The 72,089-nt window shown below is 41.9% G+C and overlaps 1 protein-coding gene and 1 pseudogene across 1 annotated transcript; one reads left to right on the forward strand and one right to left on the reverse strand.

Annotated features, from left to right (window-relative positions):
* Positions 1–8,241: 8,241 nt before the first annotated feature.
* LOC147792672 (uncharacterized) lies at positions 8,242–8,460 on the forward strand (the record flags this gene model as incomplete). Its single annotated transcript, XM_087123922.1, has 1 exon — positions 8,242–8,460. A coding segment is annotated over one exon (219 nt), but the record flags the coding sequence as incomplete, so codon positions are not given.
* A 13,614-nt stretch (positions 8,461–22,074) lies between these two features.
* LOC147792673 ((R)-mandelonitrile lyase-like pseudogene) lies at positions 22,075–23,683 on the reverse strand (annotated as a pseudogene).
* Between the last annotated feature and the right edge of the window lie 48,406 nt (positions 23,684–72,089).

The raw sequence follows: 72,089 nt of genomic DNA on the forward strand, positions 1-72,089 counted from the left end.
AAAAGAATTTCATTAGCACCTTCAGTCTTATAAGATGAGACCGTGAGATAGTTAGAGTATTTGAATGAAATGAATTAGTGTGTATAACGTATATACCTTTTCAAATGAATAACTATTTATGAATCAAGCCAAGCCAAGCATGTTGATTAGATCACAATGAAAAGTAACCAAGAATTAGCCTTTCTCATGGGTAAGGACACTAGCTAACAGAATAACCCCTCTCCCTCCCGGTCGAGCTCTTTCACACCTCTCACTCCCGGTCGATCTCTTTCACCCCTCTCCCTCTACAATGCTGACATGAATATAAAAGAAATGGTTCGAAAACCATCTACTCACCGAAAACACTGTGAAAAGACTTTTACGAGAAGGTTTTATTGAAAACATAAGGGAACATAGGGAAAGCAACAAGGATTTTAGGGTTTGAACCCTACGACATAGAAGAGTAGGACCATAGAAAACGATTAGAAATTGAAAACGGATCAGTAGACCTGGTCTCCGAATCTATTCTAACTATCAACAAATTCCTAGACTTTTAGGCGGAATGGGCATTGTAATTCTTTCCCCTTCTTGGGGTATAATGACAGACAGACCGAGAAGCTCGACTACAGGGAATCGGCGGAGACATTTTGTGTTCAATTATATTATAATTAACTAACAAAAAGAGGTGTATTTGTAATAGCACTTCCCTTATCATTAATTGAGACTTTGAACTGGGTTTCATCTGGAATGAAAGAACAAAAAAGGATTTATGCGGATTTCATTACTGAATAACTTACCTATGGTATCTTTGGGGTTTGTTTAGATAATGAGTGAGGAACCCATTCTAGGTTACGTTTCAGGAAGGATTCGACATAGTTTGATACATATACAAGGTCATATAGAGTCAAAGTTGGAGTAAGTAAGTAAGGTGTTAGGATTCAACCAAAACCAGAGGGCGTATAATTTATAGACTACGAAACAAAGATTCGAATGATTAGGTGAAGTAAGTATTTGACTTGCAATATTCTTTTTTGCGGGGATACTCAACCAAGTATTTTCTTAAGGGGATTCGGAATAAGGAATGACAAATATGTAAGGGCCTCCATTCGGCTAATTTGTTCCAATCCGAGACATAAACAAAGACAAGGAGAATCTTGATAAAAAAAGGACCCCTAAAGTAAAGCCCACCCACGATATACACATAAAAAGAAATGAAAGGATCCGGTTTGACATGAAATGGGTATATCCATATATCTCTCACTTCAATCAATTTATGAGATGAGAAAGGCAAAACCCATAGCAAGAATCGGTTCACGGAGAAATGGACGTATTAGCTCACGGACAAAGTACGCCTAAAATAACAAAGGGAAAGGGCCTTATTCATATGAAAGCAAGTTTAAACAATACAATTGTGACTGTTACAGATGTACGGGGGCGGGGAATTCCTTGGTCCTATGCTGGTACTTGTGGATTCAAAGGGCCAAGACAAGAAGAGGGACACCATTTGCTACTCAAACCACAGCTCAAAATGCTAGTCGGGCAGGAGCAGATCAAGGTATGCGACAAGCAGAAGTCATGATAAAAGGCCCTGGTCTCGGAAGAGATGCAGCGTTAAGAGCTATTCGTAGAAAAGCGGTACACTCTTTAGTTTCATACGGGATGTAACGTAACCCCTCCCTCATTGAAGAGAAGTTGAAAGAAAAGGAAATAATTCAATGATTAGATCAAAAAGGATTACTATGGTTCGAGAGAAAATCAGAGGAGTATCGACTCGGACATTAAAGTGGAAGTGTGTTGAATCAAGAGCAGACAGTAAGCGTCTTGATTATGGAGGCTTTATTCTGTCTCCACTTATTAAGGAAGGGGCAAGCGGATACTATGGGCATTGCGATACGAAAAGCTTTGCTTGGAGAAATAGAGGGTAGGGTATCCAAATCAGAAAAAATCCCACATTCAGACTCTAACATAGTTGGTATTCAAGAATCCGTACATGAAATTATAATGAATTTACAAGAAATTGTATTGATTGAGAAGTAATCTATCCGTATGGAACTCGTGATGCGACTATTTGTGTCAAGGGTCCTAGCTCTGGCTGGATAGATGCCTAACTGCTCTAGACATCATCTTACCATCTTCTGTGGAAATTGGTTAATAATACATACACAGCATATAGCTAACCTAACGCAGCCAATTCATTTGTGTATTGAATGAAAGATCGAGAGGAATCGCGCGTATACAAACGCCAAAGAATTTGCAAGACGCAAGTTATCCTATAGACGCTATATTCATGCCTGTTCGAAATGCGAATCATAGTATGAATTCTTAATGTAAATGGGAATGAAAAAGAGGAGAGACTTTTGATCGAAGGAGCCCTAAGAAGAAAAATAGCTAGGACAGTTCGGGATGGACCAAGGGGACAACCATTCCCTTGTCAAAAACTAAGTCATTTGAAAAGTCATTTTTCATTATTTGGCGAAATAGAAGCCGGTTCAACGAGATCCTTAGTCTTGGATGAATCCTCTTGAAAGGAAAGGGGTCGATCAAGCAAGAGAGATTTGGCAATTTCGGATGTTCCACTTTCACGGGGGAATCGACTCTACGCCCCCATTTCGATGCCCCGCCTGGCCTCTTTACGAATATTCTGAGGCAAGAGCTCTTTCTTCTCTCAAATTCCTGTCCAAATTCCCTTTGTGATCAGGAGCGGGGACTCTACGTCTGGGCGGATCCTCTTGGTGGGGCCGGCAACCCGACCAGCTAAGAGCAACCAACTACAAGCTCCGGTAATCTTTTTCTTCACACCGGTTCTTGACTTTTAACGGCAAACGCGGTTATTGGGGAATTTGTCTCTCTCTCATTGATGCGGCAAAGACTTTTTCACTTTGATGCAATTTAGGATTGGATTAGGAACCCTACCCTAATTCTGTGAATCTTTTTCCCCCAATCCTTCTTCTTTGCTTAAAGATATGAACTGAGTGAGGAGGTCTTTTGCTTTCTTTTGCCAAGAGAGAATCTTGCTGCTTACTTGCTGAGTGAGAGCCCAGACCATAGCGGCTGACAAGACTTCTCTCTCGACCGGCGACAATTTCTCCCTCTGCTGAAAGTTTCAGATTCAATTCTGGGCCTCTCCTTTGTCGCTTCGATTGTTCAGAGAATCAGATCGGTTCTATTAAGGACAGCAGAAAAGTGTCCGCTTGCAGAAACAGGAGAAGAAAGGTAAAGTGGAAGGGTAAGGGAACTTCGTGTCGTGGCTGCTCCAGAGGAAGACTTTCCCAGCAGGAAAACCACTTTCACGTTCAGAGAGCACTTTAGTCCTCGTTCCCTTTCATGTTCATTCCACAGCTCGGATGTTCCCCCTTGTGCCGAACGCCACCGAACACTAAAAACCAACTAGCTTCATCAAGCAACAATGGTTCTGCCTGCAAACTCTGAGCGGGCTGACAGGTTTCACCCTTATTTATTTGAGACATCTTTGCCTAGAATTGAATGGGCAGAAATGGCCAGGTGGATTGAATCAAATCCCATCCATTGCTGATAAGATAAGGAAATCAACTACAAGGAGAGTAAGATTCGGATTACCTTGTTGATCGAATATCTCAAGCCAAGAACACTTTGTTTGAGATTCGAATCACTCCAGAAGCAAGATCGATCATGTCTAGCTTCAATGATTCTTGTTGATCAAATATCTCAAGACAAGAACACTTGATTGAGATTCGAATCACTCCACAAGCAAGATTGATCATGTCGAGCTTGAATGATTCTACATGCAACCTCAACTACATAGAGTTGCATAGAAACTTAGCCATTGGCTAAAGAAAAGCACAAATGCTCCTTTTACTATATTTTTCAAGTCTGCTTATACATACAACACACATGGCTTTATATAGCCTCAAAATGAAACTACTAAAGACATTCCAAGAGTTGTAACATTCATACTTAATGGTCATAATTAACCATTATGTAATTGTAACCTAAAGTAAATTAAAAGTCTTAAAATACAATAACTCTAAATTGTAACCCACCCAAAATTTATAATCATCAAACTTCATTCCTCTTCAATGTGGCATGAATTGCAACATCTTTTGATAATTTTGACAACATTTTCTTCACATCTTCATTGAAGTATATTGTATGATTGATGTCTCTTGGTTCATATCAATTGCTCTTTTTCCTTCTCTCCACGAAATCACAGACGAAAGTAAGAAAGAAAAACGCTACTCATCAATGAATTCCGGCAAAATAGAAGATCCAACTACATCAACAACCGGGGGGAAATTCACAGGTCCTACCTAATTCAATGATTAGAATAATGGAGAAGGGAGAGATCTTCAAAAAAACCTATACTACCACTTCCCCTTATGAGAGATTTCCAAAAGGTGAGATTGACCTATCTGACTAATAAGAAAAAGGGGGGTGCGCCCCATAATAAGGGTGAGCGCTCACTCTTTTGGGGAGAACCGCATCGAGACAAAATCAATGTTTCGACCTGCAGGAGAGGCATCTTTCCTACTGACTGAATCACTTGAATCAGTTGAAGGAGGTTTCTACAGGAGGAGTTGCGACTCCACGTCGGGGCGGGCGGGGGTTCATTACGAGTGGGCATGAACTGTAACCAAAGAAAGAAAAGTCAACCAACCACGAATTCCTGAACCGGGAACCACCCTGTAAAGTCAAGAGCCTCGCCTAACCAGACCCGGAGCTGAGAACAAGATCGAAAGTGCAACTTCTACTTCTCATTTGAAGCATGAAAGTGGTCAGGTCACAACAAGCCGGAAGAGAGAGGAGTGGCCTTCTCAAAGGTTGGGGGTTGCTCGAAATCTGTCAAATACGAGCCCTTCCTTCTATATTCAATTTACAACCTACCTCTTCGATACACCTGTGTCACAATGGCGAATCTTTTGAGTGAGGGAAGCCGAAGCATTGCTCAAGAGAGAGAAAGAAGAGTAACTATAGATCAAGAAAGTCACATTAGCTACACCAGACCAGATACACCTTTTTTTGTTATCCTCTTTTTTGACTGACCGGATCCCCCAACTAAGACATTTCTTCATCAATTCCTCTCACCCCCTATCACAACAAGGCAGAGCTAACCCAACATTCTACTGCTAATAAAAGGCCAGCCCATTCGACGAAGCAATCTTGGACCCTCTTGGCTGCGCTGTGCTTGGATACACTTGTATTCCACACGCCAGCGATGAGATTCAAACCACCCCCATTCAGTGGTTCCCGTGCCACCACAATGGCATGGCATCGAAAGAGTGACCGGAACCTGTCCCTGACCAGCTCGTGAGTAGCATCCCGGGTCGGTCGTAGCGTCAAAAGCAGGTATTTTGTGATTTCTCCGCTGACCTTTTCTAGGCCTCCTTCCTGGGAAACTGGATTGACGATATCGACCTAATTTGTACTAACTGAAGAAGACAAAAGCTCTTTTTTCTGCAAGACTGCCGAAGCCCTATGCATTGTTTTTCCTGCTGATCTTATTCATACCCCAAGTGATTGATTCCCTATTTGTCGATTTTCTTCTTCATTCAATATAATGGCAGCTTACTAGACAAGGCAGAAGGTTGATTCTTTCCATAGATGCCCGATTCCTTTCCGATATGCGCTTCCCTTCCATCCGACTACACTAAACTCCTCCTAACAAAAGCGCGTAAGGGGCAACCAACCCTTTCGCCTTAGCCCTCTCACTCCCTAAGGAATGAAACACATCTATGTCCAAAAAACTAGAATACGAATGAGATCCACAATGCCATCATTGTATGGCCGATAGTAGTACATGGCTTGACTTGGCATCTTTCCTATCTTTCTCTTTCTCGAAGCAATTCACCCCTCTCTTATCCTGCTACTGATGACATTAAGAGCTCCAGGCTTGAATACCATTTTCACTGCCCGGATTATGGCAACTGGTCGAGCAGCATACTACTTTCATCTCGAGTTACTCTATATCCCCGGAGCTGACCGAGCAAGACTTTGTGTTACGTCTAACCAGGTGTATCGCTCACGAGTAAGGGAATCCAAATACGACTGCAAAATGATATCAGCCTTTAAGCGCAAAGTCTCTACGGAATACGATGCGGGCAGGTCGAAGCCAAAAAGTTCAGGATTTGTGGCTGGGTCGGGATGTGGTTCTTCAATTTCAATTGACTAAGATTAAATTTCAAAAAGAGATAGTTGGTTGAATGAAACGTAAACCTTCTTTCTTTTTTCCCATCTATCACAAGGGGGGCCTCAGGCTCAGGGACGAGTTCAGGAGCAATTAGATTAGATGACGATGTTCTTTCTCGCTTGGCTTGTAATCGGAAATTCTGTGCCCTCCTCTCTTTCTCGTTTACTCTGAGTGAGGAAAATGAACCTCTACGGCAAATATATATGATAAGGTAACACCCAAGAGGCCAGTCACCATGTAGAGAGCAACTGAAAGGGTTTTCCTCCTTCTTTCTTTCGTAAATTTCCTGCGCTGTGTCCGTGCCATTAGATCCTAATTCGGCTACCTCTCCCACTCATCAAGGCAGAACATCAGAAGTGAAACGCCAAGGGAGCTTATCAAACAAGGTACACTTTCTTTGCCCATGAACCTACAAAAGTCTCAGTTACTGGAGTGTTGTGCTTCTCAGGGCCGAGTCAGAGCAACCCTGCCTGGGCGATCCCGTCACCCGGAGAAGAGTTGAGTTGTGCTTACTTATTCGCAAGCTCACCTAAAGGCCTGAATAAGTAAGGGAAAGGGGTCTCACCCTTCTACGGAAAGAGGAGTTGCCGAGCTATCTTAAAGTCAAGCTCTCTGTCCCCTATCTATACAGATAGAATAGATCTTTTCATGGATTTAGATAGATCCATTCCATGGATTCTGTTGGGGCTTAAAAAGCTCGTCAATTCTTCCCTTCCTTTTATCTCTGACATCTCACTTGTAATGCTATTCATTCTTTTCGATCTTGTACTGAGGCTGAATACTGACCCAATCTCGATGAAAAAAGCAAAAACGTGCGCAACTACATCAAAACCTCTATTCCTGAAGTAAACTCTAGTCACTCTCGCTCCGCTCATATACTATCGAAACCGAGAAAACAAAAGAATCAATGGTATACTCGTCTGGCAGAGCAAAGACCCCTCCGAAGTAGTCTTTTAGTACAAAGGCATTCTGAGCCAACTACTATGACTACATGCTCATCTAGTGCAGTGGCTTAGCTACCTTGACCATCTTCCGAAGAAAAAAAGAATAGACAGACTGATCAAACGCGGACGGACTGCTCTACATTCAGCCACGCCACTCTGACCCCCAAAGCGATCTTCTTCTAGTTGCGGGATGAAATCCGGCAGCCAATTGCTGGCTCTGAATAACCTGCCTGCAATCCGTTCAATTCTTTCATAACATAAGGGGGCGGGGTTGCGTGCGAGCTGAGTGCCGTAGGTGCACAAGAGTACTTCGGGCCACAACCATCTCTTTTTGATAGGTTCTATGTACCGATGCCTGCTGCTTCATCTGGTAGAAAAGAATCATTGATATGCCGGTCATTAGAAGGAAGAACCACCATAAAAATCTTCCTCGTGTATCATCTGTAGCAAAACTATGAACGGGGAGCTAGCAATCCGGACCGTATTGAAAAGGTTCCTGAGACACAGCATGGAAAAGTCACAATATTCAGAAATGAGGTCCAAGAATGAAGAATGGGTAAAATGACTGAATGAATACGAGCTGTGGCTAATACCCAAGGCATAAAAGAAGCATTTTCAATGGGATCCCGAAACCACCAGCCACCCCGACCTAATTCATGATGAGCCCACCAACTTCCTGGCAAGAAGCCTACGGTTAAAAAGCACTGACATATCAAGATCCAAATTCGAATGGGTTCCTGGTCCTGGTCAGAGACCACTGTGTTCGCACCGGCAGTCCAAGAAAGAAGCAAAGTAGTGGTCTCTTTCTTTGCATTACGAACGACACGCTTCGCCAGCTCCCTCCCCATGTCCACCAGCCCTCCCGACCAGAGGGAAGAGAAGGCGAAAAAGCACCGCCGAAGCAGCATGAGCAGGCTTCTATTGCTACACACCAATAGAGCAGGATAGCATTTTGCGGCCACATCTATGAATTTGAGGGTAAAAAGCTCGCTTCTTATACGGGATCTGACGCATCCAGCAAAGCGAAGCAGCGTTCCATTCTTTTCGGGGGCATCCTTACGCATTGGCGGGGAGTGAAGTGCCACAATCCCATTCATCATTTTGGATCTACATAAGCCAAAACCCATAGCACTGGCAACGTCTCCGGCATAAATACAAGGAGGATGTATAGCTGATATAGGATGTTGTGAAACAGGATTTGATTCTGCAAGCGGTTCGGTACGAACGAAGAAATTTCGAACAAAAGGATCGGAACTCGCTGATAGGAAAGGAGAGAAAAACAAAGCAATGCCAAGAGTTCTGTCAATCCGCTGTTCATCGATAGACGAAGCTCTCTCTTTATCATCTCGTGCCAGATGCAACAAAGTGATATGAACCACGACCAAGGAATTTCCATACCTCATGGTCCAATTACAAGGACGAGAGCCAAGAAGCTACAACAAATCTTATACAGTTATATTCAAGCTATGGTGAGCTCATCAAAGGAAATTCTAGAAGACGTTGGAGACCTCCCTTATATGTTATGCAAAGTTGAGCTTCAAGACAGAGATGAATTAAATGCACTTTAAGTTGCATTTAATGAACTCCGCTGAATTTATCAAATAGTCCAAGGATGACTAATAAGCACATTTTATTATTTGCATTATTTAATTATAGTTTAACTATTTGTTGTCATATTTAAGCTAGTTTTAAATATAGGAGTTAAGGTTATATTGTAACCCACATAGGTTACTATATTCCACCATTAACTAGCCATTTTAATATGGAGGTTATGGGTATTTCTCATTTACTAGCCCATTTAATTTTGGAGTTATGTATCACATTGGTTAAGGTTTGTAAAGGCTATATAAAGCCCTTCTTTTCTTTGAGACATCAGATTTTGGAATTAAGAATAGAATTTCTATTTTAGCTTTGTTGAGAGCTAAACTTTCTTTGCAAATTCTTGTGTTTAGAACTTGCATGTAGAGTCATTCAAGTGGTATTGATCAAACCTCTTGTGGAGTGATTCGAATCACGAGTTTAGAAACGAGTTTTCTTTACTCTTGATCTTGATCATCAAGGTAATCCGTTCCATACTTTCGCTTGGGTTGATTTCCATATCATTTTGGTATCAGAGCTTTAGGCTCAAGATCGGATATATGTTTCATTGCGCTTATCTCTTTTAATTCTCTTATTATTTTTTTTTTCTCAGTTTGTGTAGAATGTTCATATTCTATCACAAAAATATATAACAAAAAAAAAAAAAATACATTTTTTTTATGTTCTTTAAAGTGTTAGATCTGGATCTTATCAATACTTTATTCTTCTTTAAGATCTTCTAAATCAATTTTCTTGTTGGTAAATTGATTAGATTTTCCAATAAAAAAAAAAACCATTGAAAGAAAGAAAGCATATTGATGTTAAATGTCTTTCTTTTTTCCTCTTGATTATTATATGTAACTCTCATATGTTACTACGTCTAAATTAGTCCTTAATCATTTTCTTTCTTTAATTCGTTTCTTTGTCGTTATTCGGATTGCTCCTTCAATACCCTTGTTTATGTGTTGAGTGTGCTGTCTATTCACTCTGAATTGCACTTAGCTCTATAACATAGCTTGTCTCACATCCCAATTTGTTTTTTTTGGAGTGTGATTTGTGTGTGCTCAATTGTGAGGGTTTGTAAGGGAGTGACACATTGATTCGAGTGTTGAGTGCTAAACACGAGTGAATACACGTGAGGGAGCGCTTGTGAGGTCCTTTTTTTTTCTTTTACCTTTCTTTTGTAGCATGGAAAATCCATACGACAATACTGACATTACTGATGCACGATTGAGAGAAGCACAACAACGAACCATGAAAAGACTAATTCGAGGAATAGAAGAGTTGACTGATCGAATAGGAAGATTGGAGATTCAAAATCAAGCAGGACAGAGGATTCCACAACCTACACCCTCAACCGATACATATGAGGGCGACAATTCTGATCACCACGAGGATAATCCACATGCGGTTGGTCATGGCTTGATACGAGGGAGAGACCATGGAATAAGGTATCATAATTTACAACAACGAGTTCCTTATGATGATAGAATTGATCGTAACGTGGCGAGCATCAAATTAAAACTTCCCAAGTTTTATGGCAAAACCGATCCAGAGGAGTACCTTCAATGGGAGAAAACGGTAGAGTCGATGTTCAACTGTCATAATTTTAGTGATAAAAAGAAGGTACTGTTATACATTGCTCAATTCAAACAATATGCTCAAATTTGGTGGGATAAATTGATGTCAAGTAGGAGAAGAAACCTTGAAGCACCAATTGATTCATGGTACGAGTTCAAAGAGTCCATGAGGAAGCGTTTTGTTCCACAATATTTTCAACGGGACATGGCGCAAAAGCTTCAAGCATTGAAACAAGGACGCAAGTCTGTGGAAGATTATTACAAGGAGATGGATACATTGATGGATCGACTTGATCTCGATGAGGACATAGAGGCTCTCATGGCGCGGTTTCTTAATGGGTTAAACATAGAGATTGCAGACAAGACTGATTTACAGCCTTATTCTAATATTGAGGACTTGTTGCACATTGCAATTAAGATCGAGAGGCAAATCCAAAGAAGGTCTCAACGGTATTCTTCTAAAACTTTTCCCAATTCTACTTCTACATGGAAAAAGGATAGTAAGAATATTGATTATAAGCATAGAAATCCAGAGATTAATGAGAAGCCTCAAGCTAAATTTGAGAAAGGGGAGAGTTCTAGAACAGGGAAAGAAAAAGTAGAAAAGTCTAATGTTCGAAATAGGAATTTAAAGTGTTGGAGATGTCAAGGGGTAGGACACTATAGTAGAGATTGCCCAAATGCAAGAATTATGACCATCAAGGAGGGAGAAATTGTTACGGATGACGAGGCACATGACGACATAAATGAGGAAACTGATGAGAGTGAGGAGTTTAGCGAAGAGGACCCTACATATATATCTTATGTTACTCGACGAGCTCTAAACATCCACATTAAGGAGGACGGCCTAGACCAAAGAGAGAACTTTTTTCAAACTCGTTGTCTTGTTCAATCTGTACCTTGTAGTGTTGTCATTGATAGCGGTAGTTGCACCAATGTTGTGAGTTCCATTCTGGTCAAAAGACTTAATTTAAAGACACAACCACATCCAAGACCCTACAAGCTTCAATGGTTGAATGATTGTGGGGAAGTACGGGTAACTCAACAAACTCTTGTTTCATTTACTATTGGAAAATATGTTGATGATGTTTTATGTGATGTTGTATCCATGCATGTTGGAGATTTACTACTGGGGAGGCCATGGCAATTTGAACGTCGGGTAATGTATGATGGGTATGCAAATCGATACTCTTTTACTTACAATGGTAGAAAAACTACTCTTGTTCCATTGTCTCCAAAAGATGAATTTATTGATCATTGCAAACTTGAAAAGAAAAGGCAAGAGGCTAATGCAAAAGCAGAGATTGAAAAAGAATCAAGTGAAAAAATGAGCTTGAGTGAAAAGCAAGAGAGTAACACTTAGCCTAGAGAAAAAAAAAGAGAGAGAAAAGCCAAATCAGTAAGCTTGTATGTTAGATCAAGTGAGGCTAGGAATGTTTTGCTCTCTAACAAGACTATTCTTGTACTTATGTGCAAGGGGTCTTGTTACTTTACTAACATGCTTAACCCTTCTTTGCCTAGTGATTTTGTTGTGCTTTTGCAAGAGTTTGAAGATTTATTTTCTGAGGAGATGCCTAGTAGTTTGCCACCACTTAGAGGGATTGAACACAAGAGGGATTGAACACAAGATTGACTTCATTCCTGGCGCACCCATTCCAAACCGACCAGCATATAGGACTAATCCAAAGGAGGCTGAAGAGATACAAAGGCAAGTAAGTGAACTCCTTGCTGAAGGGTATGTACGTGAAAGTTTGAGTCCTTGTTCTGTTCCTGTTATTCTTGTACCTAAGAAAGATGGTTCTTGGCGTATGTGTGTTGATTGTAGGGCTATAAACAAGATAACTATAAAGTATAGGCATCAAATTCCTAAATTAGATGATATGCTTGATGAATTGCATGGATGTAGTCTTTTTACTAAGATTGATTTAAAATCGGGTTATCATCAAATTCGCATGCATATTGGGGATGAGTGGAAAACAGCTTTTAAAACCAAATATGGTCTTTATGAATGGTTGGTTATGCCTTTTGGATTAACTAATGCACCTAGTACATTCATGAGACTAATGAACCATGTCTTACGAGAATACTTAGGTAAGTTTGTGGTTGTTTATTTTGATGACATCCTTGTTTACTCTAAATCTTTAGATGATCATATTACCCATGTACGCAATGTTTTGACTACTTTAAGAAATGAATGTTTGTATGTAAATTTAAAGAAATGTAGCTTTTGCATGGAAAAAGTTAACTTTCTTGGGTTTGTAGTTTCATCTAATGGTGTTGAGGTTGATGAGGAGAAAGTGAAGGCTATAAAAGAGTGGCCTACACCTAAAAATGTAAGTGAGGTAAGAAGTTTTCATGGTCTTGCAAGTTTCTACCGTAGGTTCATTAAGAATTTTAGTACAATTGCTTCACCCTTGAATGAACTTGTTAAGGAAAAATGTATCCTTTATATGGGAAAAAGATCAAGAACTTGCTTTTAATACTTTGAAAGAAAAATTGAGTTCTTCTCCTTTGCTTGCATTACCTAATTTTGAGTCTACTTTTGAAATTGAATGTGATATCGGTTCAGGTTCAGGTTTTCTCTTTCGTCTTTCCTTCCAGTTCACTCTCATTCATCTTTCGTCTTTCCTTCCAGTTCACGATAATTAATGTTGAGTCTTTCTCTTTTACAGTTCAAGCAAGCAAGCCAGTTGCTTCCAACCCAGCCAGCCAAGAAAAATAGTTTTTCCCTCCTATTAACGCTATTGACGATAGTACAGAGACAGATGTGAGGGCCGGCATACATAAACATAATATATATAATGCATATAATATTTTATTATATATATATATATATATATATAGTTTTTTTTTATACTAAACCAAAAAGCCAGCCATTTGCCCTCTGTAAACTGGAGTATGGAAGTGGAACTCAGTCTAGTCTGCTCTCATCCAGCAAGCTCTATAACACTAGCTAGGGCTAACCTCTCTGACGCCTACCTGTCCTCATGCTAGTCAATCTCTGGCAATTAGTCTACGGCAAAGGGTCATATTCAAGATGTGAACAAATCGGATGTGCACATTCATGCAAGATCCGGTGCCCTCTTTGAAATATCTGCTCTTAGAAGAAAAAGTGCTTTCGGAAGAGAATAAGTTGCAGAATCCGGCAGCTTGCCACAGAACTCATCCAGAAGGAGTATGCAGCCAGACTGACTATGGAGATAGGGATGGGAAGATGAATCAATATTCAAAATAGGGTGCTAGGGAGTCGGATCTTAGATAGTGCACGAATTAATGCTCAGTCTTGGGGGAATATCCTCTTTCCTGCCCCTAGGTCTTAAGCAGCAAGTAGCAAAGATCGATTTGAGATTCAGGACCTAAAAACAGAAGCCTCAATTGAATGATACACTTTTCTATCCTGTGGGCCCCTATCTGGAAATAGGTCTCTTCTTTATAGAAACTGCCTGGTCCGTCTCTCAATCAGTCTGTCCAGTCAAGGACTTGACTTCGGTCGTAGGTTCAAATCCTACTTGAGATGAGAAGAGAGCACAACTTACCTATTAAAGAAAAAGGTCTTATTATCGCTTAGCGCTTGTGCGTCGGTAGATAGAATCAAGATAAGAATGAAAGAAAGAAAAAAGAGAGAAGAAAATGAAAGATGAATGAGACTGAACAGTGAAAGAATGAATAAGGAGTCTTTCTCTTTAACAGTGATAGAATAAATAGGATCAATCAGGTCAGGTAATAGCTGTTCAGGAGTAAGTCGCTCTCCCGATAGGTTACGGAGTTCAAGATCAAGAATCAATCAATAGGTTCAGTAGTGATTGAGAATGAATGTTGAGTCTTTCCTTGTTGGAGAGGTGTTCAGGAGAATGAAGAAATAGGTGAAAGAAGGATTTCATATGCTTTACCGACGAGAAGAGGAGAGGGGAGAAGAAGCTCCACGAGAAGAGGCACGAAGCGGTGAGACCCAATGGGCGAACACGCGAAGCGGCAAAGACTGGAAAGGAGAGGAGAGGGGCTCATAAACCGACTTCTCTTGACCCTTGCTTCCTCTCCTTCTGTATACTTCAGTGAATACAAAAATGTATATGAGGCAAAGACTATTTGTTTGAACACTAGACTACTACTAGAAAGGCAAGACTACGACTACAATATCAAACTAGAGACTACTCAGATACTGAATCTATTCTATAGAAAGAGGCTAACGACTAGTAGTCAGATCTAGACAATAGACTACTGTGGCTTAGTAGTGATATCGAGATAAAGGTAAGGTCAGATTGTCCACCTATCGCCTTAGTCAGGTAGTACTTGACTCTTGTCTTTCCTGAGCCTGAGGCTGGAGAACGAGTCAGGCGAAGCCCTTTCCTTCCCTTTACTTACTGACGAGCTTGCTTCCCTTTAGGTAAGGGAATAGTCCAACTTTCGACCCTATATTGGCTTCCAGTACTTTCTATTCCCGGTGACAAGGTAATAGCTCTTCTTTTCCTAAAGCGCTTGTTCCACTAGGGTCCTCTTCTGTTCCTGTATAAGTAAGAGGATAGCAGTCCGTTATTCTATGGCTTCGGGAGGCTCCTTTAAAAAGAGTTGACCCGTGATCTACGCAAAGGCTGCTTAAAGTACGTACACACTGGCAAGAGAGAGAACGCACAAGCAGTACGTAAGAGCAAACTGTCTTATTGCCTATTACCGAATCGAAAGTGCTTAAACCTCTCCTCTTTCTGTCAGTCGTCTACTTTACTGACTGAAAAATGGGAAGTCACTCATTCAAACCTCCTGCCCTCTCCAGTCCGGCGGGCGAAGCGCATTAATAGGAGTGAAGCGTATCTTTCTCTTAATAATTTTGTAGCAAAGTCATTATACAGACTGAAATGGTTGAGACGCGACTTGAAGGTCTCATCCACTCGCCCCCTTCCCAATCCATATTCCAATGTCGGGAGGAAAGATCAATATGGTTTAGTCGAGGTAGACGTCGGTCTGTGTGTGGAAAAAGAGGAGGAGCTTTGATTTGCACGCCTTTGAGTAGGTAGGGTTATACGCGTCAGCTTAAGATCATCTCTCCAACCAATAGCCTCAGACTGAATCTACCGATAGCATCTGCCTTTACTATCTAAACTATCAGTCAAGCAGCTTCTCTCCTAAAATAGGTCTTAGATTTCTCGAGTAGGCGGGTGGACCTAAAGGCCGTTTAGGGCTTGAAACCCTTTCCATAGGGGGGGCCTTGCCGCAAGATAGGCCATAGGAGAAAATGAGCTACCCATTTTTTAGTTAAGCCAGGAGTGTCTTTCTCGAATGAAAACATCAATCATCTTTGGGGCGGAAGGTTTCTTTCTCGTGGTGGCTTCCCATGTAAGGAGAAAAGTTGTCCATATTAATCTTGTATATTCTTGCTATCTCGAGTTTACCTAATCCTAATAAACGCTATCAAATGGAAAATAGAGACCTTCGAATCTCTAATGTACCCGCATCTTTCATCGGTTTTTTTCTGAGACTCATCAAAACTGGAGACGTGGTTAGGCTAGCAAGTTGAACCGGATCATCCATCGGATGCACACCCACACTTCGTCTGCCTCGTCAAGGGACCCCGGACACTTCCCTTGCACAGTTTCCGGTGGAGACGGGGAAATTAGAGTGGGGGCAAAAGTCTCGTAATCTTTTGAGTATCGAGATGGCCGGTAACCTGGCTAGAGAAGCTCCCATGTGGTTTAGAATGAGTATCCACCAGGACTACGGGGAATTTCTAAGGGAATAGTCCGAGAACAAAGTGCGGGAGGAATTTCCTTGTCTTGTCATGAGCAACAATCAACTGACCTTGCTATCTACGAGACAACATAGCTGGTTTGGGTAGGATGTGAAGAAATGGAAATAGCATGCATTCCCCTTGCCCCGTACTAAGAGGTTCCCCGTATCGCCTAGCCCTGAGATATTGATATTAGGAGTTGGGTGCTTGAGAAGGACCAATCAGAGGCAGAAAATGCATCCATTCCATCCATGTACGTATAAAAAACAGATGGAGGTCATCAGGCAGCCTATCTGACCCGGACAAGGAGTTTAGTTGGTTGTCGGCAAGTCTGTCCCCTTCGGATACAGATGAAAGACTGGGCTTTCGCTCTCGCCCTAAACGAATGAATTGATGGAGAGGAACGAAGCAGCGAGAGGAAGTAGCTCCACGAGAAGAGGAGAGGGAGTAAGTAGCTCGAGATAATTTCGAGGGGACCGGCTAGATCAAGACTAGGAGAGATGAAACCCAGGACGAGAAGAATCCATACACTCGATCCATTGCTTCTACCCCTCCTCGATGCAGCCAGGACCCGTACTCGGATTTCATCCACTGTAGTTCAAATGCAGCTTGACGACTGAGTGAAGGTTGGGAGTGGGCTACTCGGGTACGATCTAAAATGATCCCACATTCCAGAAAGATCCGGACAATGGGAAGCCTTCTTTGAGTAATGGGAAGCGGGCTAGTCCCCGAAAAAGCCTTGCCAACTATAAGAAAGAGTTGTGGCTCAAAATCAATCAGCAGTTCCTAGGTTCTCAGTAATGTGGCCAGTCAGCGGGCAGGAGGGAGGGAAGCTTACCTTGACTTGTTGTCCGGGCAGATAACACAGTCACTCGCTATTTCCAAACACAAAATCAGCTGTATCACCCAGCCCCAATTTAGAGTTGGATTTATGGCAAACAAGGAATTTCCGGCAATAAGAATATCATAAACATAGTTTGACGATATTCTAATCTCACCATCCATTATTGGAGTTTCAATACAATGATCGTCGAACGAAATCCCATATCGCTAATAGCTTGATGAAAATTAAGGTACCATACCACTGTTTCAAGTCATATAAAGAAAGACTTTCTTAGCTTGCAAACCTGATCTTCATGCCCAAGAACCTAAAAACCTGGCCTGGAGGTTGTACCATTACCATATATATAAATCCTCGAGTTCACATTTCAAAATGCTGTTTGTTTTGACATCCCCATCTGATCTCATTCAAAATCCAAATGAGCGACCATAGCAGCGAAAATTCTAATAGATGTCAACTTCTCCACAGGAGCAAATCTTTCTTCATAATCAATCCCACCCCATCCATTGTGAGATGTGAGAAGCCCCGAGCAACCAATCGCATCAACGAGATCAAAATAGAGTCGTCACTCTTGCGCTTCACCTATCATACCCTGACTACACGGAACGAGACAATTCGGTTGGCTTCACTCCTTCTGGTAATGGGACAAGTTCCCATGTCTCATTCTGATTTAAGGTGTTCAGGCGGAAATCTCCTCTTTCATCGCCCCACTCTTTCAGGCCAACCGCTTCTTCAAATGAGCTTGGCTCTTCTACTTCTGGAGAGGCACAAGACTGTTCAAGTGTCACAGTGTCCGCATAGTTGGCTTCTATATACTTGGGATTGATTGGGCTTCCTGATCCTTGTCGATCTTCTAAGTCAGCTATCAAACACAGTGCCTGTTAGGCTATGGAAACTGATACTTATTTATAGCTTGGTCAACGGTTATATCCGGTAAAGCTATATTTGGTAAAGCTATATATAATAAAGCTATATATGGTAAAGCTATATTCGGTAAAGCTATATATGGTAAATAGCTATATATAGTAGATGGCTAAATCTGGTAAAGCTATATATAGTAAACTAAACCATATATATATCTGGTCCGGTAGAGCTTTGAAAATGTACTTTTCTATTCTCTGTACTCTCTCTCTTGTTGTACATACCTGAAGTCATCAATACAAAATCCTTTTAATCAGAGTTCTCCTTGCAACTTTTCTCTATCCTTTTTCTTTGTGTTCATCTAGATCGAGCGTGTGCGTTGTTGTGCGATCCTAACAACTGGTATCAGAGCCAGGCGGAAGTCAGAGCAAGGCGGAAGTCAGAGCCAGGCGAAATTCACCACGATCTGTGAAGATGGAAAGTTCAAAGATTGGAATTGAGAAGTTCGATGGATCCGATTTCGGTTTCTGGAAGATGTAGATTGAAGATTATTTGTACCAGAAAGATCTTCACGAACCTCTGTTGGGGTGAAGTCGGATACCATGACCACAAAACAGTGGAAGCTCAAGGATCGATAAGCCTTGGGGCTGATCCGGTTGACGCTATCCAGAAACGTGGTGTTCAACATTATCAAGGAGAAGACAACGTCAGGTCTGTTGAAGACGCTGTCGAATATGTACGAAAAACCGTCGGCTATGAACAAGGTGTATTTGATGCGGAGATTGTTATGAGTCCTTGTGAGAACTTCGTTATGAGCAAACATAAACGAGTTAGCTTCACAAAGACTGTTAGAGAATTGAAGAAAAGTACCGGAAGAAGCGTCGCTCGGAAGCGTCGCTGAAACTCCAGAGGAACTCCAGAGGGGGTTGCGTCGACCGGAAGCGTCGCTGAAGCTCCAGAGGGGGTTGCGTCGACCGAAAGCGTCGCTGAAGCTCCAGAGGGGGTTGCGTCGTCTGGAAGCGTCGCTGAAGCTCCAGAGGGGGTTGCGTCGTCTGGAAGCGTCGCTGAAGCTCCAGAGGGGGTTGCGTCGTCCGGAAGCGTCGCTGAAGCTCCAGAGGGGGTTGCGTCGTCCGGAAGCGTCGCTGAAGCTCCAGAGGGGGTTGCGTCGTCCAGAAGTGTCGCTGAAGCTCTAGAGGGGGTTGCATCGTCCGGAAGCGTCGCTGAAGCTCTAGAGGAGGTTGCGTCGGCTGGAAGGGTCGCTGAAGCTCCAGAGGGGGTTGCATCGTCTGGAAGCGTCGCTGAAGCTCTAGAGGAGGTTGCATCGGCTGGAAGCGTCGCTGAAACTCCAGAGGAGGTTGCGTCGGGTGGAAGCGTCGCTGAAACTCCAGAGGAGGTTGCATGGACCGGAAGACTCTTGCTGAGAAACCAGAGGTGAAGCAAGTGGGAGTTGAGGTTGAGTTGCTCAAAGATTCACAGAGTAATGTTGTAGCGGATACTCATGAAACTCCTGAGACTCTTGCTGAGAAACCAGAAGTGAAGCAAGTGGGAGTTGAGGTTGAGTTGCTCAAAGATTCACAGAGTGATGTTGTAGTGGATACTCATGAAACTCCTGAGACTCTTGCTGAGAAACAAGAGGTGAAGCAAGTGGGAGTTGAGGTTGAGTTGCTCAAAGATTCACAGAGTGATGTTGTAGCGGATACTCATGAAACTCCTGAGACTCTTGCTGAGAAACCAGAGGGAAGCAAGTGCGACTTGAGGTTGAGTTGCTAAAAGATTCACATAGTGATGTTGTAGCAGATACTCAAGAAACTCCTGAGACTCATGCTGTTGGCGAGGAACTCGGTCTATCATTCAAAACACAAAAGGCGATACCATTTCACTCGGAGGTTAGTTGAAGATGGTGATGTGTTTTGAGAAGATAGAGGGTGCAAAGAATCCAGCAAACATGTTGACAAAATGTGTTGATGTTGGAATATTGAGGTTGTGCAAAACCTCAATTGGTATGGTGCAGTGAAGATGCTCATGGTCGTTTGAGAGTGAAATTCTTGGTTGACTAGATCAGTCTCCAAGTGGGAGAATTGTTAGGCTATGGAGCCTGATACTTATTTATAGCTTGGTCAACGGTTATATCCGGTAAAGCTATATTTGGTAAAGTTATATTTGGTAAAGCTATATATAGTAAAGCTATATATGGTAAAGCTATATTCGGTAAAGCTATATATGATAAATAGCTATATATAGTAGATGGCTAAATCTTGTAAAGCAATATATAGTAAACTAAACCATATATATATCTGGTCCGGTAGAGCTTTGAAAATGTACTTTTCTATTCTCCGTACTCTCTCTCTTGTTGTACATACCTGAAGTCATCAATACAAAATCCTTTTAATCAGAGTTCTCCTTGCAACTTTTCTCTATCCTTTTTCTTTGTGTTCATCTAGATCGAGCGTGTGCGTTGTTGTGCGATCCTAACAACTGGTATCGATCCTAACATCCCCCTCATTCTCACTCTAATAAAAAGGCCGGGAATGACCAGAGGTGTATGGAGGTTGACTCTGTCTACCTTTTTAACCGAAGGCATACATGGAGTTGGAACCGTTTTATCTAATACTAGTATGCGCGGGAAGTACTTCTGCCTCATCTTGTTCCTTCACGGTAGGTACGCTTGGCCCCTTGTTACATTGCCTTTTTGTATGCTTAACGTAATGGTCTGAGACATCAAGCCGCATCGGCTGCCTTCTCTTTGATTGATAATAAGGGAGAAAAGGTTTTAATGGACCTAAGGCGTCTAAGTGCCCCTTTTTTTGAGGGGAGTCGTTCCGTGTGGTAGAGGGCGAACAAAGGATAGCGTGCTTGTGTTGGAAGCGAGCAAGCGGGTGAACGAATCATCAACCAAACGGGCCACTTGGTAACTAGGAGTGTCTCTTCATCTTCATAGCTGGGATGCTTCGAGCTTCTGGGCCTCGAAAACTGGAATGGAATCTCGTGCCCTGAGGGCGGCTAGCACGTCCCGGCTAAATCTGACCTGATTCTTTCCACTCTCCCCCAACCCTGAGTTTGTTTCTTACCTAACCGGTGGCGTACGAGAGGGAGGAGCCTAAATACCCTGCCCCCATACTGGTGCGGACCGTTCTTGCCTTTGGTAATATCTTGTCACTCTCCCCCAACCCTAAGTTTGTTTCTTACCTAACCGGTGGCGTACGAGAGGGAGGAGCCTAAATACCCTGCCCCCATACTGGTGCGGACCGTTCTTGCCTTTGGTAATATCTGGTTGCTGGTCTGCTTCACATGGGTCCCCCTTTCTTTTTCATACTTCTGTTATTCGACTTTTGCCGAAGAAAGATATTATGACCTTAGTGATGCTTGCGTTGAGTATAATAATAAATACTCGTGATGAGTCCCCCTTAACTACACTATGCCTTTCTCTTTCTGTTTTGTTTAGTGTCATTTTCTGCTCTCTCACGCTAAAACTAATACTTCATCCTTTTTCCCGCTGTTATCCACTCCTATAAAATGCTAAAGAAGCCGAGCCATCCATCCTCTTTATCCTCATTGGACTTAAGAACATCGATAAGCTAAACCAATTAGTCAGTAGATTCGATCGATCTAAATCTGCCTAGCTCCCTTCCGAGAAAGAATCCCTTATACAAAAAACATCGAGAAAGATATTATGAGCACCAAGTGGATGCTGCATATCTTTTCTTCTTCTATATTTTGATATATCACACGTTGCCCCCTATCCCTATGAATTAGTTCCAAGAAAGGGGCCGTTCACATCTTTTTTTCTCGGTTTTTGATGTAGTTGCAATAAGTTTCCTGATTTTCGTCGAGATGGAGTGTGAAGTGTCAGTACCTTTTGTAGAGTAGCCAAAGGGAAGAGCCGGCCGGTGGGAGCGAGAAGTTTTGGATTCGTGACTGGAATATAGGGCAGGGAAAGTCCCGCCAAAATGTCCAAGACTGAGGGGCAGAACGCTTTCCGAAACAAATCCATTTTTTTAATCAACTTGAGCTGGACAGGGAAGGGCGAAGAAGACAAAAATACCAAGTAATTTACAGAAAGGGAAAGAGAGGGTTTGTGATCGAGTGCCATTGCTCCCACATCTTTTTCCTGTCCGGCCATGAGCATAAACGTTTTATTGGGTTTCGGACTTATTCACTCGCCTTATCTTGTTTAACTTGGCATCTTGTAAGAAAAATGGTGCAACAGTTGACTGACAATACGGATTTGGAACTGGCAATGAAAGAGAAACCCGAGAGGGTCTTTTCAATCTTTTTTCTTAATTGGTTGGAGAGAATCACCAATTTCTTATTTGTTCAGATTTGATTGTGTTCACAAGGGGAAAGGAGAAGAAGAAACCCAAAAATAGAAGCAGAAGAGGAAATACTGGTAAATGGCTAGCAGATTCGCATCAAAGTCCGCTTATAGTTCCTTTTGGCACAACAGGGTAAGTAGTCAACTCTAACAAACCAACAAAAAGACTGAAGCATTCAGATAACAAGAAAGACACTGACCGTCCAAGCATCAAAAGAGGGGACTGGGCATTGGTCCCTGGTGATACAGTGAATATCGAACCATCAACAACTCGGAAAGCATCAATCCCAATAACCCTGAAATTGCGATCAACTACCTTGCCCACAAGGCATCCACCATGGTAGTGCCATATAGTACTCACTGCGGGCAAAACTCTCCCATCAGCCGATCATTTGATTGATCAACGGGCAATGCAGGCCCCACGTATCTTCAATCTCGGCCCCCAAACAAACCATTCCCTGAATTGAAAATCCTCATGGAACTGCTCCTCAGTACATCACCGATCTTGCAGGTGCCATTCACACACCGCTCCACATACATCACCCGGATTACTAAAGTAGTTGAACCGTACAATTGGGTTAACCCTGACATCTGTAGATGGCAACCAGAGTGAACAGAGAGTGGCCCAGTAATCTTCTCCATCAGGGTAGCCACAGTGAGATAAAGTGGTGAAGCTGGGTTCCGAATGAAAAGAGAGCGAGCCGGGGAGACAAAAGGTATGAGATTGGAAGTTGCTTCAAGGTAAGCCCTGTCCCTGAATTGGTTATGCCCACGACTTGTATCAGAGAGTGCTCCAATGGGATTGGGGGCACAATTGAGATGCCATCTTGAGGGTTCTCATAGAGGAACTGTCCGACATAAGGCAAGTGATGAGACAGAGGAATTCCCCACGGTGAGAGGGACGGCCTCGGTCCAATGCCACTCAGAAGCAGAAGCTGTGGGCTTCCGAGAGCCCCAGTACAGAGGTGATCCTCTCCCTTTGCATTGCATGGCCCTCTTTCTTTGGTCGCGAAAAACAACCCCAATTGCTGATTGCTTCGATCCACGAAGAAGAGGCTAAAAGAATTCTTTCAACACTTGCATAGCTTGCATAGACTGCACTCTCATATTCAAAGCTTTCGCATAGCTGAGGAGATCAGCAACACTGTGTCTACGACCAGAACTGTCGAATGTCGAACCACCAATCTTGGTACCCACTGAATGATCCAAAGTCAAACCATTATAGGGATCAACACCGGCTTTCAACACTTGCATAGCTTGCATAGACTGCACTCTCATATTCAAAGCTTTCGCATAGCTGAGGAGATCAGCAACACTGTGTCTACGACCAGAACTGTCGAATGTCGAACCACCAATCTTGGTACCCACTGAATGATCCAAAGTCAAACCATTATAGGGATCAACACCGGCTTCCAATAGCCCGTCTCTGACTGCCGATTGCCAATTCTTGAGCTCCGGCCTAACCTAAGATAGCCCTCTCAACCCACTCATAGGACTGGTTCACCACTCAGAGGTCCCAATTCACCCCTGACCTGACCTTCCGTAGAATTATTGATCGGCTCGACTATAGAACCCAACATTGATAGTACTACTGTCGTCAAGAACCCAGCCTCGGGCATTGGGGACACCGTCTTCGGAGGTTCAGGCTTGCACCGGGGAGTCGAAAGCACCTCCATGAGAGTGGTGAGGAAGACTGATTGGGTCATCAGATTAGGCTCTACGTACGGAACACCGCCCCTCTCCTTTCCTTTCCAATCTCGCTTCTTCGCCCCTTCACCTCTACAACTCGGTTTCATGTCTTCGACCCTCTCCTCTTTTTTTCCTGTCTCGCTTTTTCGCCCCTTTCAAGCACCAGAACTCGCTCATACTCAGATAGCGTTGCTGTCGGCAGCCGGTGGCCTCTCTAGTCCTCTGATGGGAAATCAATCAATCCGTGGCATTAAAGACAAAACCCCAATAACTCGGACCTGTAAATAGAAGAAAGATTGATCAAAACCAGTTCATGTAAAGGATTGAAAGAAAAAAGACATTAAAGAAGAAGAGAAAGAATCAGAGGGTGAAAGAATGATTACTTTGTTGAGACTATGCTCTGGCCAAGGAAATGAGAGTGAAGATCCTAAAGAGAGGGGTGGAAAATGAACTCAATCAAAGAAAAAGATGCCGGAGGACTGACAATGGTGGAGAATACACGTTGCAAGAGTTTGATGATTCAGGTACGTCATCCATTTAGCTGCTCACACAACACACTCCACAGCAAAATAGAGTTGCAGAAAGAAGGGCGAAACTTGTCGAAGCATGATGCGCATGCGAAGAACGTACAACCGCTATTTTGAAAAAGGAAACCCCAAGAAAAATTAGCTTTTCCTTACCAACATTCAAAAGTCTTTGGCTGCGTCTGCTATGTGTTCTGAGCAGTTACGGACGAAGCTGGAAAAGAAGGCGGGCTAGTTGGTGCATCTTTGTCGGCTATGATCCGCGTAGGTTGAGGTGCTTTGATCCGACTACAAAATCTGTATCTCCACATCTCGTTTTCGATGAGGCATCATCATGGTGGTCCTCCGAAAATGTAGTACTGCCGTATTCCGGGATGCTAGACTTCCGTATGCGGGCACAAGCACCTGAGCAACAAGAGCCTGATATTGTGAGTCACTCTTGACCTGAGTCAAAAAAGCTACACGAAGCCCTCCTGTCAGAGAAAAAAAAGCCCAAGGCCCACGACCCGTTAACAAAGAGTGATGCATGTCTAGAAGAGAGCAACAAGATATTCAAGAGGATCCCTGCTGAAGGCACTGTTAGGATCGATACCAGTTGTTAGGATCGCACAACAACGCACACGCTCGATCTAGATGAACACAAAGAAAAAGGATAGAGAAAAGTTGCAAGGAGAACTCTGATTAAAAGGATTTTGTATTGATGACTTCAGGTATGTACAACAAGAGAGAGAGTACAGAGAACAGAAAAGTACATTTTCAAAGCTCTACCGGACCAGATATATATATGGTTTAGTTTACTATATATAGCTTTACCAGATTTAGCCATCTACTATATATAGCTATTTACCATATATAGCTTTACCGAATATAGCTTTACCATATATAGCTTTACTATATATAGTTTTACCAAATATAACTTTACCGGATATAACCGTTGACCAAGCTATAAATAAGTATCAGGCTCCATAGCCTAACAATTCTCCCACTTGGAGACAGATCTAGTCAACCAAGAATTTCACTCTCAAACGACCATGAGCATCTTCACTGCACCATACCAATTGAGGTTTTGCACAACCTCAATATTCCAACATCAACACATTTTGTCAACATGTTTGCTGGATTCTTTGCACCCTCTATCTTCTCAAAACACATCACCATCTTCAACTAACCTCCGAGTGAAATGGTATCGCCTTCTGTGTTTTGAATGATAGACCGAGTTCCTCGCCAACAGCATGAGTCTCAGAAGTTTCTTGAGTATCTGCTACAACATCACTATGTGAATCTTTTAGCAACTCAACCTCAACTCCCACTTGCTTCCCTCTTGTTTCTCAGCAAGAGTCTCAGGAGTTTCATGAGTATCCGCTACAACATCACTCTGTGAATCTTTGAGCAACTCAACCTCAACTCCCACTTGCTTCACCTCTTGTTTCTCAACAAGAGTCTCAGGAGTTTCATGAGTATCCGCTACAACATCACTCTGTGAATCTTTGAGCAACTCAACCTCAACTCCCACTTGCTTCACCTCTGGTCTCTCAGCAAGAGTCTCAGGAGTTTCATGAGTATCCGCTACAACATCACTGTGAATCTTTGAGCAACTCAACCTCAACTCCCACTTGCTTCACCTTTGGTTTATCAGCAAGAGTCTTCCGGTCCATGCAACCTCCTCTGGAGTTTCAGCGACGCTTCCAGCCGACGCAACCTCCTCTGGAGTTTCAGCGACGCTTCCAGCCGACGCAACCTCCTCTGGAGCTTCAGCGACGCTTCCGGACGATGCAACCCCCTCTGGAGCTTCAGCGATGCTTCCAGCCGACGCAACCCCCTCTGGAGCTTCAGCGACGCTTCCAGATGACGCAACCCCCTCTGGAGCTTCAGCGACGCTTTCGGACGACGCAACCCCCTCTGGAGCTTCAGCGACGCTTCCAGATGACGCAACCCCCTCTGAAGCTTCAGCGACGCTTCCGGACGACGCAACCCCCTCTGGAGCTTCAGCGACGCTTCCGGCCGACACAACCCCCTCTAGAGCTTCAGCGACGCTTCCGGACGACGCAACCCCCTCTGGAGCTTCAGCGATGCTTCCAGACGACGCAACCCCCTCTGGAGCTTCAGCGACGCTTCCAGACGACGCAACCCCCTCTAGAGCTTCAGCGACGCTTCTAGACGACGCAACCCCCTCTGGAGCTTCAGCGACGATTCCGAACGACGCAACCCCCTCTGGAGCTTCAGCGACGCTTCCGATCGACGCAACCCCCTCTGGAGTTTCTCTGGAGTTTCAGCGACGCTTCCGGGCGACGCTTCTTCCGGTACTTTTCTTCAATTCTCTAACAGTCTTTGTGAAGCTAACTCGTTTATGTTTGCTCATAACGAAGTTCTCACAAGGACTCATAACAATCTCCACATCAAATACACCTTGTTCATAGACGGTTTTTCGTACATATTCGACAGCGTCTTCAACAGACCTGACGTTGTCTTCTCCTTGATAATGTTGAACACCACGTTTCTGGATAGCGTCAACCGGATCAGCCCCAAGGCTTATCGATCCTTGAGCTTCCACTGTTTTGTGGTCATGGTATCTGACTTCACCCCCAACAGAGGTTCTTGAAGATCTTTCTGGTACAAATAATCTTCAATCTGCATCTTCCAGAAACCGAAATCGGATCCATCGAACTTCTCAATTCCAATCTTTGAACTTTCCATCTTCACAGATCGTGGTGAATTTCGCCTGGCTCTGACTTCCGCCTGGCTCTGATACCAGTTGTTAGGATCGATACCAGTTGTTAGGATCGCACAACAACGCACACGCTCGATCTAGATGAACACAAAGAAAAAGGATAGAGAAAAGTTGCAAGGAGAACTTTGATTAAAAGGATTTTGTATTGATGACTTCAGGTATGTACAACAAGAGAGAGAGTACAGAGAATAGAAAAGTACATTTTCAAAGCTCTACCGGACCAGATATATATATGGTTTAGTTTACTATATATAGCTTTACCAGATTTAGCCATCTACTATATATAGCTATTTACCATATATAGCTTTACCGAATATAGCTTTACCATATATAGCTTTGCTATATATAGCTTTACCAAATATAGCTTTACCGGATATAATCGTTGACCAAGCTATAAATAAGTATCAGGCTCCATAGCCTAACAGGGGATACTGAAGATGTACAGTCAACCAACAAGGGGAGGATGGGCCTCAGGGGGGATAAAACCATTCAACACTGACTCTTTTACGGGGAATGTAACAAAGTTCCACTCCCAAACCTACCATCTCAAGTTCAGAGTAAACCATCTCCACAGCAAGACTCCTTCCACTCTAATTAGGCCAAAAAAAATAGACAGAGGATAGAATAGAATTTTATAAGAAAAGGTCCTTACAGGAGAAGGAATAAGGAGTTTCGTCTTGACTGACTGTTCTGTCAAATGAATCGATAGTCTTTACAGGAGAGTAAGTTAATGAACTCGAACTGAATGAAGGGAATATCGGTGAAGGAGCAAAACCTGTGAGACCAAGTTGTAGAGGCGAACGAGCTCTGGCAGTGAGACCAAGAGGGAGTGCTTTACCTTAAGGGGAGGGGAAGGAGCTTGAGCTGATCTTTCTTCTTCTTTTCTTACTGTTCAATCTGGTTCAGGAAATGGAATTATGAAACTGACAGGTGAAGGAAATCCTTCTTCTTCTCATCCTTCTTAATTACCTCTAGCCTCAAATAGCCCTAAAAATAGACGGAGGCATCAACTCTCATTAATTTCAGTTGCTTTCGTTAGTGAAAAAGAGAAATGACCCTAAAAATAGGGAGAGGCATCAACTCTAATTAATTTCCTATGCTTTCGTTAGTGAAAAAGCTAAATAGCCAAAAATCCCGGGAAAACGTAAAAAGAATTTATTGAAGCTGCAGCTGTGAGTTCAAAAGTTCAATGGCCCATAAAATAGGGAGAGGATAGAATTAGATAAGAATTGGTCCTTAAAGGATCAGGAGAATGAATCGGGAGTCTTTCTCTTTGTCATGTCTCCCTTCTTTCTTTGATTTACTCGATAGTAAAGGTTCTTCAATCAATTCATTCTTGAACTGTAAAGGAGAAGGAATGTTTCGTCTTGAGTTTCGTCTTTCCTTGAAACACTTGAAGGGGAAGAGAAAGAGAAAGAAGGAATCTTTTGGATTTACTTACAGTTGAGTCGAATTGATTCTTCGATAGTCTTGACTTATTAATTACCTTTACTCTCTTTTATCCCCAAAAATACGGGGGAGGATAGAATTTCTTTGATTTCAGCTCCAGCTATTAGGGGAAAACCTCTTTTAATGTTTTACCCCTATGCTGGATACAAAATATTTGATTGAAGCTCCAGCTATTAGGGGAAAAGGTCTTTTAAGGTTTTACAGTTATATGGGGATAGAATTTCTTTTCTTGAAACTGCTTTACCGAGGGAAAAAGCTCTTTTAATGTTTTACCCCTATGTTGGATAGAAAATAATTTATTGACGCTGCTGCTAAGGTGAAGGAGAAAGATCAGTTAATGAATGAAGAGAGAGTCTTTCCTTCCAGTTCACTCGAATGAATCTTGAGTCTTTCGTCTTGACTGACTGTTTCGTCTTTCCTTCCAGTTCACTCTCATTCATAAGTCGTCTCCCTTCTTTCCAAGACTGTAAAGGTTCAGGTTCAGGTGATTATCATACAGCCAGCCGCTTTACTTACCTTGTTCAATCAGGGACAGGGGAAAGAATCTTGTCTTGCTTCAGTCTTTCAATTGGGATTTCATTCATTTACTCAGTAATTGAGCTTCTCTTTCTTTTCCTATTTATTCACTGTAAACTCTGTCTGAGTCTTCTGACTTCTTTCTTTGATTTACTCACTCTCCCGACTGTAAAGGTGAAGGAGCTGATCAGCCAGTCTATTTACCTAAAGAATAGTGAAAACCCGAGTTTACGAGGGGCGAAGCCATGAAATCGATAAGGAGAGGGGAAGGGGCGAAGAAGCTCGACTAGAAAGGAGAGGGGCGGGAGCCCGAGCAAGCAAGAAAGTCAGTTCCTTCCAACCCAGCCAGCAAGAAAGAGGAGCCCGAGGTTCAGTCAGGGGCAGGTTCAGAAGTATTAGGCCAGCCAGGAGAGGAGGTTACTGTTAAAGAAGGATTGAGTTCAGGGGAAGGATTAGAGAAAAGAAAGAATGAATAGTGAAACAAACCCTCGTTCAAGAGTTCAATCAGGGAAGAGGGAAGTAGTGATTGATTGAGTTTACCTTGTCTTTGAGTTCACAAGAAGGGAAGAGGGAAGTAGCTAATGAGTTTACCTTGTCTTTGAATAAAGAAAGAGGGAAGTAGTTATTTCGTTTACAGACAGAGTGTTCAAGAATAAAGAGGAGCGCAGCAGACTGATAGTTTACGTCAGGAGTAAAGGAGAAAGTCTACTAGCTATATTACCGAGTGACAAGAAGGGAATAGCGGGGCAGGCAATGGAATTGTTCAACCGATAGGTTAAAGAGTTTACCTTGGTTACAGTCTTTGAATGAGGAGCCCGAGGTTCAGTAGCTCAGGTCATATCGGGCAAGGAGAAAGAATACATCAATTGGTGAGAAGGGGAAGGTTTTCTCTTTCGTCTTTCGTTTCGTCTTTCCTTGAGTCTTTGTTTACAGTTAAATATAAATAGGAATAGGTTCACGAGTTCACTCTCATTCATCTTTAGTTTCGTCTTTCAAAGAAGCTGCTAATTCATTTCTTCTTCTTCTTTCTTTAACTGTAAACTCTCTTTCTTTCTTTCTTTCATTCTCCGTAAAAAAGGGAAATCATATTCAATTCATTCGTTCTCTTTTCTTTACCTTCTTCTCACTTCTCATCCAGCGGCTTACCCAGTTTACCTTACCCTGTGAAAGAGTGAAATTAGTCTCATTAATCGATAGTCTTTCTCTTTGGCTTTTACCGAGAACAAAGAATAGTAGTGAAAGAAGCAAACTCACTGACAGAGCTTTACCTTCCTTGTTCAAGAATAAAGAAAGAGGAGCCCGAGGGGAAGGAGCGCGAGGTTCGTTCAGGGAATATCGTCAAAGAGAAGAGAATGAATCTTTCTTCTTCAATCAATCCATTATGTAAAGGGAGATGATTTCATTCATTTACTCGACAAAGGTTCAGGAGTATATAAAGTAAATCAGTTGTAAAGCTCAGGGAAGGTCATATCGTAGAGTATAAGGGTTTGGTTTCGTCTTCTTTTCTTACTTACTGTTCAATCGCTTTACCCTCATTTTCTTCGTTTACTTGAATAAATGGGTTCAGCCCCAATGGAATTGTTCAACCCATAGGGAAAGATCAGAGACCAATAAAAGGAAGAAGACGACGGACACTTTACCTTGTTCAGAGTGAAAGAAGAATAGCCCTACCTAGTTCAGTTCAAGAAGAATCGTCTAGGCCGGAAGATGTGCCAATAAATAGCCTGATTCTTTTTTTCTTACTATTTCCTGTAACAGCTATATAAAGCGCGGAGTTGACTGTGTTTGAAGGTTCAGGATCAAGAACCAATGAGACGAGAACGAAGAGAAGAGGATTTCATTCATTTACTAGACTAGAAAGCAGCTAATTCATTGATTCTTTCACAGTAAAGTCTCATTCAATCAAATAGTAGTTTTACCTCATTCAATCAGGAAAAGGGTCGAAGACGCGAGACGAGAAAAGGGAGGAGAGGGTGTCGGTTGAGTCTTGACTGACTTCCCGCCCGCTCAGTCTCTCTCATTAATGGTGACAAGGTTCAGTTAGGAGCTTCTCTTTCTTTCAAACTCTCATTAATCTTTATTATGATTTATTTGAAGATTCTTCTTCTTCTTCTTCTAGAATTGACTCTCCACAAGTTCAGTCTCATTCTCTGTCTTGCTTTCGGCTTTCTCTTTGACTCCTCTCCTTGTAAAATCAGGTTCAGGTTTTGGCTTAGTTTACTGTGCAAAGAAGAAGATAGGTGAAAGAAGGGAATGAGGGAATCTCAGCTGCTTTGCCTTGGCTTTGAAGAAAAGAGAAATGCAAGAAGATGGATGAGAAGGAAGCGAACAATTCTGTGGTAGTTCATTCATAGGGGGTTAGTTACTCAAATCTGATTAATTTCTTTGCCTTTAGTTAGGGGAGCCCGAGTTTCAGGAGAGAAACGCATTAATAGTAAGAAGGAGCCAAGCCGAGTTAGTTGGGAGAGAAGCGCTCACATTTAGTTTTACGCGCTGGAATAGAAGGAGTAAGACCGATAGTTGCTTTTAGCTCTTTCATATGCTCAATTGCAAAGGAGAAAGAAAATGTATGCTTTACCTAGCTCAATCAGAAATAGGTCAATGAGCATAAGGAATAGGATCATGAATCTCAGCTGCTTTACCTCGTGAAAGAAAAGGGGCTTTGCCCTTAGACCCTACGGGCGAAGAGGCAAAGACGCGAGACAAAGGGGAGGGTCGAAGACATGAAACCGAGTTTACGAGGTGAGAGGTCTCAGACGCGAGACGAGAAAAGGGAGGAGAGGGGAGAGGTTTCGTCTTGACTTTCAAGACTTTCTTTTTCAGGAGCAGTTAAGTTTTCTTCTGTAAAAAGGATAGGTAGAGGAACGAGACTATAGGCAGACAGAGATAGAGTGTACGTTTTGATTGATACTTCACTGCTTGCCCTACCACAGAACGGAGACTGGCTCATCGGAGGAAGGATTAATGCATCGAAGCCTGATTGGATGGGGAATCCTCACAATTCTCTACCCGGTAGATATCCCTATGAGAGCTTTGAAGTAAGTCGAGGAGCTATCATACATAACATATGTTTTTGATACTCTGGCAAGAGGGGTTGAACTAGCATTTCCAGTTCCAGGGGTCTCGTTCTCATTTGGGATGCCCCTTTACTCCAGCTATCCCGTAATGTACTTATACTCATCCTCTATCTATTCGGTATAATGTACTCAGAGAAGGTTAGGTTGCTTCTACTAGATGCTTTCTAAGTCAGTCACACTTGGTTGGTTACATCGACCTAGATCTTGTAACTATCTTTATTGTTGGATGAACTCATTGCATATCATATGTCCTCCCAAGTTTTCTTTCACTTCTCATCCAGGGAGAAGAGCCAAACAAGCAATGAGGTGAGACAAGGAACCGGGAACATGAGAGTCAATTTAATCCTCAGCCTACCTAGTAGTTACCGAGTCTTTGATAAGAGAGGGCTTTACCTCCTTCAATCAGTCCAATAGAAGAGCAGAAAGAAAGATGCTTTAACCTATTTACTTACCTCCCCGTGAAAGAGAAGAAAAATCAGGTGATTGAGCAAATCTTGATTGAATTTGTTGAGTCTGAAGAATCAAAGGCAAAGGAAAGCAAAGAAAGAGAACAGACACTAAAATAGAAATAGTGAAACCAACCAACCCCAGTAAATAAAAGAAGAAGGATTTCATACGCTTTACCGAGGGAAATCAGACAAAGGTTCATAAGTAGGGAGAAGAGGTGAATGAGTTTACTGTTCGTGGAAAGAACAAGAGCAGGTTCAGGAGCAGAACAATGAAACCGATAGGTGAATGAGCTTCTCTTTCATTTTCTTTTCTTACTGTTAGTTTTTCTTCCTAAGGAAGGGCTTGACCAAGAGATGAATAGTCAATGGGAAGAGGGAAGAGAACAGGGACATACTTGACTAGAACTTCTATAGCTGGAAGCCCTGTCCTTTAAAAGTCACATTTCAGACTTTGATTTCCTAGTTGATCTGTACAGTAAAGGCGTGAAAGGAGTTAGAATGCTTTCTTGATTTTGCTTTTGACTTTATTCAAGCAAAGAGGAGTTTAACCCAATCAAATGATCTTTCGGTAGAGAAGAGATATTAACTCTTGCTTCTAAAGTAAGTAGCTAATGAAATGAAAGTCTTCCATAAGTAACTTACTCAGTCTCTGCCTACAAAGGAAGAAAGGGGATATGGTAGGGAGGAGCTCTCAGAGCCTAGAGATTGAGTCTTTCATACCTGCTTTAATTAGTAGCTTACCGGGGTAGTAATAGATTAGGCAGAAATCAAGTAAGAGATTCAATGGGTGCTGGCATTTCATGCCTTGGTGGCCCTAAGCATACCTTAAGTATCCCATTCTTCTAAAGACCTCATGTCTAACTATTCATACTGTCTTCTCAAGCTTTCCTGAATGACTTATCGCTGCTTGGGTTTTTGACTATGACTTGCCTCAAGGAGTGAACAAGAGCAAGAGAACGGGGACTTCGAGGTTAATCACAGTAAGGAAGAAGAATTTCATCCCAGGGTTTATAAATTGATTAAACGGGACTTGAGAGAAGACGAACTTTCCGATTCTACTGAATTTGATCTGTCAGTTCAGGGAAATTACTTGATCTTGCTTTTCTCTTCTTTCTCGCCTACTATATCTGTGATGAAGTAGACTAAAGTGGAGACCTTTAGAATATGGAGTCCCGGTGTAAAGACTCAATCATCATCTCTCAGTCCTGAAGCTTCACTCATTCTTTCCTCCTGGTTCAGATATGGGCAGAGCGAAAGAGAAAGATTTCCTCTGATTTTGCCGGCTATTTTATTTAAGGCTTTTCGAAATGTGAAAAATGGAAAAGCGGATGCGGGTTTGAAACTCAAGATTTCGCTGTTGTCCTTTTCTTTACCACTTCTTAAGGTTCAAACTACTTCAGCTGAAAGTTTGCTCTTTCTTCTTCCAGTTACTTCCTGGCAGCCTCTACAAGATCTGAAGCAAGACGGGAAAAGTTTGAGACTGAACATTGGCAACGATAGATTACGTTACAGAATAGACTGCTTTATTTAGGCTTTCAATTTCAATAAAGACATTTATGAGGGAGGAAGACTTAAAAAAGAATCTAGAATATCACACTCTCATCAAGACAGCAAAGAAAGGAATCCAAACCAATCTTTTTTTATTTGATCTTGAAACCAACTCGATTCTATTTTCTTTCTTCAGTCTGATTTAGGGTGAATCTAAAGAAATAGAAATATTCTCATATTGGCCGGGCCCAGAAAGTACCTTGAAGGTTATCATGTGAGGGGAATAACCTCAAAGTCAAATAAGTGAAAAATGTAGGTGAAAGACTATAGAGATCGCCCCTGTCCTTGCTGTCTCTACAAGATCTGATGAAGGAGGGGATAAAGTAGAAACTTTCTTTCTCTAATTCGTTAAGCTTGTCCTTTAGATTAAGCTCTTGATTTTTCTTTTTTGCCCCCAACTCATGCTTTGTTTGACTTTCAGTTATCTTAGGCGCCTAAGGACTTTAATGCACACAAATCAAACTCCATTCTTTCTTCGTCTTCCGGGATTCTATGAAAGAAAATAGAATGATTCTCACTTTATCCTCAACAAGCTCTGAAGCGACTTTGGCACCCGAATGCCATTACATTACTGGCGGAGGGAATGAGATAAGAAAGACTACGCTAGAATGAACTCCAGGAAGGGATGAGGGCCGCCCGAGGCTTTTTCTCCTTTGAAATTTCTTCGAGGATTTCAGTCTCCAGAGGGAGTAGTAATTGAATCATAGGGCCTTTTGAGCATATTGGTCATGAACGAAAGAAGAGCTCTTGCCTCAATAACAGCACTTCGTCTAACACAATATCAATAAGCTCAGCCAATTAACTAGAACAATCAAACTCCGGCTTTAGGAATTTCATATGCGGTCTAAAAACAGAAAGATTAATCCCCCAGAATATATGCATTTACGGGTCTACGCCCTCGTCAGGGACTAGAGTTGAACTATTTTCCCGCTTTCTCTGGTCTGAGATCAAACTATATATCTAACTCCGAATTTTGGGAAGCTTTCCATGTTATTTCTTCGGTAACTTCCCACGTAAGTAGATCCGGAGCAAAGCTCGATAGCGAGATCTCCTGCTAATGTAGTTGATTCAACGGCATTGACTCAGTAATAGACTTTCCCCTGGGGATAAACTTTAATTGGTCTTATACTTCAAGACTTGACTTGCTTCAGTAAGGGTCTGGTATCAAAATACTACAGACTTTCTTACGGGGATATTTTGCCGGAAGGTCCCAATTCTTGGACTTATTTACCTAGAGGAAGCTCTTTCTCCAGATCTCAATGCTTGGGCTATGATCAATCTGGAAGGACATCTCACTCTAAATAGAACTATCGACTGTATACCTACTAGCCAGTAGACCTGTAGACATGTGGATTACCAGTCTACTTTTACCAGCTAGCCTGTTGGGAACTAGGTCATTTAAGGCCTATACTTCTGACTAAGGCCTTTCTCATTCTCGCTCAAAGTCAAGTCAATCTCCGGTTGTAACTAAGTTCTCAGTCTGAATTTACGATATGTCACCGAAAGCTGTACGACTGATTTTTGTCCTTTATAAGATTCAGGCGCTAAAAAAGATTTAGTGACTTCTCCCGGGTTGATCCTAGTCGGGACGCTACTGCTTGATTAGTGATCTTGGCCACATTCTCAATATAGAAATGAAAGTCTCAATCAATCAATCCCACTTTCAATCTTTTCATCTAACTTATGTAATTGAAATCCTTTGTTTCTGATGTAAAGGATATTTAGTGAAAAAGAGAAAGAAAAAAGCTAGCCTCTCTCTTCTCTCTCTATAAGAGCTATTTTCGCCACTTAGAATTATGAGGTGAAACTCTTTTCGACATATGGTTTTGAAGGAAGAACTATTGAGAGACTTATTAAATTATTAAAGAGGTGTAGGAAGTTCATTCTGTCTAATTATATGCTTTTTGATGCTTTTTTCCAGTTTTCTTTCTTTTCTTTCCTGTACTCTGCCCTCTTATTGAAAGGGAATCCAGTGACCTGGGTGGGGCAGGCTAGGAAGAGTTAACTACTTACTTCTAACTTCATTTAAGATTGAATCCTAAAGCACTAATTCTTCTTTGAAAAGTTCAGTGGGGAAGCCCGAAGTCAAGACCGCGGTATAGGGCATGATCATAATAATAATAATAATATGCGGGAGTTGGTTGAGATAATCTTCTTTCCAGAACTCAGTCTATCCTGGAAGCATACTCAAAACTGCAAAGCATTGAGCTCAAGTCTTACGAATCCGTCAATGTCTTGAAGAACCTATAGAGAAGTTAACCGATAAGTAATTGAATCAATGGATGGTGCGGGAATAGATTATATTAGGCTGAGAATCTCTTATCTGGCATTGCCTTGGATTAGTCTTAGCTTCTACTCCTAGGCCTAAGGCCGGGATTTCTGACTTTCTGACTAGCTTGCATCCCAAGAGGATATCCGTCATTGAAAATATATATAGAGTCTGAACCCCAATTGGACCATCAACAATAACTAACCAAATATCTATTAAAAAGAAGTGAAAATGGACTTGAAACTCTCCTTTTTTCTCAAAATCAGGACCAGGAAAGAGACTATGCCCCAGGTAAAGTGGAATCACCTCTACGATTTTCATCTTCAGATAATAAGTGGTAAGCGAGAACTGGGAAATGACGAAGTCAAAACAGAAAGTCCGTCCAAGACAGAATAAACTGATCCAATGCTTTCAAGAAATACATGAATGACCTCCCGAGACTTGACTCCTATTCCTATAATGACTATAATGAGGAGTAACCGGTATTAGTCACTAAAGCGTCACGAGTTCGTGCTTTCAACTCTATCAACTCTATCTCATATCGTGCTATCCTAATTCAATATCTAGACTCTATACTTCTCGCCTTCTCTGCCTAAGCCCAGATCTGGGAACTGACTATTTCTCTTTCGTCATCAGTTGCAGTCTAATTAGATGCTTTCTCTCGTAACCTCCTCCTAATCTTCTTTCACGGGATGAAATAGTCAGGATATATAGTAATGAGCTCATCCCGCTCTATCTTATCGATCTTCAATCTTAGTCAGAATCATTAGGAGATCGCCTGCTAACTAAATCTAAGATCTAAGCCTACTTAGAAAGGATTTCATTCCAGGATTGAAAAGACTGAAAAATAGGTGTTGATTATAGGTTGAAAAAGTGGTACATTGTCTCCCCCCTTAGAATGCCTTTTTTTTGCACCTTTTCCATTCTTATATCATATGAGTCACAGGCTAGCTTTCAATAGCTGGTTTGAAGGCAGATATTAGAAGAAGCATATTTTGGGTATTGGATGTAATACTTCTTTCCGATGCTTTTGACTGAAGTATTGGATTTCGTCATCGGTTGCTTCCTGGGCGGACTTGCCTAGTCCCGTAATCTAATAAAGAAAATACAAGGACAAACTGTTTAAGACCTTATTATCTAAATACTCTCTTTCCAGATGTATGGTCAAAGAAAGAATTAACTGCCTTAAACCAAGAATAAGTCAAACTTATTCAAAGAGTTTTTTCCTCCGGGGAAAGAAGATCTCACACAGATTCGGAATCAAAGGAACCCATTAATTAACTCTCTGAATAAACCTAGGCAGTCAATTTCTCTTTCTTTCGTACAAGCTGAACTCATAAAAGCAATAAAAAATGTGCGTCGATCCCTTAGCCCTATCAGTTCCTTCCCCTTTCACAAGGGGAGATTAAGGAAAGAACTAAGAAACTGGGGGACAAGGACCTTTTCCCTTTTCTTTCACGTAACTCCTTAAAGAGAAAAGAGTTTAGCCTCGGCTTTTTCCCTGGGATTTAATGCAACTATTAAAGATTAACTGGAAGCGGTTTAAGCAGTAGTCGGCTAAGTTGAGGTTCCCGGGTAATTAGATAGTTAGAAAAACCCCTCATTCTTCTCTTCCAGGCCTGTCAGTTTCAAGACAGGGAAGATAGACAAGAATTCTTCAGGTAAAAATGCTTAGTTTCAAGCTACTGATGCTAAAATCTTTATAGTCGAGTTTAGTTAGATCGGGAAACCAGTCTATCGTCTTTAGAAGATCCTTAGAAAGATTCGGGGAATCTATCCCAATAGCCTTTATCCCCATACAACAGAAGATACAGAGGAAATCAAGTGAGGAAGTAGCGGTTGAATGCCCCTTAGCAAGCAGTTATCTAAGTCCCGTAGGAAGAAGAAAGTCAGACTGTAGAATTGCATGTGTAATTCATGTTCATGTTACGGGCGTGCACGAGAAAAGCATGGGTAAGCGAACAAAAGAGAAACCATTACAGGACCTGGAAAGGTTTTTGTTTACTTCTTTTTTCTTTTCTATCCGGACGAAATCGATCGTTAAATGGTACCGAGCGTATGCCAGCCTCAATCCATCAATGGTAGTTCGCCAGGCCCGATCTAACTATTTAAAGAAAGGGGAGTTAGCATCAGAAATCCATATTTCCATGGTCGTTTATGCTGCTTTAAAGCTCTGCTACTCTATAGTCAATAGAAGAGGCACTACCTTCCAATGCCGCAGCGGCGTTCTTCCTTACCTGACACCAGGGCAGTCAATCTTCTTTCTTTCTCTGAGATAGTGATTCAAATTTCTTCCTTATTTCACCTACTTGTAGGTGGGTGGGCTATCGCTTAGAAAACGAAATAGGAATTACCACAGCCACAAGCCCTCATAAGCACCAATACACTAGTAATAAGGCATAGAGGTCTAGACTAGCAAATTCGTTGCGCTCCTAACGTTGCACTCCTAACGCGCAGCCTAGCTGCTAAACAAAAACTTGCAATAGCAAGAGCAAGTCTTCGCTCTCTCTTCTTCCTCTCTTCGGCTCACTTCACCCACATCCTCGTCTCTCTCCAAGCAAGAGCTACAAAGCAACTCTTCACTATTTCACTCTATATATTACTTCTCTGGAAAATTAGGAAGATAGACAAAATGAGCTCAAACCATCTTCACTAGGCCTTGGGTGACATGCAGGCGATATTGGTCTATTTAATATAGGGAACAAGATCATTCATATCGTAAGGAATCAAACTATTAACCTTACCGGGATGGGTTCTCGCTTTTGGGCAAGAAAGTCTTACCGGGTCCAACCCTTATCCCCAGGAATAAGAAAGATCACGTATTCCACTTCTCGTCCCCTAGCAAACAACAAACAAAAGGCTTCTTCAGGGGACTTCCTGACTAGCATGTTATTGACCGAGGGACCTCTCCTACTGGTAAGAGTGCGACGAGGCCGTCCTTTAAGTTCAGTTTAAGAATGAACGCACGCGTATATGGCTGATTGAGCTAGAAGCACTAGAAGAGCAAGGCTTTTTTTTCCACGCTCGCCCATGATCTTTCTCCCTTATCAAAAGAGGGTCGACTGGATATACATGTTTTGTTTTTGTCAAAGACATAGAAGATTGCCCAGAGAAATCCGTTACTATATAGAAATAATAGAAATAGAAGAGACGAGAGCCTTAACCACCAACGGTAGTGAAAAAGAGGTGCTCGGTGGTAGATTGAAAAAAGAAAAAGAACGGGTGCAAGCGAGGCAGGTGAACTGCCAGTGATCCTGGTGAACCCATTCGAGGATGTCCTTCTCTACATTGACCGGTTTGATATAAAAGAATTGCCATCAAAGCAAGCGCGGGGCATTGTCCCGTCATAGATCCAAAAGTGACGAAGTCTAGTTTAAAGGCATTAAAGCAGATTCTGCAGAGATACTTCCTCAAAGAGTGGAAAGAGTTGGATAATCAACGAAATACCAGAAATGCTACTGCTCAAAGAGATCCGCCAAGTTGAGTTCGTACTTTATAAGCATATGGTTGGGCAGCCTACCCCAGAATAAGGAGATCCTAGCCCATGATTTAGAGAAGGGTTCGCAGCAACTACAAAACTTCTGACAAACGACCCTGTTTTATATAGAAGAAGAATAGCGATCAAAGTGGGACATACGGGAGAGGAAGGAAGGAGTGGTCTTGAACCATACGCGTTTACTTACTGCTTGATGATTTTCCCTCTTGGGAGGAATGAGTGAATGGCTGGACAGAGATCAAGGAAGTGAAAAAACAACCTCATCTGGCTATGACTATTTTGATTTGGATGAGACGCCTACTTCACATGCTTTCCTGTTCTCCACGGGAATGCCAGAACCAGAGCTTGACTTATCATGCGTATGCGCGCCGGGGGAAGAAACTTTCCTAGATCGTAGTTGCAGACTCATGGCCAAAAGCCTGACCGCTATGCCGAACTCGAAGACGGAATAAAGCCCTTTTCCCCACAAAAATAGAGAATTGCGCAGGAGAGCCGGACTGGTTTCTGCAGACATAGTGGAAGGTCGTTCCTATTACAGCACCGTCCAGCCTAATGCCAAAAGCTTCCTTTAGTTCTGAAGGACCAACGAATGGTGCAAAAGAGCTATCGAAGACTCTCTGCTCTACTTAATTTCAGGCTATAAGTCTACTGACTAATACCAGTGGTTAACCAACGATGAGCAGGCAAAAGGGGAGTAGGTTTCTGAGTTCAAGGTATTCTGAGGTTTAACCAATCAATAGAGAGATAGAATAAGACTTGGAAATGCTCTTGACAAGGGTAGGAAGAGACCTGGAAAGGTTAAGGGTAGTACGGCCGGCAGGTGCGATACGTTGGGTTTGTTTGTGTACGAATCAAGAAGTGTGATATATAATGATCTTGTTCTAAGATGAATGCTCTTGATCTTGATAGGCTTTGTGACTAGCACCACTGGAGTATTAGGCAGGTTGGAAGTGGAGTACGACAGCTTGGCCCAATACTTCACTCAATGGGGGTATCAGGCTCGAGAAAAGTAGGTAATGCTATATTATGCTTGATACCTAGGATCTTCGGGAATGACTAAAGCCCGAACCAAGAATGCCCTCTTATGAAAGAAAGACCAGCACCAGCACGACCCAAGGCCCTAAGCTTTTGCAGGGGTAAATAGGGGTTTGGAAGATGGTGTTTGGAAGCAATGGTTCAAAAGATCGGGAAGCGGGCAAGATCGAGCTATTTCGTTGGATCGAAACTCGGTATAAGCAATGGAAAAAAGAAAGGCTGACGATATCCCCTTCTATGGACTAGAATAATGTCTATTTATATGGACCGACTAACAACCACTTAAAGGCTAACTCTTTTGCTGATAATCTTTCTAATGGGCTCCTTACGTGTACATGCGAGGAGTGCAATGCTTCATGTTCGAACATTGGCAAAAGGTAGGTCTGGTTCTCTATGCTCTTTCTCTCTATCTCGGGCACACAAACTAAAGTCAGGCAGAGTAGGGGGGAAGGGGGTGTCGAGGGGAACAAGGAGATCTTCTTGGTTTTCTTTCGTTGGAAGGAAAGGCTCTTTCTACTCTTGGAGATGGAAAGAGGGATGCAGATCGTAGATGTGCTGATGAACCCATTGATACATACAAAGATACCGAACGGGAATTGCTAGAGAAAGAGGAATAGGGATTGAACCGGGAATGACTTGAGATACTGAACCAATTGCTTTCAGCGATAGCGTGCGTAGGGGCTCTGTAATGGATAGCGCGTATGCCGGCATGTGCTCCACCAGCGGGCAGATATTCACTGGTTCGCTGGGAAAGGTGTAAACAAAAGATGCAGAACCAGATCGTCACTGGGGAGAGAGAAGAGACTGGCTAGGCTTGACTAGAATAGTTTGACACATACATAGGATACTTTTTTCCATACCATAGGTGGGTGCCCCGGTCATACATAAAGCGGAGGTAGTTGACAAGCAGAGGTGTTGGGTATAACTAGCCCAAGGAAGGAGGGCTTTACAAAAGAAGTGATACGATACAGGTAGCGGAATGGATTACATCTCCAACCTTAGGAAGTAGGGAAGCTCCTACAAAGTAGAATGCCTTAGACGAAGATGACTTACGCTTTTGGATTACGCTTGAGCCGGATGAAGAGAGAGGGGGGGAGCCCGGAGCAGCCTATGACCCCCCTTTTGGGGCAGTCCAGTCATGTACATTCTTTCCAGAAGTGAATTCGATAAAGTCCTGTCTTACTTCTTGTTTCGGGAGATCCTCTGTCCAGTATTGTTCCATAGGGAGAGGGAACAAATCAACCTGTTTTATTAAAGAATTGATCCTCAATCCTAGTGAGCAGTTGACAAAAGAACTAAAGCAATCCATCCCAAAGCTATCCTACTATTGAGTCTACCACGCGAGAGCGCGAAAGGGTGTCACAAAAGCTATCTATTGCAGCCTCTGAGAAAGGGGTCACACCCGACCTAGACACACAAGTCTGACGAATCAAAATACTACTAATACTAACCAACGGGAGATCCCGGCTAAGTCTCAGTCGAAAAACTGAACAAATCTGCCTTTTGCTATCCTTTTTACCCTAGTAAGGTCTTATTATCGCTTAACGCTTGTGCGTTGGTAGAGCCTAACGAAGAGTCGTTTAAAGACCTTTTCAAAAACTACTTTCTATTTGTAGAGGGCGGGTATCACGCTCAATAGAACCATATTCAATAGGAGAAGAAAGAGGAACTATAGATCGAGAAAGTCACATTAGCTACACTAGACCGGACACACCTTTTTTTGTTAACCTATTTTGACCAGATCGGTCACCCCTCTCCCTCTCGGTCTCACGGGTTCACCCCTTTACAGTTCAATCCGGTTAGTTAGGTAATATTTTCAAAGAAGAAGAATCAGATATTCTATTCCTTTACAGGAGAGAGAGTAAATCAAAGAAAGAAGGGAGACGAAAGCAAGACAACAAGAGAAGATTCATTCTCCGGATCCTGTAAAGACCATTTCTGATTTTTTCTATCCTCCCCCGTATTTTTGGGAATAAAAGAGAGTCAAGGTAATTAATAAGTCAAGACTATCGAAGAAGAAATGAGAGTTCACTGTCAGTAAATTCTCAAGATTCCTTCTTTCACTCTTTCACTCGGTCTCGCTCTTTCACCCCTCAGCCCCCTATCACAACAAGGCAGAGCTAACCCAACTACTGTTCTCTAAAAGGCCTGCCTATTCTATTTCTATTATAGTCAAGCTTGGAGAACAAACATAGTACTAGGGCTTACTAGATGAACATGATTGGTGAAGGGGGCCTAAGCGCCTTAGGTAGCTGCTATCTATCGTATCTTTTCTAATAAGTTAAGTTAGGTAGGTGGTTGAGTCGAAGCGTAGAAGGAGACTAAGTCATCAGTCGTGCCGGGATTGATTTCCTACTTCCAGCTGAATGAGGCTTTTTTACGTCAACCCTGCCTGCTGGAAGTGCCTCGGAGATTGCCTGGTCTTTCGTTAGCTATATGAATTCTAGACTAGTAGAAATGTACGAAAGGTGGTCTTTCTTTTTCTTGTCCTTTTCTTTCTAGTAGCTATTAGCTTCAACGTTGGTCTCTCCTCTTCCCGGTTCCCGGCCAGCTGTGACTCGTATGTCCAAACAACAACTATCTATTCCTAACGAACCCATAGATTCTTCTACCAGATCCTCTAGATTATATTCCAATTTTCTGGCCTCGAGCAACTTGACTAATAAGGGAAAAGCCCAATTTTTGTATCCAAAACGCATGACCCCGATCGATCCGACCACTTATTTCAAAAGCCAAGGATCACGGTGTGAAAAAGAAGAAGACAGGTCATTGGAAGAGAGCAGAGGTACGAGAGGAAAGGAAGACTCTTACCATCGATTCCATTGTTCTTTGTCACGGAGGTCCAAACAGGCCAGAAAGAAAATCAGATGACGATGATGGTTTGCCTAACTTTCATTTAGAGATTCCAATAAACATGTTACCAGACCTTCCTTATCGGCGGAGATTGGGTCCGGCCAGTCCCTAGGTCTCCTTGCCTCATTTGGAACTATCGAGGGCTTGGGAACCAAAGTTCGAGCTCTCTGTGAGCTCATTCATAAAGAAGATCCATCCCTCCCTAATGAAACTCAATGTCAAAATTCGGAATATCTAAAAGTGAAAAGAATCACTCAGGTTGTTTTTAATTGCATTGCGGGGGAAGTTAGGGCTAAGTCAGGAGGGCTGGCACTCTTGTGGGAGAAGGAGGTGTTTTCGGATGGGATGGCAAGAAACTAGCTTACCATCGGGAAGGGAAGGAGTAGAAGAATCAAAGTTGATCGACCACTGACTTGAATCCATCTCCAAAGCTGAAAAGGAATTGGATGTATAGACAGGTGATGAATCAGGCACCTGAACTTTGCCTTTGGAAGTCTCCTTTTCACGGCTTATCACGAGAACGACCACGTTATCATCCATGCGCGAGCGACTGCGCTCTCGAGAACCACCTCGCCTGTTGCCATCCACAGCCTCCCTCGGTCTTTCTTTCCAGCGGTCGACGACAATGCAATGAGTCGACTTCTTATCTGGCTAATCCCAAGAAAATGCCCCCCACACATCTTGTTACTCTGCCACCCACAGCGGAATCCAATTTTTTATCCGCCTTCCATTATCCCGCCTTTCCCCGCTTGAGACTTTCTTTTTAGCCCAGTCATGAACCACCCCAGTTGGAGCCATGATCTATCCAGCAGTGCTACATATCCTCCTTGTTCTTTTTCTAAGATTGGCCTAAAGAAAAGAACCGCACTTTCTTTTCCGGCTAAGATAAGAAGCCTCTAGGTTGTACGCCAGCCATACGTAGCTTGAACTGTGATGCCCACAATGCTTAGATAGAAAAAGGTCGATTCCTAACTAAGACGCCCTTGTTTGAATATTGAAACCATATCCACCATAGATTATGCATTTACTACATTCACTCCCTTCCTTAAATTGAAAGAGGAATTGCAACCTCCCGAATAATCAGAGTTCAAGAACCTGATCGGGAATTCTTAATAGTATGAAAGGGGCGAAGCGGCTGAAGATAAGGAATATAACAAAATGCAGACCAGAATAGAGGTTGCTTAGGCCCCGGTCCGACAGAGGCCGCTCATGAGCTAACTCTGATAAGCTACCTTAATTAAGAATTAAGAAACTGTCTTTCAGTGACTATGGGAAGGAGAAGCATTCCTAAGAGATTTATAGAGAATTGAGAATAGTTACCGTTGGGTCTACTACTAATACTAAGAATGGGTCCTTCTTCAGCCATACCCATACCAATACAATAATACAATAGGTCATACTATCTAGCATAGGCAGACCAAAGATTAGACATCGCAGTCTAAGCGTGCTTGCTTTGCGCACCGGCATAGCAGAATAGGAATCCGCTGGCTCAGATGAGTGGCTCAAGGATAACTTCCTTGAGAAGGTATTCTTTATTGTAACTAAGAAATGAGAATTGTTGACCGATCTCTCAGCTTCAAAAAGAGGAGGAAACTGACAATTTCACACTTAGAGATTGAGCTCCTCAGTGATCTTTTCCATGGTGTCTAGAGAAAGCTATCACATCCGTACCCAAGGCAACGAAGTTGGCAGGCATTAATGTGATCTTGAATCACTTGCTAGGAGCTAGTCTGTACGGCTCACTACTATTAGTGGGGTGGAATCGAAGCTATGGCACCAGAAAGTCAAAAATTTGCCTTCCCGAACCACTCGTGTAGTCTTCTTCCTACCTCCCAGTTAAGGACCTATCTCGCTTTCGCTTTCCAAGTCTCATTTGGATGAGGCGCCATCGCGCAACTCTCATTTAACAGTCTTTCTTCTCTATCTGCCTAGATAACCTCTTTTTCCCTACAAGGCACTCCCCAGCGAGCTCGAACGTCAATAGCGAGACTGATTACCAATACCGAGGAACAGCTACCCCAACAGAACCTGCGGTTTCTCTACGGAAGCTTCAACTATTTATATATTCTAGTATGATCAAATATATCAAAGATACGATTGGAAGTGAATTGATAGGACAAATTTGATTGTGTCAACAGGTTTCTAACCCTATTCCTTCGAGGAAAATGGGGCCCTTTTCTTTTTGTTTAGCCGACCTACCCGCCTTGGAAGCTTTCGATTCTTTCTGGCTAGTCGGTCTATCAGTTAGTGGTAGTGTGGGAAGTCGTAGCAGTGGCCATTTCCCTTAGTCTGTCAAGCCAGTCCTACATCTGCAAACAAAAGAGTTACGTAAGCATAACGTGACGTGGTCGATTCGTTCTAAGTCTTCGATTTGGCCCGAAGTGATTCATCCATCCTCCTTGACGGTAGTACCGTAGGCTTTCCCACCTCTATCTTATTAAACTAGCTATCGTTCTACCATTGTTCGAGAGTATGGTAATCCTTTGACTAACTCTAACTCCAGCTCTTACTTAACTCCTACGTTCGTTGTATACTTGATAAAGATAAAGATCAGTATAAAGTATGGAATGCTCTCTTGGTCCCCTTATCTATCCCTCCCTGTAAACTTATCTAAAACGCTTTTCTTTCGGTCCATCTCACCTGCCCTTGACTCTCCTTTACCGGTAAGGTTAGGTCAGCTTTTAAAGCTCACTTGGAGTGGAGCTATGGTTTCATAGAAAAAGGAAAGCCCTAATAAATGGGTCTATTCCCACGAGTCCTTTCCCAGTATTTGTAAGCAGTCACGTCAATATCAAAAGAAAGAGAAAGCATGCTTATTGCATTGATGTTGGAACTATAGGATAAGGATGATTGATTGGTCTTACACCCCCGCTAGGGCTTTTAGGCGCATTCAACATAAGGCATCTGTAAAGGGTGGAATCGGGTGGGTGTTAGCGAACCATGACGATCTGTGAAGGTCAACAGCCATGTGGAAAGTTTAACATAGTGAAAAGGGCTTCCATTTCATTAGTTAGGACCTATTCTCAAAACCTAATGCGTCAGCCTACTCGACTTGGAAAGACTTTTCGATTCTTATTGTTGCACGGCACCCATGGAGCCTCAAAACCAACCAACCAACCAAAAGATTACTCCAAACACGTCAGACTACGAGTGCCAGCCAACTCACTCTATTTATGAACAGAACAAGGAAAGCCTAACAAGTTATAGGTGGTACGATTTCCGTCAACTTCGTCCACACCTACAAGAATTTCAATATCTGTAAGCCACACATCAATCTAAGAAACCAGAGCGGGCTACTAGCGTTGACCTTGCCGAGCTAACAAGCAATGATCAACCAGCCCCTTGGGCAAAAAGATCACTGATAGGCATGGATATGGCTCTTTGGAGTCTGAGTTTAGAGTGAACTATCTGAAATTAAATATCCCTATCTCCCATAAAGACTAATCACTTTCTTGAGTGGCTACTTGAATCTCAGCTTACCACCATCCTGTCAAGTGAAGAAAGATCAGACTAGAGACCAAGCGCATCGGACTGCATCTGAGGGGTTCTCTTGGTCTAACTTTTAGTCCTAGACAGTAAACCACATTCTTTGCATTCTCCGATGCCGATTCCGCTGGCTGCCCCGATAGCAGACGATCCACTACCGACATTCTTGGCTCCCCAGGATGAGTGACTATTAGGCATCCCTTTTTGTTAGCCAGTGACATTCCTGCGCTAGTTCAATTGTGAGTTAGGATCGATCTACTTGATTTTATAGCCTTTTCTTTTCTTTCCTGTAAAGGTTCTGAAAGTGAAGGAGTTTACCTAGTTCAATCAGGGAGAGAGAGTCAATGAATTAGCTGCTTGACTTTACCTTGTTCAATCTGGGAGTGAAGGAGGAAAGAATCCATAGGGTTCCATCAGGTTCATGAGCTTTCCCTTCTTCTCATACAGCCGCTTGACTTACCTTGCTTGTGAAAGAGTGAAATCAGTTGTCTTCATCCCCTTGACCTGATTTCATTCATTTATTCAAACACAATAAAGAAAGGACCGATCATTAATCTTTCTTCTTCCGCATCTTACTGTTCAATCTAATTTGTCTCATTCATCTTTCGGTTCGGCTTTACAATGAAAGAAAGAAATCCGGGAGACTCCAGATGAAACTTCACTCCTTTACCTATTTGAAAAAGATAAGAGATAGTGAAGGGATAGGAAATTCCTTACAGCGACTGAACCTGAACCTACACATGATGGAACAGAAAATCAGACTCAACCTCAACCCTATCCCTGACGAGAATGCAAGAAGAAGAAGAAGAAGATATTCCTTGAAATGCCTGTCGAGTAAATGAATGAATCAGAGAATGAAAGAGGAAATTCATTAGCTACTGCACCAAGATTACCTGAACCTACACCTTATACGATATGACCTGACCCTATTTACCTTATGAATGAAATTTGGAACCTTTTAATAGTCGAGTTGTTTACAGTCTTCGAATAAATAAATGAAGGGCGGGGAGAAGAAGACGAAGACAAGATGAATTAGCAGACAGTCGAGTAAAGACCTTTCATCATCAAAGTCTATCTTCTGTCTATTTTTTTAGATCAAATCCCTATTTTTGAGTGTAAAGACCTTTCATTATTTAATTGATGCTTTACGACTGTCAAGTTTTGTAATCGGTTTTGAACTAATAGCTGGAGCTGAAAGAAAAGAAATTCTATCCACCATAGGGGTCAAAGTTCGTAAGACCTTTTTCACTAATAGCAGCAGCGTCAATAAATTCTTTTCTGTTCCCATATAACTGTCAAACATTAAAAGACCTTTTTCCCTAATAGCGGGAGCTGAAAGAAAAGATTTTGTATCCAGCATAGGGGTAAAACATTAAAAGAGGTTTTCCCCTAATAGCTGGAGCTGAAATCAAAGAAATTTTATCCTCCCCCGTATTTTTGGGGATCAAACTCTATCTCTCCCTTATTTTTAGGGATAAAAGAGAGTCAAGGTAATTACGTATTAAGTCAATCCTCTCGATTCATGAGACGGAAAAGAAAGATCTGCTCCTTCCCCTTGTAACCAAGCCAAAGGTTTACTATTCTTTCACTCTGACTTCGCTCCTGCCCCTTAACCTCTCCCTATTTTTTAGAGCATTGAACTAGGGTTGAACTATTCCATTGCCTGAACTACTGAACCAGATTGAACTGAAAAAGAAAGATCAGCTCCTTCACCTATTCTGTATGGTCTCATTGCTGAGCTCCGGAACTGTAAACATGAAAGATTCCTTCTCCCTACTTACTCCTGAGCTACTTTTCCTTCTTTAACTTGGTCTCGTGGCTTCGTGTCGCTCCTTCACCTCTCCCTGAACTGTAAACTAAGCCGAAAGATTCATTCGACTGAACTACTTCTTTCACTGGGTCTCTTTTCTTTCCTTTGATTCTGCTTGAAAGACTCAACATTCATTATTTATCCTGAACTCCTCTCCCGTAAGGTCTTCACAGCTGAGCTTATTCGCCCACTCATTATATGAGTCTGACAGCTTCTATCCTTAACCTGCACCTCTATTTACCACCTTACTTATTCATTCAATCCTGCTATTGATTCAAAGACTATAATCGAAGAGAAAGCAAGAAGGGTAAACAAGATGATTAATTCTCTCCGCCGGAACCAGGACTATATTCCTTGACCTTCACTTTCCAGGATAGTACAGAAAAGCAAAGAGAAAGAAGCCTCACCCCTCTCCCTTCGGTCTCGCCCTTTTCTTTTCTCATCGAGCGGTTTCACCTCTTCGCCCGTAGGGTCTCAGGTCTTCGCCCCTCTCCCTTTGGTCTCGCGGTTTCACCCCTCTTCTCATCGAGCGTCTTCGACCCTTTGACTATCTATCCTTGTTTGTTTACAGTGAACGACTAAATGAAAGGCTGAAGAAGAATCAACATTCATTGGACCTCACTCCTCTCCCTACCGGTCTCGCTGTTTCACTCCTCTCCTCCTTTACCTCCGGGCCTCTTCTCATTTTCCTTGCTTCGCTCCTTATACCTATTTACCTTATTCATTAGTATTAGTCATTCAATCCTGAACCGATATGTATTCCCTTTTCCTCTTTATTCCACCACTAGGTAAAGCTATTTTCATTCAATCCTGAACTTGCCAGTCGAACTACTGACTCCGGAACCTTATACTCAATAACCTTTACTGACAGGAGAGTAAGTAAAGAAAAGATTGAACTCTTTCACCTTATAGGCAGGAGAAGAAGGTCAAGCTCCTATTGAACTCTTAAACAGAAGGGAACTAGGTAAACTGAATGAGAAGAATGAAGGTCAAGCTACTATTTCACTCTTTATCTCTCTAAACCCTATTCCCCTCTCTCTTATTTATTCATATTCTACTTCACTCCTCTTAAACTATTCCATTGGCTAAATCGAACCTAAGCTAGGTGTTACAGTCTTTGTTCTAGAATGATGGAGTTAGCTGCTTTCCTCTCCCTTCCGGTCTCGCACTTTGTTCCTCAAGCGACACCCTTTGACTATCTATACTGTTGGTAAAAGACAAAGAAGATGAATTATCTCCTTCTACCCTTCCTTGACTTAAGGTCTCTCTCTTCTCTCTCCTCGAGCCTTGCCTTATCCCCTTCTTATCCTTATACTTGCTTTTCTTTACTTAGCTTCTTTCTCCTCCTTAACTTAACTAACAACTACTCTATTTCGACTACTACTCTATTTCTTTGTTAGACTGACTGATGTAACTCCTTTTGAAGTAAGTCAGTGTTAGTATCCTGATCCTATTTCTTTATGAATGAGACGTAACTAACTGTAAGACAAGACGAAAGAAACTACTACTTCTTTCTACTTAATCACAAGGTAAGGTAGTAAATAGGCAGGAAGGATTCTTTCTCCTTCTTCCCTTAACCTATTGGTCTCGCTCATTGCTGACCGCACGCAACCTCTATTCTCTTGCTTTATTTCACTCTGTAACTAGGTTGCTTACTAGACTTCTAACCCAACTCCTTACTTACTTACTGACTTACTCATTCAGTGGAACCTATTCTCCTCTTCTTCTCTTTACTTTCTTTCTTTAGACCGGATGAGTCAAGTAAGTGTAGCTCTTTTCTTTAGTCAATTAATCAACGACTGAACCAAATAAACCTATTTCTCTTGTTTACAGTTCAAGAATCAAGGTAAAGCCGAAACAACTTCTTCTACTCCTAAAAGACTCATTATAGTCTGCCCTCTGTAACATATACTGAACTACTTACTGAAGAGTAAGTCAAGACTAAACTTCTATTGCCTGATGTTATTCCATTACCCTTTCTTCTTTCTTTAACTAACTGTATGTATTGAATGAATCTGAGCTCTTATCTTTCTGCTTATTCTCTAACCCTTTTATTTGACTAATGGAACTGAACTACTCTTGATCTTGAGCGTGCGGGAACCTTTACTATGGAGTTACTTACTCATGACCCCCTACAACTATTAGTCCGCGGAACTACTCACTCTCTCTATCGTTCTACATTGATTCTTGAACAAAGAAGGTAAGGTGTAAAGCTAGAAGACTAAAGAGAAGATGAAGAAGCTCATTCCCCTTATTCTTATTCAGTTACAGTCTTTGTAGTAAATAAAGCATATATTCAATTCATTCTTACAGTCGAGTAAAGAAAAGAACAATCAGGTAGTTAGTCAAGACTGCAGCAAAAGAAGATTAATGATCCCTCCCTCCCTTACTTCTAGGGAAATGAATGAATGGAAAGAAGGAACCTAGGCTTCGCGCTCAATCACCTGTTGGGTAAAGCTGCTTCGCTCATTCACTGTAAGTCTGTCAAGACTGTGCAGCAAGAGAAGATTAATGATCCCTTACTTGTAGGGGTAGAGTCAATGAATAGAAAGAAGGTGGAGTAAATTCATGGAAATAAGGTAGAGTAAATTCCTTGCAGCCCAATCACCTATTTCTTCTTCTTCTTTATTAACCGTAAACTCCTGATTTCTTCTTTATTAAGAGTCAACTCCTGATTTCTTCTCTTTATTAACTGTAAACTGCTTCACCTGTTGGTTTCACAGCTTCGCTACTTTGACTATTTATTCAAACACTCCTTACCTTGTCGCATATTCAATCCTTCTTGTTGAACGGGGTAAAGCTGCTAATTAATTGCCTGAACTGTACTAATGAATTGATGACTCTTCTTTCTTGACCAGTAAAAGATCAATACTCAGGATTCCCATTCTCCTTTGACTGATGGAACTCGTCGTAAACTATCAGTTTCTTTCCTTCAATCCTTATAAAGATACACTCTCCTGAGCCTACTTATTTATTCATCAAGTCAAGACTGAAGCTCGATTCATTCTCTTTCACTACTGAACCCTTAGTCCCTGCAGTTCTTGTTGTTCGTTTCCTCTGCCTTCACTGTAAAAGATCAATACTCAAGATGAATGAGAAATAACTACTTCCCTTCTTTCCCTATGTAAAGGAGCTAATGAATTGACTCTATCTCCCTGCTGATGCAACTAACTGTAAAACTGATTGATCTGATCCTTCTTTAACTCTTAAGAGCTAGATGAGAATAAGGTCAAGCGACTGAACCGATATTCGCCTACTGAATACCACCTATTGAGAATGAAAGAAGAAATGAACTAGCTTTAGCTGCTTTCCAAGTCTCGTAAATTCATTCAATGAAAGAGAAGCTTATGAACAGGAAGTCAAGCCGAAACTCCTATTGCTATTGATTCCTTACTCTATTTCTATAGTGTTTGAAAGAAGAAAGCATCACCCTTATAGTCTTTGTAAATTGTAAAGAAGAAACCGTCACCCTTATTCTTATACTCTATTAATGCATTCTCCTGAGCCTATGTATTCTTTATCGAGTTAGTTAATTCAATCCCAAATCGTAACCTATTTCTTTCTTCTTTCTTTAACTGTATGTAAACTAAGTAAGACTGATGAACGAAAGCTGCATTAAACTCTGTAACTATAAGAGGAAACGCAAGAAGAAGACGACTGTAACTAACTGTCAGACTCAACTCTCTATGATTGAGACGGAAAAGAAGGATCTGTTGCTTCACCTATTCCTGATTGATTGAATGAACTCCTTAACAGTCTCACAGCCAGAGCTCGTTTGCCTCGTAAACTCGGTCTCACAATTCCATTGCCTTAACCTATTGGTTGAACAAGGTAATTCATAAGTGAATCTTCAACTGCTTATTCATTCGACTGAACTTCTACACTTCGGTTGAACAATTGAATTGCCTTAACTACTTACTGATTCTTCCTTCTTTCTTATACTGACTCTGTATTATATTACCTGACCACCGATACTTACTTGAAGAGTTCTTTCTCCTTTATTGCTTGAACCACTCTTTGACTGACTGCTAAAGTCAAGTAGCTAATTAATTGTTGACTCTACGACTGAAAGGTTGAACTAACTAACTAACTAACTATTTACCGGTCTCTCTTGTTCGTTATATGCTTTTATAGGTAAATACAGTGTATTGTTGAGAGTTAATCTTTCTCCGGACTTTACCGGTATTTGAGGTGCTTAATGTTTTAATGTAGTGAGACTGATGTAAGTAACTCTTTTACTGAACCTTGTATGTATGTAACTAAGCCGGATGAAAGGTCAAGCTCATTCACCTACACCTATTCTATTGATAAAGCTGCAGCTAATAATGTATTAACAACTCTTTCACTTCCAACTCTGTCTGAGTCTGAACTACGTAACCTCTTTGTCCTTTACTTTACTTCGACTAAACTCCTTATGAGTATAACCTTTCACTCTGTAAGTAGTAGTAGTTAGTTAGTCTTTCCCCTTTACCTCTCCAACTGCTAAACTCCTATTGATGCTTTCTCCTTTTAACTACTAATTCTTCTTTACTTGCCCTTTGGTCTGTGAGCTTGGCTCCTGAAACTGATTGAAGGAAGTAAGTAACTCCTGATTGAAGTAAGTAAATGGTATGATTGAAGGAAGTAAGTAAATGGTAGTTGTCTTTCCCGTAACCTCTCTGTCTCTGTCTGAGTCTGAACTCTTTATCCGTAACCTCTCTGTCCAATTCTTCTTTCCGAAGTGAATCCTTAACTACTACTTATTCTGGATCTTTCACTACTGATACTGATACTGAAAGTCAAGACTAAAGATCAAGCTAGCTAGCTACTTCCAACTCTTAAACTTACTACTGCACTAGAAGAACTGACTGACTACTGCCTCTACTAGAAGAACTAACTACTAGCCTATACTTTCACTTAACTACTGCCTATACTTTAACTTACTACTGTCTATACTGGAAGAACTGACTACTGCCTACTTACACTTCCTATCCCTACTGTACTGAGATTACACTTCCAACTGCCTACTCATTAAGCTCTATTCATTCATTCCCTGAGGAGAACAACCTATGTAAGTTAGTTACTACTTGACTGACCTTCCTTCAATCCTCTAAGTAACCGAAGAGAAAGCAAGACAAGAAGAACAACAACATTTACATTACAGGCGGGTCAAGGTCAAGCTCATTCAACTCTATAGCAAGAGAAGAAGAAAGAAGAAGAAGATTATTACATTACGGGAAAGAAGGGTCAAGGTCAAGCTCATTCACTTATAGAGCACAAGAAGAAGAAGATTCATTACGAGAAGGTAATGCTACTAAACAAGACAAGAAGAACTACAAGATAATTATATTACAGGAGGGGGAGAGTAACGCTAACCTAACGTCTCGAACAAGAAGAAGAAGAAAGATTCAATTCATTACATGAAGGAAGGTAAAGTCAGACCTGACGAAGAACAACTTCATTACAAGCAAGAAGGGGTAAAGCTTACCTAACGAGACAAGAAGAAGAAGATTATTACATTACAGGAAAGGGTCGGTCAAGTCCTCTCTTCTAAGTCATCTCTGGAGCAAGCAAGCCACTAAGATTCATTACATCCGGGAAAGGGGGTAAAGCTAATAACCTAATAACGTCTGGAGAAGGCAAGCAGCAGGCAAGCAAGAATAAGATATTCATTACAGGCTGGAAGGGGTCAAGTTAACCTAACGTCTTCGAGCAAGCCAACTAACTACATTGTAAGGTCAAGTACCCTCTTCTGGTCTAGAGCAAGAACTAGATTTACATTACAGGAAGGGTAAACGTACCTGACGTCTCGAGAAAGAGAAAGAAGAAGACAAGATATGAATTACAGACGGAAAGGTAAACTCATTCACCTACAAGAGCAAGAAGAACAATATTTATTACATACAGAAAGGTCAGGCTAACCTTTCTTTACAATCTGCTTCATAGTCTTTAGTTAGAGAATCAATCAATCAAACTTACCTGCTCTGGCTTACTTACCTGCGCTCTGGCTTAACTGCTCACAAACTTACCTGCTTTGGCTGGCTTGGCTTAACCTGTTCCTTCATTCACCTATTCGTCTTGAATTGACTTTCTTGTAAACTTATGACCCTTCCCATGAACCTTGTCCTGAGTTTACAGTCAACGAGAGAAGGGAGACTCAACAAGCGGAATTAGAGATTGTAATAATAAAAAGGAGAACCTCTTTCTGTCTTACCTGTCGAAAGAGAGAGAACTAACTAACCGCTGCCCTATAGTAGTACGATATGTATTCCCTGACCGAGACTCATCAATTAAAGACTAAGAAGAGAGTTTCTGGGCCCGGGCTCGGCTGTCTTGAACTGCTTGCTTTTACTCCTTCCCTGCTATTCCCTGAACTATTGATTAATTAATGATCTGTCACAGTCAGTCTCGACTTCACTCTTTATTATATATAGAGAGTTTACGGGTTAGGCTGGACTATTATATACTGATTGATGCTTTCTTCCTTGGTGTGTTGGAAGGAAGAGGCACTGACCGAAAGATTAAGACGAGTGAACAGTCAGGATAGAGTAAGTAAAGAAGCTAACTCCTTATCCCTTACCTTAAAGAAAGAGAAAGAATTGATTGTCAGATAGCCTCCTTACCTCCTCCCTAACTAAGAGAGAGAACTAGAACTAACTATAAAGATAACTAAAGCTGCCCGCGCCCCTCTCCTTTCCAGTCGAGCTGCTTCTTTGCCCCTCTCCTTTCTAGTCGAGCTGCTTCTTTGCCCCTCTCCTCCTTTTTCCTGTCTGTCTGCTTCGCCCCTTCCTTTTCCTTGTCCGATATGTATTCTTGAGATTGAACTAGGTAAGTCAAAAGCTAGAATGAAGAACCTGCCCGCAAGAGGAATCGGTTCCTTTACGAGTCAATGAGAGATTAAGCTCCTGAACCTCCCCTGTCTGTCGGTAAAGCTGCTTCGCTCCTGAACGAACCAGAATCTTACCTGACGAAGAAGCTAAACCAACCGAGACTATCCTATCCTTAGTGAAAGACTAAAAGTCAAGAAAGCTTAGAGTGAGAGTTTACCTTGCCCAAAGTCAAAGGCAAAGAGAGCCAACCTCTGAACCGTACCAAGAGTAAGTCAAGCCGAACCATTCTTTCTCGTTTACTCTTACACCGGATTGCCCAAAGTCAAAGGCAAAGAGACCTCAAACCGTAAAAGAGCAATACTACTTATTCCTAATCGTTTACTCTTACACCGGATTGCCCAAAGTCAAAGAGACCTCAAACCGTAACCACTAGAAGTGAGTGTGCCCATTCACCTATCTATCTATCTCATAATGGAATTGCCAGCCCCTGACCTCTGATCTTCTCGTCGTCTTTCCGTCTGCTCCACCACGCCTCGTAACTATTACTTTCTCTCTCCTTTAACTGTCGGTAAGATATTGATTTATGGATTCTCCTTGCCCTATGCTCTTCTTTCTTTCTTTACTTTACCTTACTTTACCTTTTCCAATGTTTGATTGAAGTGTTGAAAGTCGAGCCTAAAGATTCATTCTACTTCACTCAATCACTATACTATAGTTCTTTTATTTCCCTTAGCAAGTCTTTGATCAAGTCAAGATTCAGCAGCAACTGAAAGAGAAAGAGAAATTCAAGACTGAATAGAACAGGACTATTACACCGGAACCTGAAACCATTCCCTATTCTATACTTACACTTACGACTTACTCTCTACTTCTTTCACTTAGAACTCTATACTTATTATCCTACTCCCTACTACTTACATTACACTTAGAACTCTTTACTCCCTATCTACTTTAGATTAGACCTACTCAATACTTGAACTTAGAACTACTTACTCATTAAGGAGCTAGCGATCCTACTCATTAATTAAGCTCTACTGCCTACAAGCTGCTCTACTCTATTCCTTGACGAGGATTGTAACGACCGTTCTTCGACACATCGAATCACGAATCGCTACGTGGACTCTAGGATAAAAAGCCTTACAACATTTTCATTTGATAAAACGGGAGACACAATAAAATTGATGTTATCTGATAAGCATTAAAATCCAAATAGTTCCAAAACATAATGGGATCCGCGGAAACACAACAAAAGAAAAACATTTACAAAATAGCATAAGTTTTCCCAAAATAAACATCAAAATGGCATTAAAACGACATGGACAAAGAGGACTCGATCTAAGGGTCTCCACTGTAGCCGCACGGCTCCACACATTCCCGCCTCCGACATTGGTCTACTTAGCACCTGAAAAATAGCAACAACATGGGATGAGTATAAAAATACTCAGTAAGCAACGTACTTGTAGGCTCTTATCGGACTTAATCCTATACACGGAAACTTTAACTATATGCTCGAATCTATCTCTAGCAAAGACTACTATGGTCTCAAAAGAAGACCCCATGGATTTTCATTGATATGGATTTTCTTCCATACCTAACTATCTAATGAGCTTAAATCAGTGGATTTTCCCTAGTGGTGTCTGGCCTTAACTACCTGTTCCTGAGAATCAGTAACTACCTGTCACTACGCCTCGCCGGGCTGGGTCAGTAAACTACCTGTCTTACACCCCGGTCGGGTTTAGATCAGTAAAAGGCCATGGGTCTCCCCACTAGGCACCCCTGACGTGGTACTACAACATGATACTTACTAAGGCCATCCATATCTACAATAGATGACAACTAAAAGACGGTAACCCATAGTCTACGAAATTCATAATTCACGCTATCTAGCACATAACAAAATAGTCCAATTCACACATGGGCAATAAAGGGGCTATCCACACCCCAAAACAAAACAGCACAAAGTATCAAGGCTCACATCGTACTTATCATGCAAATCAAGAAATGACAATCTATCTCGACTTCCTTGGAAACACATAAACCCAAACGCTTATCAGAGAAATTCACAATAATGCATGCGGAAGCTAGATAACCCTAACTATAATCAAGGTATAAACACTCACGTTATCGAAGTACCATAAATGAAACTAATGTTAACCAAATTCCTAAGTATAATACTAGATTATTTGCCCATAATCCAAACCGACTCATACCAGCATTTCTTAGAACTTGCTCCATGCGGTTACTTACTTGTTGTAGACTTTTTGAGCTTGTTTCGGGTCTTCAACAAATTTCCAATTCGTTCAAAGATCTACAATTAGGTCCTACATTGAGAAACTATATCAAAACTATAGAAGTTGAGTAGGATTCGAGTTAAAAATAGTCCAAATATACGAGCATTGGCCTCGGAACCGAGGGTCATGCATACCTTCGAGCCTAGTTTTGGGTAGTGGATCAGAATCTGCTAATTGGGTCGGGTCGGGTCCAACGGTTCGTTAAATCCAACGCTCAGCTCCTTCCTTCTAGCGACCTTCCTTTCCTTCTTCAGCTTCTACGACTCTTACCAATGTTCCCTTTTCTTTTTTTTTTTCCTTCTTATTTCAAAAACAGCTTCAACAAGATTTAAAGAGAAGATTTGGGGTAGGTTGCAGACCTACCCACTTGCCTTTTCATATTTCTGCCTCATTTTCTATCTTTTCATATTTTTTTTTTTAATTAGTACAGCTGGCTTTTCTTCATTTAATGCCAGCTGTACGAGTTATTACAATCTTCCCCCCTTAAGAACTTTCGTCCCCGAAAGTTCCTAATCCCAGAACAATATAGGGTACTTGGCCCTCACCTCGCTCTCTAACTCCCAGGTTGCTTCCTTGACGCGATGGTTCTTCCACACAACTTTGACCAGTAAAATATCCTTGTTTCTAAGCTTCTGTACTTTCGTAGCTACGATCCCGATGGGCTCCTCCTCGTAACTTAAATCCCTTTGCAAGGGAAGGTTTGCATACTCTATCACATGAGAAGGATCTGGGGTATACTTACGCAACATAGACACGTGGAACACGTTGTGTACGGCAGCTAGAGCAGGTGGCAAGGCTAGTCTGTACGCTACAGGCCCAACTCTCTCCAGGATGTCGAAAGGACCGATAAATCTTGGACTCAACTTGCCCTTCTTCCCAAACCTCATCACACCTCTCATGGGTACAACTTTTAGGAAGACGTGATCTCCAACGGTGAACTCTAAGCCCTTACGACGTGTGTCTGCATAACTTTTTTGTCGGCTCTGAGCAGTCTGAATTCGTACTCTAATTTTTTGCACGGCTGCATTAGTTAGTTGCACTAACTCTGGCCCTAACAATTGCCGCTTCTGGGGACCGACATCTTCGCCCGTACAGGGCCTCAAAGGGTGCCATCTGAATGGTTGCCTGGTAACTGTTATTATATGCAAATTCCATAAGGTGAAGGTATTTGTCCCAACTGCAGGCGAAAATCAACCACGCATGCCCGTAACATGTCTTCTAGAACCTGATTCAATCTCTCTGTTTGGCCATCAGTTTGGGGGTGGAACGCTGTACTGAATTTGAGTTGGGTCCCCATTGCTTTCTGCAAACTTTTCCAAAAGTGGGAGGTAAAACGTGCATCCCTGTCTGACACAATGGAGACCGGAATCCCATGTCGTCTGACAATTTGTTCTAAATACAACTTTGCCCACTTATCCACCGTATAGGTAGCCTTACCTGGAATGAAGTGGGCGGATTTCGTCAACCTATCTATAATCACCCAAATAACTATGTATCCCTTCGAGGTCTTGGGAAATCCTGATATGAAGTCCATGGCTATATCCTCCCACTTCCACTGTGGAATGTCTAGGGGTTGTAATAGGCCTGAGAGTTTTTGTCTAGGAGCCTTCACCTGCTGGCACGTGAGACACTTACTAACTCTAAAGGCAACTTCTCGCTTCATCCCTGGCCACCAATAGCACTTCTTCAAGTCATGATACATCTTGGTACTACCAGGGTGTACTGAATATAGCGATTCATGGGCTTCAGTCAAGAGGTCCTCCTTGATCTGACTATCTACAGGAACACATAACCGTCCCTGCCACAGTAGCCCTCCATCAGAAGACAGGGTGAAACCTTCTTCTCTCACTACCTCATTCTGCTTACAAATTGAGTATAAGTGAGGGTCATTTCTCTGAGCATTTATGATTCGCTGTCTTAAATCCGGCTGGACTCTAAGCTGACTCAATCTTCCAACTGCACCTCTTGTCACCACTTCTATTTCAGCCGATGCCATATCCTCTTGCAACCTACACTCTCTTATGACTAATACCGAAGAGTGAGCTGTTTTCCTGCTTAGTGCGTCAGCTACGACATTAGCCTTACCGGGGTGATACATTATTTCAATGTCGTAGTCCTTGACTAACTCCAACCAACGCCTTTGCCTCATGTTGAGTTCCTTTTAAGTGAATAAGTATTTCAAGCTCTTGTGATCGGTGAAAATCTATATACGCTCGCCATACAAGTAGTGCCGCCATATCTTTAGAGCAAATACTATAGCAGCTAACTCCAGGTCATGCGTTGGGTAGTTTCTCTCGTAGTCCTTTAACTGTCTCGAAGCATAGGCTATGACCTTGCCATTCTGCATCAAAATGCAACCTAGGCCCTTCCCAGATGCGCCACTATAAATCACAAAGTTGCCTGAGCCATCTGGTACTGTAAGTACTGGCGCTGTAACCAGTCGATGCTTAAGTTCACCAAAACTTTGCTCACTTGCACTATTCCACGAGAACACCTTCCCTTTCCTTGTTAGTTGAGTGAGGTTGGCGGCTATTTTGGAGAAATCCTGGATGAATCTTCTATAGTATCAAACTAAACCTAAGAAGCTCCTTACTTCGGTTGCCGAGGTAGGTGGGGGCCAATTTATAATTGCCTCGATTTTGGTTGGATCCACTGATATACTCTTTCCTGACACAACATGCCTCAAGAAGGTCACTTCCTGCAACCGGAATTCACATTTAGAAAACTTGGCATAAAGTCGATGTGCCCTTAGCCTTGACAACACTTGATGCAAGTGCACCCCGTGCTCCTCCTCGGTCTTGGAGTATATTAATATGTCGTCAATGAATACTATGACAAATGTATCCAAGAAATCCTTAAACACCCTATTCATCATATCCATGAATGCTGCTGGAGCGTTCGTAAGTCCAAACAACATCATGGTAAACTCATAATGACCATATCGGCTCTTGAAAGTTGTCTAGGGATTTCGACCTACTTTATCCTCAACTGATGGTATCCCGATCGCAGGTCAATTTTTGAAAATACTGAAGCACCTTGCAATTGATAAAATAGATCGTCAATTCGAGGCAACGGGTATTTGTTTTTTATTGTTACTTTATTCAATTCCCTATAGTCAATGCACAATCTCAAGGTCCCATCCTTCTTCTTGACAAAAAGCACTGGGGCTCCCCATGGCGATACACTTGGTCTGATAAAACCCTGATCTAAGAGATCCTGCAATTGTTCCTTAAGTTCCTTCAACTCGGTAGGAGTCATTCTATAAGGTGCCTTGGAGATTGGAGTTGTACCAGGTTCCAGTTCGATTGCAAAGTCCATGTCCCTGACTGGTGGTAACCCAGGCAGTTCATCTAGAAACACATCTTTAAACTCTTGTACTACCGGCACATTCATCATACTACGAGTATCTTTCCTTGAGTCCATTACGTTAGCCAATAAGGCCCAGGCTCCGTGGCCCACTATTTTTCTTGCCTTTAGAGTAGAGATAATCCTTGGAGTGCTTTGAGAATCCACCCCTTTAAATTTAAAGCTCTCTTCATTAGGTCGCCTAAAGATCACCTCTCTAGCCCTACAATCGATAATTGCATGGTTCTCGGCTAACCAGTCCATGCCGAGGATCACGTCAAAATCAGTCATGTTAAGAACGATTAACACCACCTCTAGAGGTCGTTCTGCTATTACTATTTGACTTGTTTGCACCCTCTCATTGGCTACTAAAATCTCCCCTGACGGCGTAGACACCGATAAACTGTATCCTAAAGGCTCTAGTCCTAACCGTGCATATCTAACAAAGGTAGTAGATATGAACGAGTGTGTGGATCCAGAGTCAAATAATACGAAAGCATGAAAGCCAAGTACTGGTAAGGTACCTGTCACCACGGTGTCCATGTCATCCGCCCTCTTTCCTGTAGTTGCCCTAGCTGTACCGCGATTCTGCGCCATGCCCCCTCGGCCTCCTTGCCCTGACCCTGACACCCTGTTCTCCTCTTGGCGCCTTCGGTGAGGGCAATCAACCTTCTTATGACCACTCTTTCCACAATAGAAACATGCGTCTGAACCTGCCCTACACTCCCCAGTATGTCTGGTGCCACAAGTAGGGCAAGTAGGCCTCTCAAGTCTGAGGGCCTCACTTTTAACACCCTGTTGTCTTTCTGTTGGAGGTGGTCTATATGATCTTTCTCTGTTCACGTGTCGTGATGTCCTATCAGAATGCTCGTTCCATTCCCGCTTACCTAGGAGGTTCCTTTGACCCCCAAATCTCCTGAGCATCTTTTGGAGCTGGGCGTTCATCATGGTGGCAGCATTTATGGCGGCTGCATATGTAGTGGGTTTCACTGCCCCCACTGTTCCCTGGATTTCCTCTCGAAGACCTGCAATAAATCTTCGTATCCGTTTTTCCTCCGTATCGACCTGCTCTGGTGCAAATCGGGTCAGCTCCAAATCGTACTCCTCAACCGTCCTATTTCCTTGCCTTAGGTTTAGGAAGGCGGCCTCATTTTGATACTGATTCACTAGTGGGTAGTACTTGTGGAAAAACGCCCTCTTCATTTCATGCCAACAGATTGGTTCCTCATCTTCCTCTCCACCCTTCAACGCCCTCATCATTTCCCGTTTTTGAGCATGTAGGAGGCATAGTTCACTTTCTGATCCTCAGGGCAATTCATATGCCCAAATATGGTTTCAATCGCTTCTACCCATGCTTCTGTAGCCATTGGATCAATTTCCTTTCCTTCGAAGGTCGGAGGGTCATGCTTCCTAAAGTCCCTGATGAATTTCTGCTCTCTAGTCATGCTAGCGAAATTCCCCCCGTGGTTGGCCCCAGCGGCCCATATGAGCGCCTGAAGGGCCTCGTTGGAAATTAATACCAGGCCTGAAGGTGGGGCTCCAGCCTACCCCTGAGTCTGTACTGGCGGCGTTTGCACACGATCAGGCGACTGAACCGGCAACGTCTGTTCAGGAGCTGAGTCTTGGGTAGGATCAGATTCCTCTGGAGCACTGGATGCTCGCCTACCTCTCCCTCGTCCATTACTTCTAGTTATGGGTGCCATAATATCTACATCATCAATACGCAAGTTACAAGTTGATTATCTCAAGCCTTTAACCATAGCAGGTTCATGAATTAATGTCTCATCATAGAAACGTTAAACTATGATACGACTACAACTATGAACTACTGCTTGTAACTTACTCTCTTGATTACCAAATCGAGGAGGAAATGTGGTTACAAGCCAAGCTACAGTGGACCCAACTGACACTCTAGATAAAGGAGGGTCTACCGGACCTAACAACCTAGGACTCTGATACCAAACTGTAACGACCGTTCTTCGACACATCGAATCACGAATCGCTACGTGGACTCTAGGATAAAAAGCCTTATAACATTTTCATTTGATAAAACGGGAGACACAATAAATTGATGTTATCTGATAAGCATTAAAATCCAAATAGTTCCAAAACATAACGGGATCCGCGGAAACACAACGAAAGAAAAACAGTTACAAAATAGCATAAGTTTTCCCAAAATAAACATCAAAATGGCATTAAAACGACATGGACAAAGAGGACTCGATCTAAGGGTCTCCACTGTAGCTGCACGGCTCCACACATTCCTGCCTCCGACATTGGTCTACTTAACACCTGAAAAATAGCAACATGGGATGAGTATAAAAATACTCAGTAAGCAACCTACTTGTAGGCTCTTATCGGACTTAATCCTATACATGGAAACTTTGACTATATGCTCGAATCTATCTCTAGCAAAGACTACTATGGTCTCAAAAGAAGACCCCATGGATTTTCATTGATATGGATTTTCTTCCATACCTAACTATCTAATGAGCTTAAATCAGTGGATTTTCCCTAGTGGTGTCTGGCCTTAACTACTTGTTCCTGAGAATCAATAACTACCTGTCACTATGCCTCGCCGGGCTGGGTCAGTAAACTACCTGTCTTACACCCCGGTCGGGTTTAGATCAGTAAAAGGCCATGGGTCTCCCCACTAGGCACCCCTAACGTGGTACTACATCATGATACTTACTAAGGCCATCCATATCTACAATAGATGACAACTAAAAGACGGTAACCAATTCATATATAACATATAGCAAAATAGTCCAATTCACACATGGGCAATAAAGGGGCTATCCACACCCCAAAACAAAACAGCATAAAGTATCAAGGCTCACATCGTACTTATCATGCAAATCAAGAAATGACAATCTATCTCGACTTAATTGGAAACACATAAACCGAAACGCTTATCAGAGAAATTCACAATAATCTATGCGGAAGCTATATAACCTTAACTATAATCAAGGTATAAACACTCACGTTATCGAAGTACCATAAATGAAACTAATGTTAACCAAACTCCTAAGTATAATACTAGATCATTCGCCCATAATCCAAACCGACTCCTACAAGCATTTCTTAGAACTTGCTCCATGCGGTTACTTACTTGTTGTAAACTTTTCGAGCTTGTTTCGGGTCTTCAACAAATTTCCAATTCGTTCAAAGATCTACAATTAGGTCCTACATTGAGAAACTATATCAAAACTATAGAAGTTGAGTAGGATTCGAGTTAAAAATAGTCCAAATATACGAGCATTGGCCTCGGAACCGAGGGTCATGCATACCTTCGAGCCTAGTTTTGGGTAGTGGATCAGAATCTGCTAATTGGGTCGGGTCGGGTCCAACGGTTCGTTAAATCCAACGCTCAGCTCCTTCCTTCCAGCGACCTTCCTTTCCTTCTTCAGCTTCTACGACTCTTACCAATGTTCCCTTTTCTTTTTTTTTTTCCTTCTTATTTCAAAAACAGCTTCAACAAGATTTAAAGAGAAGATTTTGGGTAGGTGGCAGACCTACCCACTTGCCTTTTCATATTTCTGCCTCATTTTCTATCGTTTCATATTCTTTCTTTTTTTTTTTTTTTTTTTAATTAGTACAGCTGGCTTTTCTTCATTTAATGCCAGCTGTACGAGTTATTACAAGGATAACCTATTATGTTACACCTTTTCAATCCTCTAATTGAGGAGAAAGCAAGAGAAGAAGATTGATTTATTACAAGAGGGTAATGCTAACTAACCTAACGTGACGAGTAAAGAAAGACTGAACCAACAACACAACTTATTCATTCCGTAAAGCAAGAGAAGCAAATAGGAATTACTACATACAAGAAGGTCAGTCAAGCTCACTCATTAACTTGCCGAGACAGCAAGAGAGAAGATTTATTACATCCGGGAAGGAAGGTAATGATGCTACTATAACACTCTTAATAACCTAACCTATAACCCTTACAACATAACCTCTATAGAAAGCAAGAGAAGTAGATATTGCAAGAGAAGTAGGTATTGCAAGAGAGGTAGATATGAATTACTACAAGAAGGTCACAGTCAAGCTCACTCATTAACTTGCCGAGAAAGCTGCAAGAGAAGAAGAAAGAGATTTATTACATCCCGCCGGAAGGTCATGCTACTAACTTGACGAGACACCAGGAAGAACAAGATTTATTACAGGAAGGAAGTTCAAGCTAACCTCTCTCTGGTCTAGAACAAGAAGCAAGAGTATGAGAAGGATGCTCAAGTAAGACCTGACGAAGGAAGAACAACTGAATTACAAGCAGCAAGAAGAGGTAACTCACCTGACGAAGAGAAGAACTTAATTGACATTACATACATGAAGCTCAAATACTCTCTTAGAAGTTACCTCGGGAGCAAGCAACAAGCAAGCCAGCCAACAACATTCATTACATACTAAAGAGGTCAAGCTAACCCAACTTGACGAGAAAGAAAGCAAGCAGCAGGCAAGCAACCAAGTAAGCAACAACAACATATTCAATTCATTACACGGGAAGGAGTCAAGTTAACCTAACCTGACGAGAAAGCAAGCAAGCAGCAGGCAAGCTCTAGCTAGTCATGAACAAGAACTAACTACAAGAAATCTGATTAACTACATACGGAAAGCTCAAGCTGACGTGACGAACACAACAACTATATTTAGATTACAGAAGGGTAAAGCTGACCTGACGTGACGAGACGAGAAAGAACAAGAGAAGATATTCATTACATACAGAACAAAAAGAGAAGCTGCTCACTCACTCACCTATAGCTGTTATAGAGCAAGCAACCAAGCAAGACAGACAAGAAGATTCATTACATACGGAAAGGTAGTAAAGCTAATCTAACATCAAGAAGAACTGCGGATACATTACTACGGAAGGTTCATTCAAGCTTACCTGACAAGAAGAAGAGCATTAGACATTATAGAAAGGTCAGTCAAGCTCCAGCTATTCCGGAAGAACACCATTTCCATTACAGAAAGGTAAAGCTACAGCTATTCCGAAAGAACAAGATTTAGATTCCAGAAGGGGTCAAGTTACAGCTATTCCGGAAGAACAAGATTTCCATTACAGAAAGGGGTAAAGCTCCAACTATTATGGAAGAACAACATTTTACATTACGGAAAGGTCAAGGCTGGCTAATCTAACGGCTAGAACAAGAACAACAAGAACAACATTTACTACATTACAAAAGCAAGAAGGTCAAGGTCAAGAGGAAGAAGGTAAAGAGCAAGAGCAAGAAGGTCAAGGTCAAGGTCAAGCTACTAACCTGTCAAGAACTTAATTTACATTACGGAAGATTCAAGCTTTAGCTATTCTAGAACAACAAGAAGAAGAACATTTACAGGAAGGTTCTCAAGTTCTAGCTAGTCATGAGCAAGACAAACACCAACATTTACAGAAAGGTAAAGTAATCTAACGTGACGAACAAGACAAACAACAAGACAAGATGAATAACATACGGAAAGAGAAGCAGCTGCTCACTCACCTATCGAACAAGCAAGCAAGACAGACAACAAACAACATTCTAATTACTACGGAAGGGTAAAGCTAATCTCTACTAATCTAACGTCAAGAAGAACTACTGATACATAAATTACTACAGAAGGGTCGTCAAGCTAACCTTATGTCTATAACAACAACAAGAAGATTAATTACAGGAAGGTAAAGTAACCTGCCGAGGAGAAGAACAGCATCATCATCATCATCAATCAATCATAATTACTACAAGCAAAAGAAGGGTAACGCTAATCTGACGTCAAGAGGAGCTGCAGATACACAAATTACTACGGAAGGGTAAAGCTTACCTGACGTCTCAAGAGTAGCTACCTTTCCATTACAGCCGGGTAAAGCTCTAGCTTGTGACGAAGGAAGAACAAAGGAAGTAGTTCAGGCAATGAATGGGTTCAACCGACAGAATAAATAGAGGGAGGAGTGAAGCAATTTAAGAAGGTTCCGGAGTTCTGTCTCATTCTTCTTTCGTCTTGCTTGGTTGAATGTTTACAGGTCAAGATCCATGGGAAGGGAATTGTTTAAGAGTGAGATCTGGTTCAGGCTCAGTAGCGAAGGGTTGAGGTCCATTACGGCCGGGTAAAGCTCTAGCTAGTCATGAAAGAACAACAACGTTTACATTACGTAGGGGTAGGTAAAGCTTACCTCTGGTCAAGAAGAACTACGGGTACATTACGGGCAAGAAGGTCAAGTCTTCTGACGTGCCCCGAACAACAACAATAACAACAGTTACATTACGGCTGGGTAAAGCTCTAGCTATTCGAGAGCAAGAGCTACATTTCCATTCCAGAAAAGAAGGTCAAGTTACTAACCTTTAAAAGAAGGTCAAGTTATAACCTTTAAAAGAAGAAGGGAAGGGTAAAGTTACTAACCTGACGAAAGAAGAAGGTCAAGTTAAGTTACTAACCTTTAGAAGAGAAGACAACAACAACAACATTACAGGAAAGTCAGGTCAAGTTACTACCTTGACGAAGAGAAGACCAATAACAACATTTACAGTAAGGAAGGTCAAGCTCTAGCTAGTCTAGAACAACTCCAATCATTACATACTACAGAAAGTTGAAGTGAAACTCTATTCATGAGAAAGCAAGAGAAAGAACAAGAAAGAAAACAAACAACAACATTCATTCCAAGCAAGCCTGGTAAAGGTAAACTCTATTACAAATAGAAATAGAATAAGGAATAGTGATATATATCTCTCCCCCCTTGACCACTTACGATATTTCTTCGTGATTGAAATGAGATTTCTTTGTGATTCGAGATTTCTTTGTGATTGAAAAAGGACTAAATATTGATTGATGAATTAGAGTGAACTGTCAGACTAGACTAAAGCCAAGGAGTTTACGGTGTTTGAATAAATAGGTGAAGTAACTGCATAAGAGGAACGAATAGTTTTAGTTTCAAGACTCAAGAGCAAAGGCTTAAGCAAGATGCGTGAACTCTTTCTTTCCCCTGTCCCGTAACCAGATGGAGAATTTGTATTCTTTGTTTGCTTTAACTGTATGTATTCTTTGCTTTAACAGTGAAAGTCTTCTTTAAGGAAAGTTTGGTATTTGTTATTCTGTCTGGCAGCTTCGCACTTTAGCATATCTTTTGTCTCCGTAACTCTTTCCTTTGGGCTTTCCTCTCTCTCTGGCCGTAACCTCCTTCTTCGTAGGACTTAACGTAACTAACTACTCTCTCTACTTATTGGTCTCTGACTGACTCATTATAGACTCAACGCCTCTTTCCTTTGTCTGTCCCTTCTTGAACAGTGTAAGATGAAGAGGAGGGTCAAGCTCCTCTCCCTCTTGGTCGAGCTGTTTCACTCCTTTCCCTGTCGGTCTCGCAGCTTCGCTTATTCTCCTTGTAAACTCGGTCTCACAGCTTTCGCTCCTCTCCCTCTTGGTCGAGTTGCTTTCGCTCCTTCACCTCCCCTGTGGGTAAAGGGGCTTCGCTCATGAACTAGTCTCTGTCTCTATTAGTGGAACCTCGTGAACGGGGCTTTAGCTATTCTAGAACAAGAGAAAGTTGTCTTAAGCTTGATGACTGACTTGACTGAGAACTAACTAACTACTCTTTACAATCAATCCCGTATTTGTGTTCTTCCGCAATCCTAAGGCTCCACAGTAAGCTCTCATCGGGTATTTCAACTGACACTGAAGAGGATCAGTGAAGGTAAGCTGATTCCACTATGCTTGGAACAAGTAATCTACTCCTTAACTCTCTTTGTAATCATCCTGAACTCTTTTCATTCTCTTTAACTAACTCTCTTTCACCTGACCTGGATGGAAAACTATTAACTCTTCTTTCACCTGCTGCCCTGTAACCACTAGAAGAAGGAAGAAGTGTCTTCGCTCCGATCGATTGATTCCTAGCTAGTTCGTTCGTTCGTTCACTCTGTCCGTAACCTATCTTTTGCTTATTCTGAATTTCTTTCCAGTGGAGACTAAAAGGAAAGCAAAGATTAATCTAATCAGACTTGCTTGCCAGGAAGCTACTTACTCTCTCTCCTGATTGAAGAAGGGGTAAAGAAAGACTATTACACTTGATCTGCTTGCTGCTCTTCCTGCCCTCTCCTCTCCAATCTAATCTCTTCTTGCCTTCTCCTCTACAATTACAACAAGGGTAACTACAACAGGGGTTGAACTAGCTCCCTCACTAGTATTACTCGAGCTAAGCTACTTCATTCAATCCGGAGGAAAGTTCTTACCTAACCTACTTCACTTCACTCATGAAATCCGAAAGTTTTATTCTATTCCATTGCTGTAACCTTAATACTCTGTCTATTCGATATTACCGAGTATATTGTTAGTTACCTTTTTTTGTTAGTTATAGAGTTTAGTTACCTTTTTAGTTAGTATATTAAACAACAACAAAGCAAAGAAAGACTGACTAAAGCTGAACCTTAAACCTAAAGAACAAGTAATAAAGCCAGAAGAGAGTTCGTTTATTGGTTTCTATTCTTTAAAAGGAAAGGGGGTTAGAAGCTATCCTTTATTATCTTCTTTCTTTACATTCTCTTTATTAATTAACTCGCATATGAAATACTTGCCCTATGCGCTTCTTTCTTTACAGTCTTTGTTTGAAGGGAGACTAAGAAACAGATTGAACTCTGTAATAGGTGTTTGTTTACGAACTTAACTACTGAACCAACAAGCTAAAGACTGCAGGAAGAGAAGATGAATTCATTCTCCTGTACGTTCTTTCCAGTTAAAGACTAGTTTTAGGAAGAAGAGTAAAGACTGTGAACCAACCAACTACTTATTCATTCATTCAATCCTCAAGCAAGAGAAGAAGAAGAAAGAGAAGGAGGCGGGCGGACTAAAGAACCATTAATTCGTTCCATTCCCCTTGGTCGTTCTTTACTTGTTAGGTAATGTATCTAATAGAAAGAATGGTTTACGGACGCAGGGAAGAAGTAGGTGTAAATTAATGATACTGAGACTTCCTTCAAGTCAAGACTAAAGAGAGTTAGTTTACTGTCTTTGAATAACTAGTTTAACTGCCTGCATTAATAAGCTATAGTGTTTCATTCAAGACTCTCCTTCACCTCTCCTACTGATTGATTGACTGAGCGTTCACTCTTTCTTTCCCCTGCCTTTGATTATTAACTTTCTACTCTTTGTTTGTCACTGTCAAAGTATTCTGCTGTTATTTGACTCTTCTTTTCTTGTCTGTCTGCTTCACGCCTTACCTTAGCTTTTGTCTTCTACTCAGTGTAAGATCAAGCATTCAAGTTCTTCACTCCTATACCTATGTTCTTCATTCATTCTTTCTTTCTCCTTAACTAACTAACTACTTTGCTACTAACTAACTACTTTCTAATGACTGAAGTACTTTCTCTGACTTCACTCCTCGTCGGTAAAGGGTAAAGAAAAGGATGGAAATGGGGCTTCTTTCTTTGCTTCTGCTTTCTTGATTGAAGAGTAAGCGTGTAAACTATGACTGAACGAAAGATTCATGATACTATCCTGATTGAACGAGGGTTGAACTATCTCTTTGAGAGAACGAGGTTCTAATAGGTCTTTGTTTGTTTCTTTCTTTAAGTCAGGTTGTTTAAGGAAAGATGAATGAGAGAGACGAAACCATTTTATCCTCTACCTATTTTTAGGGCTATTTCTCAGGTAATTCGAAAGAGACTGAGCTCCTTCACCTTCAAGCAACAAGAATGAGACTGATGGAACGAGGTAAAGCTATGAGACTAAACAAACTAACTAACTACTCTGTATTACAACAATTCTATTCGAAATCAGAAGAAGGGAGACTGAATCCGCATTATCCTTTCTTTACTTTACAGTGGATGAATGAGCCGGACCAGGAAGAGAAGCTCCTTACCGTGATGGAACTCGATCTACTCTCTCTGTCTTGAACAAGGTCAAGCTAGTTTCATTCTCCTGCCTGCCCCGGCCTACGCCTGCCTGCGCCTTCTCCTTCTTTCTCTCTCTCCTCTCGTAAACTAAAGAGCTAGTTTCATTCAGTCTACTGCCCCTACCTGATATTTCTCTCTCTCCTCTCGTAAACTAAAGAAGAGCTATCATTCTACTGCCTCTGCCTGCCTTGCCTGCGCCTTCTCTATCTCCTTCCTGAATGAACCTCGTAAACTAAAGCAAGCTAGCTAGGTTTCATTCTCCTGCCCCGGCATGCAGCTGTCTTCTCTCCCTCTATCTGCCTGCGCCTTCCTTCTCTCCTGAACCTCCCTCGTTAACAAGGAAAGAAAGACTCAGCCACGAAGAATTCTCCTTTCCTTGCCTCAATCACTTACTTGTCCCTTCTGTAACCCAACTCCTCTCGGTCTTTGCAGCTTCGCTCATTTGTTCATTATATGTCTCACAGCTTCACTCGTTCCCCTCCCTCTGCCTACTCACTCTACTTACTGACTGATTGACTCATTAACCTTCTTTCTTGCTTGAACTATCCTATCTGTAACCGAGGTTATTGTGTATCTCGCTACTTGGCCTGGCTGGCCCTTCCCTCTGCTCCTTTTTTCTTCCCTCTCCTCTTCTCGTCTAGCTGCTTCCTGCTTCGCTTCTTTCTTTCTTCCCTCTCCCCGGTGTTCCTTGTCTCACTCTCACTGCTTTGCTTCTTCCCTCTCCTCTCTCCTTTATAGTCTCTAAGCTTCGCGCCTATTCTCGTGGAGCTGCTTCCTGCTTCGCACCTTGCTTTCTTGCTCTTTCTTTCTTTCTCATTGTCTGTACGTAACCTTTCTTTGACTTTGAGGATATTCTCTATTTCTTCCTTCAACCCCAGTATCCG

This window comes from Cucurbita pepo, chromosome 5 (assembly GCF_057944985.1).
Source record: "Cucurbita pepo subsp. pepo isolate OVF chromosome 5, ASM5794498v1, whole genome shotgun sequence".
NCBI classification, from domain to species: Eukaryota; Viridiplantae; Streptophyta; class Magnoliopsida; order Cucurbitales; family Cucurbitaceae; genus Cucurbita; species Cucurbita pepo.